The 71,487-nt window shown below is 30.5% G+C and overlaps 7 protein-coding genes and 3 non-coding genes across 13 annotated transcripts in view; 8 read left to right on the top strand and 2 right to left on the bottom strand.

Annotated features, from left to right (window-relative positions):
• Positions 1-1,221, top strand: part of LOC137822762 (U-box domain-containing protein 52-like) — a 5,320-nt gene extending 4,099 nt beyond the window's left edge. For both annotated transcript variants that reach the window (XM_068627754.1, XM_068627755.1), the window contains exons 9-10: positions 1-566; positions 732-1,221. The exon at positions 1-566 is cut by the window's left edge and continues 190 nt beyond it. In XM_068627754.1, the coding sequence (XP_068483855.1) occupies positions 1-566; positions 732-791 (626 nt within the window). In that variant the 3' untranslated portion in view covers positions 792-1,221. The remainder of the gene's footprint in view (positions 567-731) is intronic.
• Positions 1,222-3,872: 2,651 nt separating this feature from the next.
• On the bottom strand, positions 3,873-11,828 carry LOC137820061 (RNA-binding protein 208-like). The gene is made up of 13 exons (XM_068623840.1): positions 11,594-11,828; positions 11,280-11,422; positions 10,291-10,352; positions 9,916-10,018; positions 8,634-8,710; positions 8,271-8,332; positions 8,064-8,151; positions 7,771-7,846; positions 7,414-7,444; positions 7,193-7,315; positions 6,168-6,253; positions 4,996-5,169; positions 3,873-4,531 (listed from the first exon to the last, which is right to left on the bottom strand). Exons 2-13 carry the CDS (start codon positions 11,385-11,387, stop codon positions 4,217-4,219), a joined length of 1,305 nt encoding a protein of 434 aa, XP_068479941.1. The 5' UTR covers positions 11,388-11,422; positions 11,594-11,828; the 3' UTR covers positions 3,873-4,216.
• Positions 11,829-15,647: 3,819 nt separating this feature from the next.
• LOC137821394 (UDP-galactose/UDP-glucose transporter 7) lies at positions 15,648-18,925 on the top strand. 3 transcript variants are annotated; one of them, XM_068625965.1, is made up of 8 exons: positions 15,648-15,781; positions 15,943-16,041; positions 16,222-16,327; positions 16,416-16,661; positions 17,097-17,207; positions 17,312-17,470; positions 18,230-18,373; positions 18,553-18,925. In XM_068625965.1, the coding sequence occupies exons 2-8, from the start codon at positions 16,001-16,003 to the stop codon at positions 18,715-18,717; spliced, it is 972 nt and encodes a 323-aa protein (XP_068482066.1). In that variant the 5' UTR covers positions 15,648-15,781; positions 15,943-16,000; the 3' UTR covers positions 18,718-18,925. The 3 variants fall into 3 exon arrangements, with proteins under 3 accessions (XP_068482066.1, XP_068482064.1, XP_068482065.1); XM_068625963.1 differs by having other exon boundaries at positions 15,681-15,864; positions 16,017-16,041; XM_068625964.1 differs by lacking the exon at positions 15,648-15,781 and having other exon boundaries at positions 15,856-16,041.
• Positions 18,926-26,763: 7,838 nt separating this feature from the next.
• LOC137820448 (probable xyloglucan glycosyltransferase 5) lies at positions 26,764-31,004 on the top strand. Its single transcript, XM_068624550.1, has 5 exons — positions 26,764-28,405; positions 28,778-29,086; positions 29,178-29,468; positions 29,621-29,734; positions 29,861-31,004. The coding sequence occupies exons 1-5, from the start codon at positions 27,680-27,682 to the stop codon at positions 30,503-30,505; spliced, it is 2,085 nt and encodes a 694-aa protein (XP_068480651.1). The 5' UTR covers positions 26,764-27,679; the 3' UTR covers positions 30,506-31,004.
• Positions 31,005-31,358: 354 nt separating this feature from the next.
• Positions 31,359-35,752, bottom strand: LOC137820447 (probable cyclic nucleotide-gated ion channel 14). The gene is made up of 7 exons (XM_068624548.1): positions 35,330-35,752; positions 34,675-35,227; positions 34,109-34,321; positions 33,711-34,012; positions 33,395-33,506; positions 32,780-33,016; positions 31,359-32,615 (listed from the first exon to the last, which is right to left on the bottom strand). Exons 1-7 carry the CDS (start codon positions 35,356-35,358, stop codon positions 31,902-31,904), a joined length of 2,160 nt encoding a protein of 719 aa, XP_068480649.1. The 5' UTR covers positions 35,359-35,752; the 3' UTR covers positions 31,359-31,901.
• Positions 35,753-37,391: 1,639 nt separating this feature from the next.
• On the top strand, positions 37,392-37,508 carry LOC137823212 (U5 spliceosomal RNA). Its single transcript, XR_011083082.1, has one exon. It is a non-coding gene; the product is annotated as a U5 spliceosomal RNA (small nuclear RNA).
• Positions 37,509-39,405: 1,897 nt separating this feature from the next.
• LOC137823214 (U5 spliceosomal RNA) lies at positions 39,406-39,522 on the top strand. Its single transcript, XR_011083084.1, has one exon. It is a non-coding gene; the product is annotated as a U5 spliceosomal RNA (small nuclear RNA).
• A 1,307-nt stretch (positions 39,523-40,829) lies between these two features.
• On the top strand, positions 40,830-40,946 carry LOC137823213 (U5 spliceosomal RNA). Its single transcript, XR_011083083.1, has one exon. It is a non-coding gene; the product is annotated as a U5 spliceosomal RNA (small nuclear RNA).
• Positions 40,947-50,504: 9,558 nt separating this feature from the next.
• On the top strand, positions 50,505-52,099 carry LOC137821718 (probable sarcosine oxidase). Its single transcript, XM_068626447.1, has one exon. The coding sequence runs from the start codon at positions 50,720-50,722 to the stop codon at positions 51,899-51,901; it is 1,182 nt and encodes a 393-aa protein (XP_068482548.1). The 5' UTR covers positions 50,505-50,719; the 3' UTR covers positions 51,902-52,099.
• A 14,029-nt stretch (positions 52,100-66,128) lies between these two features.
• Positions 66,129-67,759, top strand: LOC137820551 (probable WRKY transcription factor 17). The gene is made up of 3 exons (XM_068624693.1): positions 66,129-66,936; positions 67,216-67,341; positions 67,420-67,759. Exons 1-3 carry the CDS (start codon positions 66,350-66,352, stop codon positions 67,595-67,597), a joined length of 891 nt encoding a protein of 296 aa, XP_068480794.1. The 5' UTR covers positions 66,129-66,349; the 3' UTR covers positions 67,598-67,759.
• The last annotated feature ends 3,728 nt before the right edge of the window (positions 67,760-71,487 follow it).

The raw sequence follows: 71,487 nt of genomic DNA, 5'->3' as shown, positions 1-71,487 counted from the left end.
TGCTGTTCCTGCACCAGACAAAACCAGAACCTCTGGTGCACAGGGACTTGAAACCAGCCAATATCTTGCTTGACAGAAACTTTGTGTCCAAAATCAGTGATGTAGGTTTGGCCAGGCTAGTTCCACCATCTGTGGCAGACACTGTCACGCAATATCACATGACATCCGCAGCCGGAACCTTCTGCTACATAGATCCTGAGTACCAGCAGACAGGAATGTTAGGGGTGAAATCAGACATATACTCCCTTGGGATAATTTTTTTGCAACTCTTGACAGCAAAAGCACCTATGGGTTTGACCCATCATGTTGAAAGGGCCATTGAGAAAGGAACTTTAGATGAGATTTTGGATCCATCACTCTCTGATTGGCCACAAGAGGAGGCCTTGAAATTTGCTAAGTTGGCAGTTCAGTGTGCTGAATTAAGGCGCAAAGACAGACCTGATCTTGGCAAGGTTATCCTACCAGAACTCCATAGACTAAGAAACCTTGCTGAAGATAGTGATCTTATTTCAGCTTTGGGTAAACCTACGAATGTGACCCGAGACAGACATGTTTCTGTAGTACTGGTAAGTTTCTATGTTGTTCCATGAAGGGCCTGCTTATGTTTCTATGTTTTCATTATAGAAGAAAGTTAATAGCAAAACAAAGCACACAGTTTATTCACCATAAAAACTAAATATTTGTAACTCATAATGCTATAATGCTAACATGCAAAATTTGTGCCTGCTCAGGAAGGAGAGTGTCCTCACCCGGTCTCAGGGGCAATTAGAGCTAACAATTCAGTGTCTTAACAAGTGAAAACAACACTTGAACCAAACAACAAAACATGTTCAATGGATCCATGTCAAGGATAAAGTGTAAAGTGCTTAGGTTGTTGTATGTTATAGCATGCTTGATTTTCCAAGTGGTGTTCCACCACATTTTTGCCCCTTGTCTATTTCACTCTAGATTGCACCAAAAGCGTAGCATATTTTTGAGATACAGTTTCACCCTGCACAAAAGTAATAGGTTATGCACAAGGTCTTCAACAAAGATAATTCATGTATAGAAATTGTAACCATATTTTTACGATTCCAAGCCATCTTGTAAACTAACTTTCTTTATATAACTTCTTTGACTCTTGAGAGAGTTTACAGAAGTAATTACTCAAAAACTTAAGAGGAACATGTTGTAGGAGTTAATGTATTATCAATGTATTCATGTTAATAATTTTAACACATACATACATTTTTCTTCCATTGCAATATTCCTTTCATTCTATATAAGTGGGTGCAAACCTCAACCCATTAGTCGGTTTTATGGGGTTCAGTTAGGCTTAAAGTCCACTTCTTAACATGGTATCAGAGCCATTTCGAGTCTATCCTAGCGAGTATTTGTTGGGCTTATCAGGCCACCCACTATCGGGCCGCTATCGGACCACCCATAATATATAGTCTCACGCACGAGTTGACAGTCTCGGCTTGAGGGGTGTGTTGGAGATCCCGCATCGGCTAGAGATTAAAGTCTTTCATTGTATATAAGTGGGTACAAACCTCAATCTCATGAGTTGGTTTTATGGGGTTGAGTTGGGCTTAAAGTCCACTTCTTAATAGATGTAACTGCAACTTTAGTTTCAATATAATTAACTTAAATATAACTTTTAGAAATGCAATGTTTAAAGTAATTGTTATAAAAGTAAATAATTTTCAACTGCTACGGATAATAATGTGAATTTAATTCTATTTTTTTATTTTTTTTAATAGTGAAATTTATCTTATTAAGCTATTAACTGCAATAGCAAGAATTTAGTTACATTATTACACAATCTAGTCGATATGGTTGAATAAAGAAATCACTCTCGAAAACACCTAGTGAATTCATTCACAAATTGGCTTCGAATAATTGATTCAACGAATGCCAAATCGAAAAAATATACATATCATCCTAAAGGAATACCGTAAAATGTTCTTATCTCATATCAATGTGGAGATAAATGAACTTTTAAGTTTAATTCAATTTTATAAAAGCTAGTTATAAAGTGCATCATATATATACTTTAAAATATTTTTAACTTTAGTCGATATAAAATCTCCAATATATTTAAATATTTTTGTTTCAAGATAATAATAATAATTTATTAGTTACATGTTCTTTAGTAAAAATTATGAAGAAGGTAAAAAAAAATATAAAGCGGTAGACAGAGAAATGATTCCGTCAAAAGCAGAAACTATGGCTAACTGTAACTCATTTCATATTAAAAAAATAAAAAATAAATGTTTTTTTACAACCAAATGTTACACTTTATATCTTAATAAATATTAATATTTTAATTATTTTTAATATTTTTAATTTTAAAAATTATTTTAACATTTTACAGCTTATATTTTCATTAAGAAATTTTTTTTTTAAATTCTTTTTTATTACAAATATTAATATTTTGTTGGGGTGTAAGATCGAACATGATGTGAAAATATCTTTCCATAGAAGTCTTTTGGGTATGTACAAGAACTTGACATTCTAGTTGTATTTAGAGTAGGATAAATATGGAGAAATAGAATGAAGATGAACAAAATAGGAATAAATTAGGGAAAAAGGGATTAAAAAATAGTAGTCACTTTTTCTTAATTCCATGCAAAAGAGAGAAAAATAGTAAAAAAATTGTTAGGATTTTGTTGATTGTGCTTGTTTTCAAAATTAACCTCCATGTTATCTCTTTTCTTGTGCTTGAAAAGACTGTTACTGTTCAAATTAGGTATTCGCTATTTTATTCTTCAATTTGGTAAACCAAAGGTAAACAGTTTTTTGGTTAATCGATCAGTGATTCTCATTAGTTATGCTTCTCCCATTTTTCCTTTGATAATTGATTGTGTTTTTCATAATCAACTACGTGTGGGTTTTCATAATTATGTTGTTTTCTATGATTGTTTAAATGCATTTAATGTTATACAATGAATTAAGGTTAAAATAATATTTTTCAATTATTATATAATTTATCTCCTTTCTTTCCATCTAAACCCAACAACTCATTTTCTTCAATTTCTTTCCTATTTTTTAAAACTAAACAATCCAGAATTACCCTACTTTTTATTTATTTTCCTTATTTTTATCTACACTTTTTTTCTGTAATATCAAACAAAACGCAAATCAATGGCCTAAGCTAAGGAAAAAATATTGTGGTTTTGAACCACTACTTTTTATGTCCTAATATGTGTTACTAATTAAATGTCATTTATTATTTTATCAAAACATTAAAAAACTTGATGTTTTACTAGAGATTGATCGGAAACACAGAAGATGCGGTGGATCAAGATCACTTAATAATTGTAAAATTATATCAAACTCGTGTAGTGTTGTAAATTCTAAAGTAGTCACGTTAGTTAAATATTAAAAATTAAGACCTTATCCCATTATATGCAATTATCCATATTGAAAACTTAATTTTTAGGAAAATTTATTTACGTTCAAACAATGAAGAGACATTTTGTTGACTATGCTTATTAAATACACTTGACTCGTCTCAATTTCAGTGAAACAATGGAAGTAAACCGATACTGAACGGGGACAATTTTAGCAAAGTAATTGTAATTTAATTTCACGGGACGCTTCGTATCGTATCCCATTACCACTAAAAAGCTAAGTGACAATTTTGACCAAAAAGGCTAATTCACAAAAACATTTTAAAAATATGAATTATCTTTGTTTGTTGTAGACTAATTAATTATTCAATTCTAAACAAAGTTTTTGACGCATTAAATATAAAGGCAAAGTGAAGTTTGAGCATTTTGAAGTGCGCCACATAAATGAAGAGCAGAGCGTTAAACACGAGCCAGAAAAATTAACACAGCGTTGATTTTCCACACAAAAAATATAATAGCTGTTATAACGCAGCGGTATGGAGCAAATAAAAACAAAAGGCATAGAATTATTAACATATGAACTTCAGTCGATACTTATAATACACAATAACATAAATGAAAACTACCCAAACATAAAATTCGCTTCTCTTTCTAGCAAAACATAGATCCCTTTTTTTGAGTCATCAAATCCTCGTTAGATCAAACAATACAAATTACAACACGACGTAAAAAACTAAGTAAATTATCAAGCCACAATACCTCCAATAAAAAAAGCCCAGTATGAAAAGGACATGCTGTGGGGAAGCAAAGAGAAATGTGATGCCACATCAAAGTCCCCCAGACGATAATAAAGCAACTGTGAATCTGCACAAGCTCATGTGTCAACGATAGTACATAAGCTGCTGTCTTGATGAATTACCGGTATATCCATCATACATGGCTTGAGATCCCCCAGAGTTTACGCCCATTGAAGCAGGAGCTAGGCCATGTTGTCCAGTCATTTGCAGAAGGGCTTGACCTGAAAGACCAGATACAGCAGCCTGACTCAAGGTCAGTTGGCGCTGATAAGCCAACAATTCAGCAGGAGAATAACCTTGGTTCATCCCTGCAGTCGGAAGTATTTGATACGGTTGAGCAGGAGGAGGTAACGGATTCGAAGCTGTTCCAGGAGGAGTTGGTTTACTACCCCATGAACACTGCAAAATTCAAGTAAAATATTTTTTATTCATCTGCATCTCATGAACCCCCATACCTTCCAGCCTTTAAAATTAGGCAACAGTACAAAGAGCATGCGTTTAAGTGTGTTATTATACTTGAGGTGCATTACATCCATGAAATTACATTTATACTTCAAAAGCATTTTAATTTAACTTCCCAACAATACAAATAAAATTGTATCCATCAGTCCATAACAGGCATAGAAGAATGCTGTAAAAACATGGCCTCCTTCCCATGATGTAAATCGGCGCCCCCACAGGGAAGGGACAAAGGTAAGGGTAAGGTTAGGTGCAAGCAGCTGACTCTAGATGCGAGTCCTGAGAAACATGATCAGCTATTGTGAAGGAAAAACATCCCTACGGACATTACTTTATGGGCAACCACCAGACCAAACAAGAAATGGCAATTAATTAGTTGACCAGATAAGTGAAAAAATTCTCACCTTCATACTCTTCCCACGGATTATTCTTCCATTAGCCACCTGAATGGCCAACGCAGCTTCCTCGTGAGTGTTGTATCTGACAAATCCAAAACCCTTGTCCCTTTGAACTCGAACCTCCTCAATTACCCCAGCCCCCAGTGCATGGAATTGGCAATGGAGTTCAGCTTGAGTTACCTGTTACCCTCAAACCACATGTAAGAATCTTTTAAATGGAACAGTTCATATTTTGTAATATATTGCAAGACTGACATTCAGATCAATCAGTTTAGAGACATATTGTCACAGATTTGACACATTCAACGACAAGTACATGCTAGGAAGGAGCATTAAAAGCTTGGAAAAAGGTTTTCATAAATTAATTCAAAATGTACTCTCAACCATGATTTTGAATTGTGGACTGCATCAGACGAAGAAGCAACAATAATATGGTTGCAAGGAGCTCTGCAACCATGTGACACTGCAAATGACGTCACCATATCTAAGTTCCCCACAAATACTGGGATGCCTTTTTTTTTCTCATTGAGGATAGATCCAAAGCAAGAGGCGGCATATAAGACTCAATAATAAAAGAGATTGATGAAGTTGTGAATAAACCACAACAGATAACTGCTCGTCAGATGCAAAGACACTAGTTTTTTTGTTACAGGATTGCAATAACAAACTACGGGGGAGGTAAATTGACACTCAGAGCTTCCTAAGAAAGCTGGGTCACTAGTGCCAACGCCAAATTCAAACACACTTTTGAAAAGTAACAAGAAATATCATACCACATGGGTTAACAACACCTAAAAACAACAAAATTATGCTCGAATTTGAATACAATAATTTAAGTTCAAGTCAATTAATGTTCGACAGGCCAAGGCATGTCTGTCCTTTAACCACATGTAAGCCGTGAAGTTGGAAAGATTGCAATGAGGACTATCTTACACATATTATGGCATTTTTCTACCACTTTTAACAAGGGAAATTCAGATATACATCATTGTAAAATATGCACCCCAGTTATCCATCCAAAATTATGTTCAAATACACTTCTAACAAGCCAGATTAATCCTAGAAAATACCTAAATATTTTTTCCATATTCGTGAATAGAGAAATTAAATAAAGTTTTAGTTTTTAAAATGTGAAAATAATAACCATAATATTTCATTCTTCAATTAACATAACTTACATCATGAGGAAGGTTGCCAACATAAACTGTGGTGTATAAAGAATTGTTTTCAGGAGCATCCTCATTATTATTATCTTGACCTCCATCTGTAAAACATTGGAAAAAATGAATTATAAGTATCTGTCACTGTCAACAATTCTAAAATTCCCTGGCGGTCTCCAGAAGCACACAGGAAATAGATGAGTGAACTTAGTTACACGAGTGCAAAGGAAAAAAAGCAGCAAACAAAGTGAATACTTAATTGAGATCCCAAATTAGAAATAATTGTAGTCACTATAACCATTTAGTTACTCTAATAAAATACTGAAAGTTTATACCAAAGTAGTGGATAACAAACTTCGCCAAATGCTCATCATGTAAAAGCACAACATTTATCCCATACAAACTAGTAGCTATGTTATTTGTGTCTACCTTAGCTATTTTCCAGGACCCGAGTATGCGTCAAAACTGGTGCCTAACAAATCAAACACTTGGAAGTGCACTTCCATATGTGTCTAACATATGTCAACTTTAAGTCTAACTCAATCTCGCAAAACTAGCCGCTATAAGATCTCCAACACACCCCCCTTACTCTAAGGATTAGCATGATAGTAGATATTTCTAAGTGGTCCAATAGTAGCCCGATAGGGGATGACCAGATAAGTCTAACAAACTTTGTTAGAATAAACTCTAATATCATCTTAGAAATTGAGTTTTTAAACCTAACTCAATATTATAAAACCAACTTGCAAGTTAAGGGATGAATTCACTTATATATTATAATTTGATTATATCTTTAGCCATTGTGGATCTCTATTATAAGCCACCAAAATATATATGCTACCCTAATAAGTGTGGTCCATCGGTCCTTCCGTCATCTTTAGAATCAGTATGGCATAATTCAGAACAGTGAATAACACATACCACTCAAAAAAATAGCCTGAACTGGAGAAGGAAAAAAATGTAAACTTGAGTCTTCATCTATGTTTTCATGGTTTCAGAAATTTAGGCTCAGGCTCTTGGCTATCTAGAAAGGTACTTGATACCTGAAGATCCATTTGTAAGCACAACAGCATTTTGGTTGTCATTGCTCTTTTCTTCACTGGAGCTGGTACCAGCACCCTTAGTTGCCCAGTTGCATCGTATTTGCCTGTTTCCCAACCACTTACCTATATGATGCAGGAAACACCACATGTTGGTATAAACAAAAAACATGACACAAAAGCAGGGAACAAAGAGCACAAAGGTATACAACTGAATGCCAAACCTGTCATATCATTTATGGCACTCTGGGCATCCTGCATATAATTCAGCACACAATTAACGTAGTTACACCAACCTGATTATTTGTAAGGTTTAACTTGGAAGATATTCTAAAAGGGTTCATACTGTTATTCACACATCCAACAAAAACACAGCAAATAAAATTTATATGGCAATTTAAATGAAATAAAGTTCTGGAGATATTGAGTGTTCTGTTCTCATTTAATTTGAAAGAAAAACAATTTAATGATCTTTTCACAACACATTTAGTTCAGCTTATTTTGGAAAATAATTGCACTTCCTAATAAAGCTTTAACTTTTTCCTCTTTCAGGATGGTTCATTGGTTGATCTCTACAGTACCTGATGATCGCGGAAAGAAACAAAACCATATCCTTTTGACCGACCGGTTTTGTGATCCCACATAACTCTTGCATCACTGCAAATAACGAGAGAAGATAGAAAAGTAAATTCCAGAAACCAAAACATCTTTCAAGGCTGAGTAACTTGTTGAAAAGTTCCCCCCAGTTAACTATCTTCAACTTGTCACCACTAATGAGGACCACAACAGTCACCATAAAAACAGAATGTACCTTGCTCCAATGACCAAAAAATTCACAATGAAGAAAAAAAACAAAAAGCAATGAGGAACTCACGAACAACTAGGATAGACTGAGAAGCAAGCAAATAAAGTTGCATCAGTAACCTCTGGACTCAAATCACCGACAAATATATTGAAGTGCCCTGATGATTTTAAACTAAAATTAAAGGAATATACAATTGAAAAGAAAAAAAGAAAAAGAATGCCCCCAAGAAGCAAAATAATTGAAATCACAAAATATATGAACTGTCTTAAAATTAACCTGATGTGTCCTCCCTACTGCTATTGGCATATGCCCAATTCACCTTAAGTGCTTGACCATAACTGCAAACAGAAATAAAAAATATATATTATTCAAAGTAGCTACATATAAAGATAAACTCTGACAAGTTGCCAAGACTCAAGATTGTCTGATTAGAACATCTTAGAGCCATTAAAATATTTTGTAATGCTAAGTAAACGTGAGTAATAGGTCTATCAGTAAAAAAGAATATGAAAGTAAAAACGATAATGGTTCCTCTATCTCCAGAAAATCCAGATGGAGAATTTCTTCACAGTTCACAAACAAACCTATGCAAATATGCCAAAGAAGCTGAATAAAACATGTATCAAACAAAATGCTTACAGTTGTCGTCCGTGCAATGTCATTATTGCAAGGGCCGCAGATGCTCGATCGTGATAGTCCACAAAACCATAAGAGGACTGTAACATTAATTTCACAGTAAGAAAAGGCCGGAAAAATAAGTAGAAAGATTCTAGGAGAGAGCGTAGATATTAGGCATATGACTGGGAAAAGAATAAGGGTAACCATGAAATAGCATGTAGAGCTAAACTAAGCTGTCGTATGTCCAAATTTATTTTGCACAAGAGTTAATTTAAAATTAAAGTTGAAATAAGAGTTTTAAATTTAATGTTAAAGTTGTTTAGTAATATTCTGTAATATATTAACCTTAAAAATACTTTTAAGTTCAAAGTTCCTGGGTATTATGTTATTAGATCTTGGCATTTGAAATAGAGAAGGAGAAGTAACCAAAAGCTCCTAAACTAGTGGTTTTAAAAAGCTCCTTTTTAAGTTTTCTCTATTAAAAAGGAGTTACCTTTTGAAAAGCTCCTTTTTAAGTTTTCTCTATTAAAAAGGAGTTACCTTTTGAAAAGCTCCTTTTTAAAGAAATTCTGTTAGGCTTAGCTACTGCTTTCAGCAAAAGAAAGGCCTAAAATAAGCTAGGACAGACACAACATAAGAGCCACAGTCACGGAAACTTCACAGTGTAACCCACAGCAGAAATTACTAGTGTCAAATGACATATAGCACACAAGCAGGATCTAAAGCAATCCATCTTAGCTGATATACACTCACTCTCTCAAGCTCTCAGCTTTCACCATACACAGTTCCAAGTTAGAGAAGCCATTTACATTGCAAGGTTGGTAAAAAAATTATGATAAGCAAGAGGCCAGATATTAAGACGACACCAGGATAATATTACCACCAAATGCATCACAGTAAAAGGATTCAAAAGAAGGGAGACACCGAAACCTATAATTCAGTTAGTAAAGGCCAGAATCACCAAACAAATTCTGGACTGATATGCACTTATCCTTTCATAACTCCTTGAAAACATATCACCTTTGTAGAATAAAGATTCTCATTAGAGAAGTTCAGATTAAAGTAATTCTATACTCTAAATTCTTATGCCAGCCAGATTTTTTTAAAACAATTAAAAGCTTACTCATCAGTACTAGTAATCAACATACTCATAATATTAAGGAAAATTAGGAAAAATAACAGGGTTTTTTAATTTTACAACAAGGCCTGTTAAAAGAGGTCATTTACAAGTAAACTAATAATAATAATAAGAGCATCAATGATCATCAACAAAGAAAATAGAGGTGAATATTGAATCAAAAACCTTTTCTTTTCTTATGAGCTTGCAGCCAGCAAGAGGACCAGCACTCTGAAAAACTTCTGCGAGAAGTTTATCAGTGACATTTACATGAATATTTCCTACATAACTGAAAGAACATAGTTTTAGATCAATAAGGCGTCAAAGAGAATAACTATACTAATTCTAGTACAGTGATTATTTAATACAACATTGAACTTCAGTAGCATCGAATCTATCTCTCAGAAATTCAGATCAGATAAAAACAACATTTATGCAACAACAAAAAAATGTATCTACATTTGTTAGAAATTTGGTTAAAATGGAAACACTCATACTTGTGCACAAACATGAAACTGCGGACAAAAATCATCTAAAATACGAAAGAAATAAAACGCTCACACACTACGGCATGCAGATGTATCAAAACCAGGAGGCAAATTTCCACTTGGAACAGGCTCCATCTGCAAAGTTTACAAAAACAACAAAAGAATAAACAAAACAGACAAAAGGAAAGAAGGTCCAATCAACTATACACAGACAGAAACCTTAAATAGAAGAAAAAATAGAGTACACTATTTAGAGACAATAAAGGACTGAGCTATTTCTCATATGCTTCTAACAACCCAAATAGTAAATCAACCAAATGCATAAACCAATTTTAGTTCATATCATAATCGTCAAAAACAATTCTGCAACAATACCTCCATTAAATGAGATAACTATAGTATGCTTTATAGGTCCACAGATTATAAATTCTTGACATATTCTAGTTGACTACGACCACGACCTAACATTTTGTGCAATCATTAGGTTCCTCCTATTGCCATATTGAAGAGCTAAAAGTTTGGGAGCAAAATAATTGCAAATCACAAATACATATAATACACTAGTCGGTGGTACTCAACAATTATATCAAATTGTCAATTCTGAATAATTTAAACGACAACAATAGACCACAGCAGCAGCAGCAGCCATTTTCTTGACAACGAAACCTAGATGAAAATGAACCAAATAAAATTGAAGCAAGCAATGCGATTTTCATTTATCAATAATCATTCCTGTGGAGAGAATAGAAAAACCGTAAGGCAACGGGTAACAATTGTATCTTACAAGACTGTGAAAGTGGCCTGAAATTAAGCTACCACGAAAACCAGAGCAACAACACCGCCAATACCCTAATTACATGAATTAAATGTTTTCTGCCCATCCACAAGCCCTATTTTCTTTTTTCCACGGAAATAGAAACAGCGCAGCAAATGCAATTGAAGTCGGATGCACAAATTCGGCAGAAAAAATGCGGCGTAATTGAAAACGGAGAAAAAAAAAAGGAAAAGAAAAGAAAAAAAAAAGGTGAAAAAAGGAAAAGAAGAATGCAGAGAAAGGCTAACCTGAGACATAGCTGCGGCGAGCATGCCAGGGTGGTACATCTGTTGCTGCTGAAGCAAAGCTTGCTGCATGAGGGCTTGTTGTTGCTGCAACTTCAGCCTCTGTTGCATATCTTAACCTCGCGCGATTCAGAGAGAGATTGTTCCTGAGAAGAGAAAGAGCGAGTAATTGTCACGGAGCCATATCGTAACATTTGGAAGAAATCAAGTAAACAATTGCAACAATATAATATAATAATAATGGTGGAAATCGGTGATTGAAATCTGGGAGATTGTGCGAAAGATGGAAAAGGGAACGGATTTGATATTTTTCTGACCGTGATTTGGAAGCAGAAGAAGAAGACAAGGCTGTGGATGGTGAATGGTCCCAACCCAAATGGTGTTTTTGGTTTTGGATTTTGGTTTCGCACTCTCAATCAATTCTCCAACCTCATTCCGCCAATCTCATAACCATGTCCATCCACTTCCACTGTATCCTAACCCGGATTGTGTTAACCCAACTTAACCGGATAAACCCGTTTACTTTTTTACCTATACTTTATATAAACACACAATTCTTGAAGGAGAATGCTCTAAATTTATACTGAAAAAAAAAGTGATTATTTTTTTTATATCCTAAATTAGTTTTATTAAAAAAAAATCTTATTACTAATTCATTTCTTTTAAAGAATTTTATTGATTTTTTTCAGCTGTTTATAATAATAAATCTTATTTAAAGTTCCATATCTAGTCAATTAACAACCATACAGTTTTGATTGATTTTATTTAAATTTGTGTCTTTTTAATCAATTTTTAAGTCATGTAAACTAATATTTATTAATTACTGGTGATTTTTTGTTTGAAATTATTATGAATGTACACTTAATATTAACCATTAAATTTATTTTTTTCATTATTATGATATTACTTTACTAGTCTGGTTAGATCATAAATACTCGTCGTTCTTGAAGAAACTAAATATATACATATATATTTTCAAAAATTTAAAACCTATTTTTAGTTCTATAGTAATTTTTTTGTTGTGTTTAAAATTATTATTTGGACATTTAAGTTTTAGAAATAAATGAAATTTGAGTTTTTTATTATTTAAAATACATTGATAATATTTTTATTATAGTCGTTATATGTTTTGTTTGTTCTTTAAAAAAAATCTAATTATTGTTGAAGTTTCAAACACACACACAAAAAAGTCCATATGATGTAAATTTGTGATAGTTTTTACTCTTTACTGTGCTATTAGTGTACAAAATTATCATTATATTTAAATTAAATATTTTAATAACTTAATATATTTCAATGACTAATAAGCATTGTCATGGTTTAGCATCCATTATATCGAAACCATTCATTTTAGAATGAAAATATTAACTATTTTAATTTGAGTTTGAAAATTAATATTTGGATAATAATAGTGTAAAGTTAAATTATCAAAAAATATTGTTTATTTCCGATGATATCAAAATAGGATTAATGGAACGAGTAAGAGAAAAAAAAATATGTTAGTCATTTTACATTGCAGTGCACTCACCATATAAGGGTTTTTTTATGTTAATATTAAATTATGATATATAATAAATTTATTCATTTTTGTAATAAATGATTTAGAAAATCATGTTAAAAATAAGTTTTAATTCACTCGTCGTGCAATTTTTTTATACTTAAAATATATATTGTGTCCTATTTTATTCTTCTGTGTATTGAAATTCAAAAATATTTTTTTATTATTCATGATAGTTTCTATGAGGAAATGAAATAATTTTTGTGTGATATGTCACATCTAACATATCTTATACATGACTGCCATGAGATTAAACTGAACTATAATTAAAATTATTTTGTAATACTCTATAAGTTTATTATTTTTCTTTTAGTGTCTCGCTTTTTTTCTTTTTCATCTTTGTCTTTTTCTTTATTTTTCCTATTTTTATGCGTTACTTTTTTTTTCTTCGTTTTTTAATTTATTTTTAAAATTTAATTAATATATACTTTAATAAGTTACTAGATTTATTGTACTAGTCTTATTCTTAATATTTATTACCATCAAACTTATAAGTTTGAAATTTGATACAATTGGTGAGAAAAATAACTATGGCTTTATAAAGATTAAATTAAATATTAATAAATACATATCAAAACTAAATTGAAATAAAAACAACATTTTGTTATTTGGTGAAATTTATTCATAGAACCTTAGCTACCAGCTGATATGAACAAAACATTAAAAATGAATTAGATGAAAAAATCTAAGATTGATAAGGACTAGAAAATGGTAGTAGAGTATGACTCTTATAAATAACACTTGAATATTTTATTAAAGTGAAAGAATATTTAAATAGAAAAATCAATTATTTATGTTTAATTTTAGTAAAATAACCATCTTTCCAAAATTTATCATGGTTTCCTCCTCTACCTTTTCTCCGAGTTTATTTCATTATATTGACGATCGAAGTCCGTCACTAGATTTTTAAGAGTGAATACTACAAAATTGAAATGTCAAAAATTTAGTTAGAATAAATTCATTTTTGTTCATTTTTTTAGTCAGCTTTTTTTATTTTTTAGGCTTGTTTGGTTAGTTATGGTTGCATGTGATGATTTTTGCTTCATGATTAGTTTATGTTAGTTCATAGTCTTAATAATATGTTTAGATCATTGATCATAATTATGTGGTGCAAGTAAAACTATCTTGTGATCTTTAGGAGTTAGATCTATTTGTGAGCATACCTACTTTTACACAGGTAAGATAAGTTGATTTTATATTTTTTTTCCCAATAGAATCCTAGATTATAAGATTTGAATGTGAATGTGGCCACCATCTTCAAATTTTCTTGTAGGATTGGTTATTGAGTAAAATAGATTGTTTTGAATAAGATTAGATGTGAAATTAGATTTTTGTTGATTTGGTGAATTACATGTTGATGGTGATGTGAATAAGTCATTAAAAGTGTTTGAATGGTAGTATGAATTATAAATATTGACGAGTATTGATCGTTGAATTTGAATTTAAATAAATACGATATAGAAATCATATGAATATATAGATATACATATTAAAATACTAGTTATATGAGATATAGATATTAATATAAATAACAAATATTATATCTTAAAAGCTAGATAGAAGATAATATATATTTCTAACTATGTAAATGACTATTCAACCTGATACAATAGGATTAAACTCATTATTAATCGTAAAAAAAAAATTATATTTTTTTTTTCATTACATATCATCTTAAAAGTTACCAAACTTTTAATATATAAGAAAATTTAACTAATTAGCATATTAAAAACTATATGTTTGACTTTGAAATAAGCATTACTTCATGAATGTCATTCTCATAGTTTAAAATCAGTTTTGTTTTAACTTTTTAAGAGATAGTGTATGAAAATATTGAGCTATAAACATTTGAAGTTATTTTAATTAGAAGTTATATTGTAAAATATAATACGTTTTCAGTAATATTTGAATTGGGCTTTTTTTTTACAATAAGTGTTCTTTCTTGTATCTTATGTATAAATTGAAAATTTTGTGTGTGAAATCCACCGTGCTTGTCTAGGTTTATAGTTATACATTTTGTATGTGAATTAGGTTATTTAAAAGTAGATTAAGACTTGTCTAACATGTTAGGCAACATTATACTACTTGACATCTCAGTTAGGCTGACACTTCAAATAACAACAATTATTTGCCATCATATGAAAAAAATATTATTAAAAAAAATACAAAAATATGGGGAAATTAGGCCAAAATTCATATGTCAACAAAACACAATATATAGAGGTAGATTATATCTATTAATAAAAAATTATAATAAAAGACTAGATGAAAACTTATTATACCAATAAAAGGATTCTCTATGAATAAATCATAAATTAATCAACTTATCAACACACGTATTTCCTTCACGAAAAATATGAATAACCCTAAATTTTGTCTAACTTTGCTTAATTGTTGGATTCATTTAATTTAATGTAAGGAGGGTTACTATATTAAATATATATATGATTCATTTATTGGAGCGTTTCCAACTTAGTACGAGAAGAGTTATTATATTAAACATATAATTCATTTATTGAAGCGTGAAATTATTATACTAAATATCTTAATTCAATAATGATGTAACATACCATAAAAAAATATTGTATCACTACTTTTATATAATTAATCATCCTATCATAAAACCTTATGGTTAATTTTTGTTATCGTGATGATGACGGTGAGTTAAGTGTAAACATATTCAATATAATTGAATATTAATTTACATAAGAATGTATGTAATAAGTGTTTGAATTTGTAAGTATGTGATTAAGTAGTTTGATATAAATATTTATTAGGTTAGGTTATTTTTGTATAATGTCAACGGTTATAGTTATTGATGAGAATAGTTAATTACAATTTACTTGGTAGGAATTGGGTGAGTGAGTGAGTGATGGCGAAAGACGGAGAAGTTTGGTGCATGGCAACTGGGAGCAATGAAACGCCACACTACGCCAGCTGTTTCACTGTTTTCTCCTTTCTCTCTTTCTTTTTCTTTTTACTATTTTCTCTCAAACTTTCTCTTCTTTCTCTTATCAATTCCGCAGACATGTAAACTCGCCTTTTCCAACTAAATCGCTCCCTAATTTTATATTTAATTGTTTTTTTTTCTTTTTTAATTTTCTCCAGGTTCTGTTTTATTCTTAATCTTTGATTTGTTGGATCTCTTTTTCGCCATTTCTTACTCATGGAGATCCGTGCAGATGCAGAAACCAGCTCCTTGTCAAGGTTTTCCACATGCTTCTCTTTTTCCTCATCGTTTAGCTCAATCTCGTTTTCAATAACCGTTTCTCACACTGCCTCAATCACTACTTCATTAACATTCCATCGCTGAATCTTGCTCTTACGAATTCTGGATATTCAAGGCTCGAGAATAGCTGCCATGACTGAGATTTTGTTTTCACGTAGTTTGCTCGCGGCTGTGGCTTATGGATTTGCCTCCATGCTCATGGTTTTTATCAACAAGGCTGTTCTTATGCAGTATGCATATTCGATGACTCTTCTCACTTTTCAGGTATTATTATTGCCTTTGCTGATAAAATAACAGATTCTCGCCCTTTATTGCTGTTGGATTTTTGTTTACCGATGTTTGTGTTTTTCAGCAATTGGCTACCTCTTTGCTTATTCACGTTGGTAGGAATATGGGATACACGAAGGCGAGAGAACTGGATATGGCGACGGCCAAGCGACTGCTTCCGCTTTCAATTTTCTATAATGCTAATGTGGCTTTTGCTTTGGCCAGTTTGAAAGGAGTCAATATCCCAATGTATATTGCGATCAAGAGGCTTACGCCGCTTGCTGTACTTATTGCTGGGTACTTCTCGGGAAAGGGGAGACCTACAGCTCAGGTATTGGTTGTTATTTGAGGTTTTGTTCATTCTGTCACCTTGTCAAAATAGTTTATCTATGTGAATTACATACCATGAAAGTTATTGGTTGAACTAAGTTGCAACAAGAGGTTTTCAAGAAGAGAAATTGTGTTATTTAAAAAGGGAGACGAACCATTGGTAACGGAATTTAGTTAGTGCAGCAAACAAGAATAAACTTTGATCTTCTTGTGGAAATACTGATCACTGGTGGACTCTAAAATTGGGTATGGTACCTTATAAACAATGAACAGTGTGTAAAGCTGTGTTCATTTTCTTGTACAGTGTAAAGTGTATGTGGGTCTAATGCCACAGTTGATTAGCCTTGGGTGTGAATTATAATGATTGGTAGCATTTCGTTCTTTCCACTCTTGAGCTGATAAATCTTAATGTATATAATTTTCTGTCAAATTTCAGGTGGCTCTTTCAGTTATATTGATTGCTGCTGGAGTTCTCATTGCTGCCCTTGGAGATTTTTCCTTTGACCTTTTTGGGTATAGCATGGCTTTTGTTTCCGTTTTTTTTCAGGTGATATGCTGATACATCGTAGTTCTTAAATCTTAATTTTATAATGGAATCGACACTGTAATTTTGCACTGTTTGTTCATAGTGCTGCTTACTCGTATATGCAGACCATGTACCTTGTGCTGGTGGAAAAATCTGGTGCCGAGGATGGACTCTCATCCTTGGAAATCATGTTCTATAACAGCTTTCTATCTCTTCCATTCTTGATGTTTCTCATCATAGTCACTGGGGAATTCCCAAATTCTTTATCTTTATTATTTGCAAAGGTCAGAATCTTAACCTGGTTCTTGTTATTTGGATTGATTCATGATTATGCCAGAATGAATTGAATATTTGGACATTTTTAAATCTTATCTGTTTATATATACAATCAAATAAATCCCAATTATTTCACAAGGAACTGGTAAATGCCTCAGTGATAGCTATATTTAGTCTCAAACAGCAAAGATGTTCATTTACATATGATAGTTTTTCTATGTTGTTGGATAATTCAAAAGAAATAATATATGCACTAATATTTCCTTCCTCTTACTGATATTGTCTGCTTAGTAGTTTTGTGCAAATTTTCTATGTATTGGTCCATTGGGCATGTGACTTTTGAGTTTCTTAGAATTGGGCATGTTTCTACAAACTAGGAAAAAAAATAGGGGCGGTGTGAGGTTAAGATCACTTGATGTATGGTGGAAAACAAGACAAAACAGCAACTTTTGATTTTGGCACGATCTGGGTCCGTTTTGCTTTCATAAAGCAATTGGCCTTTTATATATCAGATGTTTTACAATTGTAAATTAAATCAATAGATTACTTGATTCACTTTAAAGTGCTGACAAAGTGTATTCTTAGTAATCATTTTGTGGAAGGATCATAAAAATGCCGTTTTGATGGTTGAAAGCTGGAGCCATAGCTTGCGACATATTCTGGAAAAGCTAAAAAAATCTGCAGTATTTAATTATATGGCAAAGCTGTATCATGTTTTATTTAGTGATAAATTGACGCCAAAGCTAATATTTTGTTTTCCTTTGCAGAGTTATTCCTTTTCATTTTTGATGATTCTTATTCTTTCATTGGTGATGGGCATTGTTCTCAACTTCACCATGTTCTTGTGTACAATTGTTAATTCAGCCTTAACTACAACTATTGTTGGCGTTCTCAAAGGGGTTGTTTCCACGGTAAGCTAGGAGTGATTCTGTGTTTGCCATAGAAAATCTGTCACAGCAGGCCAAATTCATACATATACATAATCTATCCATATTTTTTTTTGTAGTTTAATTTGCTTGCGTACCCTTTATGCTCATTTATGTCTAGTTTTAACTGCAAGCACTAAACCCGTTGATGGTTGCTTCTTCAGACCCTTGGTTTCTTTTTACTGGGTGGTGTTCAAGTCCATGCTTTGAATGTGTCTGGATTGGTTATTAATTCAGCTGGCGGTGTATGGTATTCATTTGCCAAATATCAGCAGAAAAGAAGTAAGGCGATGAAGCTTGTACCTGACGCGGAGGCTCATCGTAAATAGAAGTGATGTTCATAAGTTGCAGTGCAAACTAACAGTTACATGAATTGTTTCTTTACTTTTATTTACTTGATTGTAAGGACTGATAATTTAGTTATTTTTTTCTTATAATTTACAGTAATTGCAGGCTCACAGAGTCTGAGCCTATTATGTAGTAATACTGACATGATATTTGGAATTCAGTAAAATAATTGTACTTTTATTATTCAAATGCTTACCAGAATTTTATAAGCGGTCTATTTTTTTTTCTCTGCAATGTTCTCAACACTGAAATGGAGTATAGAGCGCGTGACAAACAGTAATAGAGGAAGGCAAACTTCCTACACCCAACATTTTTGAACCTGCACTAACAAAATTTTCAAATTCAAAAAATCTCTTTGAAAATCAAAATCCGGAATTGAAAATAATATATTCTGAAAAAGTAGATATGGAAAAGATTATTGTGTTCTGGAAATAAACATAAGTAGATCTGGAAAAGATTATTGTGTTCTGGAAATAAAGATCCAGAAACAAAAATCAAAATTCTATTCCAGATAAGAAAATTGAAAATAATACATTCCAAAAAAGTAGATATGACATTTAGAAACAAAAATCCAAATTCTATTCCAGATAAAAAAATTTAAAATTGAAAATAATACATTCTGAAAAAGTAGATTTGAAAAATATTATTTTGTTCCGAAAAAGGGATCTGAAATGTATTTTTATATATACACATTTTTTAAGGGTATTTTCGTTTTTTTCCCTGAAATTGGGTGCAGTAATATAATAATATGGTGCAGGAAGCAATTGCTTAGAGGGAAACAATATAGGCCCAATAGCAATAGTTTACATGTAAAAGAGAAATCGGGTTAATAGGCCCAATAACAGCATAATTCATGGAGGCATAAAAGATGTGAAATGTAATGGTAAATAAATAGCATAATATAACAAATGTTAGGTATTAATACCAGCTTCAATATCTTGAAGTCGAATATCAAAATAGTAAAAATAAACATGGAAAATGACATAATCGTTAAAATAGGTAAAGTACGATAAAATATAACAATGAATATAAAGTATGAAAAATACTATTTATGATTGTCAATATATTGTGCAATAAAAAAGGTAAAAATAAGAAAATTCGGTCTTATGTAAATAAATAATACAAACGTTATGGCTGACATAAGAAAAAAAATATTATATAATTTGACCTTGTATAGAAAATATTAAAAGGAAACTTAATCAATGATTTAAAAATTTAAAAAATATATAGAAGGTTAAAAGTTAGTATTTAAAAAAAATTGTTCAAATATTATTTAAAAAAGAAGAAGAATCTAGCAAGGAAAATTTATTTAGTAAACATTTCCGAATAAGATTAAAGAAAGTTTCCCATAAATAAAATGAAATAAAAAGAGTGTGATTTTATAGGCAAATGGAATGACTATGAATTGAAATGCGTTAAATTTCATGGTTAAGTTGTTTTTGCGATGTGGAAAAATGAGTGTTGAAATAGCGAAACACACATACTCCAAGTCCACTACAGATTAAAAAAGACCAAAGTTGTCTCCTTGAAGTATTAAATAATCTTTTTCGGATTTCGACTATTATAAAAATATAGGAGATCTTATCATAAAAAATGTTGTCAGGAAATTAGAAAAATAAATAAAAAAACTTATTTTGAATACACTTTTAGATTTTAATTTTGTTAAATATAAATTTAAAAGTGTATTTAACTCTTCTTATTATATTTTGATTTTTGTTGTGAATTTATAATCCATATTTTATTTACATTTCGTTTTAATTTTATAAAGCCATCAACAATGTATATTTCTTTAATTTTTTTTAACATTCTGTACAAATTATTTTTCGTTTCTTCATTGTTAGAAAGCTTTAAACTAATTGTAGATTTTTTTAGCTTTCAAAATTGGAGGCATTACTAGATTAAAATTATAATTGAAACTTTTACATTTCAATGAAATCTATGTCTCAATAGATTTAATTAACGGCCTTTTAACCTCAATTATTGAGAACACTATCATTTTAATGAAAATATTATATATATATATTTATAATTAATTTAAATAGTACATCACAATTGTATTAAAATGTGAAATTAGTTAGTTGTTATTATATGTGTAGTAGTTGTGGATGTACAAAAGTAGTAATTTGAAAATGAAAGTGACTAAAATGAGAGTGAGAATCACCCACAAAAATTTCAGGTAATAAATAAGAGCAAGTGAGAAAGAAAGTATTGAAAGATATAAAACTACCATTTCTCATAATACACTAAATTTGTTTGTTTTCATCCCAAAAGGCAACCAAACTAATTCAAGAAATTTGGCCTCATTAGGATAGGATTATGAAAGGGTACCAAACGTACCCATTCAATTTTCTTAGTTACTCTTGCTGTGATTGATTATAAAATTACCTCAACATTATGAAGTTTAAATTAAGCTGTAAAAAGTGTTAATTAAGGTTAAAATTAGAAGAAAATTATGATTAGATTGTGAAAGATGTTATGCAGGGTTTGTTGTGGCATCTATGTCCTCCACCTCGTGCTTTGTCTGCGGTTATATTGAAAACAAAGGCTGCTGGCTACGTGATGTGTTTTTTTTTTAAAATTTTTTTATTAATATTATTTTAATTAATTATAAATATAATATTTTAGAATATTGAAAAAAAAACAGAATAGTGTGAAATTTAATTCAGTTGCCCCCACTAGACAAGAGACTTAGATTTTGAGTGTCTCATATATATATAAATACAGAGAGAGTTTAAAATTAAGTGAAATAATAATCTTAATATTTAATTTTATTTTAAGTTAGCAACTTATATTAATGGTATAAATTGATATTTCTCATGAAGAAAAAATATTTTATATTTTAGGTAAAACTTGTAATTTTAAAATATAATTAAGTGTATAAATAAATGAGATGTATACACAAATAAGAAAATGCTCGTTATAAGTTATTTGAACAGCTATAATGCATAATCCCACATCGGTGAAGCTATAGCCAGTGGATTGGTATGAGGAAACAGCTAGCCTTTGAGGCAACAGGTTCAGAGTCCAAACCCAGATTGGTCCACAAGTCACTTCCACAGTTTTCTTAATTTCACTCTTTATATTTGGTTGGTTATTTTTCTTTATATTATCACAAATTCTACATTAATTAAAAATAAAAGTATTTTATAATATATTGGTGGAAGCACACGTGTATCTACATTTTTTTCTTTTACTCAATTTTTAGGATGATAGAAATGTAACATACATAAGAAATAATTTTGGATGAGTTGAAATTGAAAAAAAAATAGAATGCAGAGAGTGATTGAAAGTGAATTTTTTTTTATTTTATATTTGAAATTTGGTGTGGAAGTGTGTGAGAATATGTTCTCTTTGTTGCCTTAAATTAAGGAACTAAAGAAATAATGAAAGAGTCATATATATAAAAGCTGCACATTAATATTAATTTAAAAAAAATAAAATATTTTTTTAAATAATTCATATAAAATGACAAAATACTTCATTTGTATTAGTAAAATGAACTATATTAAATAATGGTAGAATCGAAAAAAAATGGTTATAATAAAATAGATAAAGATAAATAGATATAAATCTATTTTATAAAATTAAATGTTAAAGTTTATTTTTTAATATTATTAATATTTTTTCATTTTTATTTGTGAATGAACTAATTCATACAAAATTATCTTAGAGATTTTCCTCTTACCTTAAGATAAGAATAATATCTTTTGGCATCAGAACATTTGGGATTCACATGTCAAAGTAAACTCTTGTTTCAGTTGAATCACTTAACTTTATTTTAAGTCTTTTTTTTTTCTGTTAAATATAAACTCGAATCTAAGTGAAGATTAATGAAAATTATATGCTTCTTCCAGAGTAGTAGTTAATGAGGTAGGGATAACAATTACTGTATTAAAAAGATATATGATTTAAATACTAATATTAAGAAAGATCTCTTAAACATTTCTAAAATTGTCACTAAAGGTTTGGTAATGGGTTACATCCAAGTCACAATCTGCGTATTTTTTCTTTTCTGAATGGTGCATAGATCCGTTGATTTGTATGAAGATGATCTCATAATGTATTTATTTAAGTTGTATGATTGTTTTGCTCAGATGTATAAATAGACATGAAACTAAGTTTAGTGAGAAAGATTATACTTGAATTCATGTATAAAGGTTGGATCATCTGAAGATATTTATTATTTTTTATTGGTGATAAAATAAAAAATAATTGATGGAAGAGAAAGGTTGGGAAAATGAATTAGGCAGTGGTGGCACACATGGTTATATAGTGCAATGGATGATTCAGGCATACACCAAATATGAGACAGAGATTAGATTGGGCAAACAAGAACAGCTTCTACACACTCATGCACACTTTCATTCATACTTCAAATCAATTGTTGAAACCCAGCTAAGATGATGTCTGTCAAGATTTTAGGTTGTCGGGCCAGTCTAGTCTCACATGCAAGAATGCGAGATCTACCAATATTCATCACACTACACTTACAAAACCCATCACATACCTTTTTTTTTGCCTTCTTTTTCTTTTAACCATCTTCAAGCAACCTAAAATACCTTTCATTGTTTTTAAAGAAACATCTTTATCAACTCTGAAAATAAACGTATCTGTAACTCTTTCAGTTTCAAAAATATCGCCATTACTTTGGATCATTCTTCATCAAATTTGACATTAGTTTAATATAAAAGTTGAAGTTCCATTAGTTCTTCTCACATCATAAAATATAGATTTAAATATTTTTGTTTTGTTTTTTACTATAATATAAAATTAGTTTTTATTTTTAGTTTAAACCTATTTTGTAATATGAAACGAGTTTGTAGCAAACCAAGTTATAAATCTTATAAGATACACTGTATTATAATATTATAACATCTCCATCATTAACGATAAGTTATCATAAAATATTAATATTTTGAGTTTTTAGTTCTCACTGTAAATCAGTTTAACTTACCAAACAAGAACTCATTTCAATAGGTTTAAAGTTTTAACTAAGAGTTTAAGATTTATGATTTAAGATTCTTGATATTGATAAATGGATGAAAAAGATATTTAAATTAAAAAACATATTTTAATAATATTACTTTTACTTTTAGAAAACTGAATTTAGATATATATGCATTTTGTTTGAGTTACTCATAGTTTTAGGAAAATAAAATTAATGTTTCGGTTTTGTCCAAATTTATTGAATTGATATAGTTTTATCTAATTTTTAAACTTCATAAATATAGAGTTATTCATCAAAGTATATCACAGTAATTTTCTATTTAATTTAGACCATCCAATTAAATTAATCCATTTAACTTTTTTTGAAGACATTATTAACTTTATTTTTGAAAAAGTTCTTTCACTGAACTAACAATATTACTAATACTATCTATATGTACATTGTCGTAATTAACCATATCAACTCTATATTTTTCATTTGTATAATTAGAAAAAATCAAGCCTGCAACTAGTGGACTTTAGAAAGAAAGTAGTGCTTACAATATTTAAGAAGCATAATAGGTAATTAACATACTTTCCCATGAATAAAATGCTTAAAAGATTAACTTACTTTCAACAAATAAAAATATAACAGGTAATATTTATGGTATTTGACATTTTATAAATAAATTAATTCTCTTAAACATTTATGGTACTAAATACTCCAATAGATTATAATTTGGTCACAGAAGACTAATTAATGAAAACAACAAATGATTGATAATTAGGAAACAAAGCAATGATAATGACTAACTAAACAAAACAAATGACCTGTTTTTAAGAAAAAGAATCCCTAAATTTGTCCAAAGTTAACTCAAAACTTATTTTTGAAAATTTAGTTATTATAATTTTAATCAAGTATCTTTTAAACCTAACATTACTTTTTCATACTACCAAATAAGCTTAGTTTGAATATTTTATATATTATGAAATATTTTTGTTTTTAGTTTAGTCAATGTGGATTTTCAAAACAATTAATAACTAACTTAAATATTTGAATATATATTTAAAAAGTAACATTTACTTACAAAATAATTATCCCTTAATTTATATTTTACTTAAATATATATATATATTTGGTATAATTCCATATCCAAAATATCACTATTTTATTTCCCTCCTTTTTGTAACTTATTTAACAGGAGAAACACATCTGTTATACTCATATTATATACCACAGTATAGTATTTAATTATTGTGAAAAGAAATTTGCCATTAGTCTCTTCTGGCTAAAATAATCATGAATCTTCCATTTATTCCTAAAATTAAATATCATCAAATGGCATTTACCTACCCCTACCTTCCAACTTCATAGCTTGTAACATCCATCTATATTCCATACTTTTGCAATAAACCACACAATGCATATGTACACTGATATATACAGTGCCATTCTGAGGTTATTTATGCAACAACTACTAGCAGTGATAAAAGGGTCGGTGTTCACTTCAGTCATATGATAATGAGATAAGATAAGATACCTCAAAAATAAACAAAAACGTGAACATGCAGCTTTAGCTATGGTAGTATAATCTCTGATTCATTATATATCTGGTTACTCCATTTTGCATCAGATTAGTTTTATCCACATATATTCTATCTAATTAGCAATTACTAACCTCATTATTTGGTGTAAATGAGCAGTGCAATAAATACTTTTCAGTGTTTGCATGCTATACTGGTGGCCCTTTATTACTCTGGTTGGATTTGCATTAATTAATTATGTTCTTCTGGTGAAGTGCATAGCAACATATCCACTTACACTTCAGATCCAACACAAAAAGCTGTTCTGTACTGTCCTGCTATTTCTTAATTTATCTCTCCATTTTTCATTTCAGTTTTTCACAAATAACACAATGCATGTCAGCAGTTTTGCATAAGGGAGCTTTGACAATGCTTATCCTACAATTTTGGGTAACATGGGGTTCCCCTCGTGGGACCAGAGTTTATCTGAGGTTTCTCTGTAATCATTTCTATTTTTCTACTTTTTACCCTTGTTTATGTTTTGTCTGAGATTTTTACTATTTAGGTACAATTTTACAAAAAAATTATTAAAATGAATAAGCATAGTCATGTTGAACTTGTTACTTGACACTATTTCAGTTTAAACAATTCTGTTTTGGTATCTGGTAATGTAAAAAGAAGAGACTAAAGGAATATTCTTGAAGAAGCTTCCTTTAAATAATGTTTAGGTTTTTACAGAATGCACATTAGCCCCTCTTGGCCTCTAATAATCCACCAAATCGAGGCATCTTTTGCGAGCAATAATTGATTACACTGATAAAAGTGTTTTAGTTTTGTTATATTTGTTAGTATGTTAATTTTGTTTTTAAAATCTGTTGTATAATAAGTTGTATAAACACACAGACACGGATACGAATACCAAGATATGTATAATATTTAAAATGTAGGAATGGATACGAATTTATATATTATATAGTTATGAATTATTTAAATTGACAATAAAGATTTATGTGCACAAATATGTTTCAGATTATTTTTTGAAGCAGAAAGATGTTTTTCATGACTGATTCAAAATGATTTGTTCTTATTTTTATAATCATAATAAAAATTTATACAATAAATTTGAATTTTTAAAAAATTAATATATTTTTTATTTTAAAAGTTGTGTTAGAAACGTAATAGAATTGTCAAAAATCTAACAAATACTTTTTGAATTTGACATTTCAAGGATACGTGTTCTACAAATATCATACAAATGTCAATGTTTAATACGAGTGTCGATTTTCAATACGAGTATCCGATACCAATAATAAGTATCTGTATGTAAAACTTATAGTGTATATAGTACCTTTTCTCTTCTCCTTTCTTTACAACAATAATTAAAAGTAAAAGGTGTAAACATGGATGATGGCTTGGCTTATGTCATTTGCAAAGTTTGCTTTGGTCTCGATGGTCTTTTTAATAGTCACCGTTCCCCTTTTAGCCTTTCACACGCGTCTCATCCCCACCTTTGGTTATTGGCATTATTGCTATTATTACCTTTATCATAGTTGTTCTTTTATCATTCAAAATATTTTAAATAAAGATTGTTATTCTGGTAGCTACCCTCATAAATCACATTAAACCTGGAATCTTCAATCTTATCGTCCAACTAGACGATCAGTTATGCAACTCTTTTTTTCTTTCTTTTTCTAAATTACTACTTCTACTTTGTCTTGTAGATAGTAAGACTTAAAAATATATAAATGAGTATAAATTTTGTTTTATAAATTGTTTTTATAAGATTAAGCTAAATAGTTGTTAATTTTTTTGTCAATCCATTAGTATGTTTTGTCAGTCCAAGTTTTAATTTTGCCTAGCTTAGAGGATTCCCTGAAGATACTGTAATGTAACCACTGACAACAGTGGATAAACTGATACAACTGTTTAAACAAAACTAAAAATAAAGTTTTAGATTTGTATAACTATTTTACTATTCTCAAACATGACTGTAAGGTGTTTGTAGGAAAAAGGGTTCTGCTATTCTTTTGAATTTTTTTCTTCTTTGGAGTCAAAGTGGATGGGAAGGGTAAGTGAATTTAGTGAGGGAAACCAACTTGGAAGTTAGCGTCTTAGTCTTACAGCTGCTGATACCTTCCCTCATAATGTGACTTTCCCATGTTAGGTGCCTTCTAGATTTCCTTGAAAGTACAAAAGAGCCTCACTCAGTTCACGTTCTAGGCTTTTTTATGTGTTGCATTTTGTTAAATGCTGAGCCTTCAAGAGGGTTCCATCGAATAAGAGCAACCCTCGAATCTAGGGCAGTGTTTTACATGAATTTCCAGATCTGAGTGTTTTCTCTTTAGTCTTTACCATGATGTGTGCTAGAAAATATTGATGAAGTTGGTGTGTTGAGTCCTTGCTCTGAGTATATCTATACACGCACAGAGTAACATACTTGTGTTGTTCAGTGTGTGAAGTGTGAATCTGTGTCCAGTTCACCATTGTGTGGAAATGGCTCCAAGGCTGGACTTTTCCAATTGGTGGACCAAGGATACACAGAAGGGAACACCGGTAGTGGTGAAAATGGAGAACCCCACTTTCTCTGTTGTGGAGATCAATGGTGCAGATGCTGCATTCAGGCCAGTGGAGAAAAGCCGTGGCAAGAATGCTAAGCAAGTCACATGGGTGTTGCTTCTCAGGGCTCACCGTGCTGTTGGCTGTGTCACTTGGTTTGCCACTGTGCTTTGGGCGTTGCTGGGGGCCATTAAGAAGAGGTTGATTCATGGACAAGGTGTGGCTATGGAGAGTGAGAGTGACAAGTTGGAAAAAGGTAAGATGCTGTTTAGAGTCATTAGAGTGTTCCTAGTGACATCCTTGGCAGTTCTGGCCTTTGAGGTTGTTGCTTACCTTCAAGGTTGGCATTTTGGGAACCCCACTTTGCACATTCCTCGTACTTCTGATTTGGAAGGATTGCTCCACTTGGCTTATGTTGCTTGGTTGACGTTTCGTGCTGAGTACATTGCTCCTCCTATACAGGCACTTTCCAAATTTTGTGTTGTTTTGTTTCTTATCCAGTCTGTGGATCGCATGCTCCTTTGCTTGGGGTGCTTTTGGATCAAATTCAGGAAGGTCAAGCCAAAGATTGATGGGGATCCGTTCAAGAGTGACGATGTTGAAGGATCTGCAACCAATTATCCCATGGTTCTGGTTCAAATTCCAATGTGCAATGAGAGGGAGGTATGATTTACATCAAACTTTTGCATTCCATTTGTGCTAACTCAAGTTGTTTTCTTAGTAGTAAGCTTGCAGCGAATTCAATATATTAGTTTTAGCTTGTATTTGTAAGCCAGGAATAAATTTTGCAAATGTCATAATAAAACAGAACTTAGCAATTAGAAAGTTCAGATTACCTTTTTTGCAATGCTTATGAACTGTATGAATGCACGTTAAAAAAAGATATGGAAAATAGGAGCGATACTTGACACTGTAATCATTATTTTCAGTTTCTGAAATAGACACCACCTTAGTAATTCTATAGTGAGTGACAACATATAAGTTCACTTGATAAACAGATAATTTGCTTACTTTGCATGCCCTGATTTTATGCAGGTGTATGACCAATCAATTTCTGCAGTCTGCGGCATTGATTGGCCAAGGGATCGTTTACTGATTCAAGTACTTGATGATTCCGATGATGAGAGCTTACAGTGGTTAATTAAGGCAGAGGTCTCTAAATGGAGCCAAAAGGGAATCAATATAATCTATAGGCATCGCTTAATAAGGACTGGATATAAAGCTGGAAATCTTAACTCTGCAATGAGCTGTGACTATGTGAAAGACTACGAGTTTGTTGCAATTTTTGATGCAGATTTTCAACCAAATCCTGATTTTCTTAAGCGAACTGTGCCACATTTCAAGGTTGAGTGAAGAAGGTCTAACATATTCAGAAAAATTATTGGAAAGCATGTTTAACATATTTTAATATCTTGCAAATGCTTTTTTATTACAGGACAATCCCGAACTAGGATTGGTCCAAGCTAGATGGTCTTTTGTGAACAAGGATGAGAATTTATTGACTCGTCTCCAAAACATAAACTTATGCTTTCATTTTGAGGTAGAACAGCAGGTGAATGGGGTATTTCTCAATTTTTTTGGTTTCAATGGAACCGCTGGTGTTTGGAGAATCAAGGCCCTAGAAGAGTCTGGGGGCTGGCTAGAGAGGACAACTGTAGAAGATATGGACATTGCTGTCCGAGCTCATCTCAATGGTTGGAAATTTATCTTCCTAAATGATGTAAAGGTGATCATAGATGACAACCTTTTCCATCCATATCTCATTTCATTGTATATGCATGATATGATTAGTTTATGTCACCTTTGTGAATTGTGACTTGTATGTTCACCTGAAATCCCATGAGTACTCGTGAATTTCTTAAATCTGTAAATTTCTAGGTACCGTGTGAAGTTCCTGAGTCATATGAAGCTTACAGGAAGCAGCAACACCGCTGGCATTCAGGTCCTATGCAACTTTTTAGGTTGTGTCTTCCGGCAATTGTGAAATCTAAGGTATATGTGATACTCATCTTGAAGTAGTAATTAGAGTAGTGATGAAGAAAAGCATATTCTGATAACTTAGAATTGCGGTTTATAATATGCACTACATAAAAACTTTAAAATTCTCTATTACTGCAGGTGTCTGCATGGAAGAAAGCAAACTTAATCCTGCTATTTTTTCTGTTGAGGAAACTGATCCTTCCCTTTTACTCTTTCACCTTATTTTGCATAATTCTTCCTCTAACCATGTTTGTACCTGAGGCAGAGCTTCCTTTGTGGGTGATCTGCTATGTGCCTGTATTTATGTCACTTCTTAACATTCTTCCTGCTCCAAAATCTTTTCCTTTCATTGTTCCCTATCTCCTTTTCGAAAACACCATGTCCGTCACCAAATTCAATGCAATGGTATCTGGGCTTTTTCAATTAGGCAGCTCTTATGAATGGGTTGTCACAAAGAAAGCTGGCAGGTCATCAGAGTCCGATTTACTGGCTGCTGCAGAAAGGGAAGCCAAGTCAATAGAAAGACAAAAGATTCATAAAGGAGCTTCCGACAGTGACCTTATGGAGTCAGAAAAGTTTGTGGAGCACAGAGAAGCAGCTCCAATAACTGTTAAGAAAACTAATAAGATATATAAGAAAGAGCTAACTTTGGCATTCCTCCTTCTGACAGCTTCTATCAGGAGTCTGTTATCAGCACAAGGAGTTCACTTCTACTTTCTACTTTTCCAAGGGGTGACCTTCCTCCTTGTGGGGCTGGATTTGATTGGAGAGCAGATGAGCTAGTTTTCATTCAAAACAGCATAAAAGAGACGATGAATGGAAAACACCTTCTACTGGTTTATCAGCCAAGTTGCAGTCCAGCAACAAAAATGAACAACGAAGTATAGTTAAATCCTTTCTTTCTTTCAAAAATTCGCAGTACAGGTCTATCGAACACATGATTGATTGCAAGTACCGAAGCAAGGTTCCTCAGTTATTCTACCATATATCCATTTTGCATTCACACGATTCTTCGCAAGTATTTCTTATAGGGCACTACTCACATTGTACTCCTACAGGTATTGAATTCTTGTTTACTGGTATAGGAAGTGTATAAAGTCTTCAGTTTTCTTCATTGTGTTATTGGGACTGGGAGTTCTGATTCCAAATGTCTGGGTGTGGTGCATGTAGCTTGATATATGTCGAATCATAGGTGCCTTCATGGTAAATAGAGTGTGTAAAACAGGACATCTTTCTGTACATTCATTGTTATCTAATTAAACAATAAATTTTATTCTTCCAACTCTTCCCCCTCCCTTGTTCTCTGCTACTTGCCAATTTTCATGTCTTTTAATTGCATGGCTATAATCGGGTAAATAAAATGGTGTCGGCAGGCAAATGGAGACAAGCTTAAGTGGCTTGATAGTTTTCTGATGTGGTCCCCCTCCAATAGATTCATGTTCCTAAAACTGATTTCTAATGTCTGAGATTAACATCACTGACCCAAACAAAATGTTGATGGTACTGAATCTGTTGAGGCCACAACTTATCCACCTGCCATTAGCAAGCAAGTACAAAATAGTCCCATTTCTTTAGATGGATGTGTCGGTCATAAAGCTGGCCAAATAATAATATAAATTTTTGCCTTCACAAGTGGTTTGCCAATCTCAACTGCGAAATCCTTTTCATCTGAATATAACATCAAAAATCTTATGACAATGCTTTAAGTCTTCACAGTAGTCAAAATAAATTGTATATTTAAATTACAATGAAAACGAAAAAGCAAGAATCAGAACTATGTGGTAAGACGGGAAAAAGTAGAAAAATATACAAGCAAGAACAATGGTGCAGTGTAATATACAGGTGGCATGTCATGTAACTGTAATATACAAGATAAAAATCGTTTTTTGTGAAGATGAACCGAGCGGCAAACACACAAAAGCAACTTCTTGCTAGAAGTTGATGCGTATGGAAACATCAACGATGTTCACTGCGATGGGATCACACATCCTAAAGCAAGTGGTCTAAGAGCTGAACCACCCCAAAAAGAAGGTCAGGCTTAGAGAAAACCTGAAAGCTTCTCCATCAACAAACAAATAATGCACACGTATTGTAGCTATGGACCTGAACTATTTGTGTGAGGAGTAATGATTTTAACTCTCGAAGATGGTCATGGAACTCTAGACATAGCACTGCTGATCTAATCATCATAAGGGTCTACTGAAAAGTCTGGCTCTTCAGGCTTTTGCAACTTGGGCAGGTCTACATCCTTGATCTTCTGAACTCCTCTCTTTGTGTTTGCAGCAAACCTTGAAGCCAGTATAGTGACACCTAAGTGTTGTTTTACTTGTGCAGTGCTTGAAGTCAGTGCACTGTGCTCTTCTTCATTATGTTCATCGTGATTGAAGGACTGGCATTCCCTCAAGCTAAGGCTCTTCGCAAACATTCTCTTCTTGAACCGGCGCCAAGCAGCCTGAATGAAGCATGTTGCCCATGTCCTCCAATGGTGAGAGTAGAAACGGAAAGTGTGCTGCAACTTCTTGCTGTGGAGACGTCTAAACTGATTGGCCACAAATTTAAGATCTTCTGCTCTTAGTGCAAAGGCTTCAACTTCTACAAGGGCTTTAACAGTTCTCGTAGAAGAAGGCAAGTTGAGAGTGGATTTTGGAAGCAATGCCCAAGCAAGTAGCTCTTCTCCACAGAAATCACCAGGCCTCAAGGTAATGGAGTTGAAGAAACCAGTTCTGCCTCCATTTGTTGTTGAACTTTCAAGTCTCCCTCTGATGATAAAGAGCATCTCTGTAACCGGGTCTCCTTCTCTGACTATGTACGTGCCTTGAGTACTCAAGGATGATACCAATCTCTCGCATATTGCATCAAGTAGCTGATCATCCATTTGCGAGAAAAAAGGAACCTGTAGTTGGTGGAAAAGAAGGCATTTATCAGAGAAGATAGTCATATATAGTATGATTTTACCTGTACTCCTTATGCATGGATGAGTTAAACTATTCAACATTTCTTGATGTTGATGAGAGCATAGTACTATGATAGATGAATATTTATTGTGAGAAAACTTACACGTCGAACAAGGTCCAAGCAAAGATGGCGTTGGATATCTCTACGTAGGTCAATAGGCAGGGCACGTAGGATTGTTTCTTCATCAACCCCGCGAGTTGCAAGCCACTTGTATTGAACAAATCTTCGGACACGCTCTCTCAGATTTTGTGGGAGCTGACGGTGACTCATCCACTCTTCAGTGTCACGTCTCTTGAGCCTCCATTCTTCAAGCCTCACAGTAATAGATTGCAAATAGGTCTGCACTGAATTGAGCATTCTTAGGTGTTCACATAAATTCAGGATGCTTAGTTATAGTCAACAATTTGGTATTGACTTTTTGTCTTATTTAGCTGTACATGTAAATTGAGGATTTTCTTTAATCTAACTTATTTGATGATGATATTAACTCTTTCTGAAATGAGAATGACAAAAAGATTACAAACCATTGCAACTGTTTCAGTGTTTTTGTTGAAGAAAAGAGAATTTATGTGTAAAGGTTTTAGTAAAACATAAAAAGTGTGCTGGATTGTGTTCAAGTAATAGAAATGTAAAGAAGCTTAGAAGCTACGGAACTTATTGTTGCAAATAAAATAATTTTTTAAAGTAAAGTTTCGTGGATTTGAAGATCCTAAGTACCTGCATGTTACCAATTAAGTGGGCAAACAAAACCAGACCCAGAATAGCAATGAGTATTGCAAATGCAGTTTCCCAAACGAATGTGCTTGTGGTCAAACCCTGGCCATAGGAACTGAAAATACAGAAAGGAAAAGATTAACTAAATGCGAACAGTGAAGATAGACATGTGATGTTCAGTTTAATTCACGTCAAATATTTATCTGTAGTGTAAGGAAAGATAACTGGGTATTCAGACTGAAGAAACAAATCTTTGGCTTCTAATGAGAGTGTAATATAGTCAAAGCAGATATGGTTAAATACAGTTGTAGAACCAAACCTTAAGTTCTGCAAGCCCCACCACAGACAATAGAGATACTTCTCTATAAACACAGAGGAGATAACATTATTTTCCACTGCAGTTACGAAAATTCCATAGTTGAAATTGGTGCTATTTTGAGGACTGCAGTTACCAAACACAGAAGTATTGTTTACCCACTTCATGCGATCATCGTGGTTTAAAGTACTGCAATCTAAGTACTTGAGAACACATTTTACAGGGAGGCTTTCATTTCTGCATTCAGATTTCCAGCAAGAAGCATGCCTTTCAATTGATAACAAATACCATGATGCCCCCAACACCTACAAAAAGGGAGTAATGAATAATTAAAAATCTGAAATGCCGCGAGATAACAACTAATTGAAAGGCAATTTATGATTGAAGAAAACATAACATACATGACTAGCTAGCATGTAAAGTAAAAGATTGTAAGCAGCCCCAGCCCAAGCTGTCTTTGTAACTACACCAGTGGCTTTAATAATCTGAGAGCTTAATGGGAAAATCAAATATAATCTGGGGACATATTGAAGCAGAACAATGAGCACAAGTGCATTGTTGGTATGATCAGCATGGGAGCTTCTGATTGCTGGCATCATAAACCAAATCACAATCTGCCAACAAAGAAAAGAAAAAACATGTCATTTAACATCACTTCCAAACCGTGACAATCTTTCAGGGACAAATATACAAAGTCAGAGAACAAACGATCTCTATGCCATATGTAACTCAATTTTAAAACATGAAATTTGCAAGTTTTCCTACTTTTCGAAATGGAGAAGGAATAAAGAAGTTGAATTCAAGTTTAAAAAGATATACTTAATCTCTATTCAATGTGGGACTTTTTATTAAAGCTTATACTCTTAACATGTTACTTTTATTCAGTCAGTAAACGTGATATTGGTGTTTTTATGTTTTATGCATTAAACACAAAATGAGACTACCAAAGCAGAAGCATTTGTGGTACCTGGGGAAGAGGCAGTGTAGCAACAAGATCTAGGAAGAACTCTGATCTCAAATATCGCCTTGCAATCAGCCTAGGATCCATAACAAGCTCACCCCTTCCAAACACCCTAGAACTCGGGGATACATAGGCAGTTCTGAACTTGATGACCATGTTGAGCAGATAGAACACATCAGCAAATGTCCGGAAACATGTCACAACAATTCCTATATTCAAATCAATAGCCATACACCATGATTTCCCATCATTTGCTACTGATGGAAGGTAGAAAAACAGTGGATCAACAAACAGTGCCAGAATGCAAGAAAACAGGAATGCCCGGTTCCACTCCAAAATTGCATCACTGCCAGGATCAAGAATTCTTTTCTTCCATGGCTCATGGTTTTCTGGGAAAACCTTAAACTTGGCAAGCGAGGGAATTTTGATACTCATTCTGTTCTTGTCACCAATACTCATTTTGCTTTCTGGATAGACTGTGAATGCCTTCTCATGGTGTTTGTGAGAGTCTAGCTTTTCCCAAGGAAGTTCAAGAGTCTGTTTTCCATCATTGGAGAACCTAAGAGTTTTCAAAACCACTAATCAAATCTGACAAAGTTGTAACAATGGGAATAAACTGAATGAAAAAGAATAATAAAGATGACCGTGGTATTGAATTCACCTCACTAGCTTCTCATGTCTCAGCTCCATGCTATGATTATGATGAAGTATTACTGTCAAATGCTCACACAGATACTATTTCTACTGAGGAGGAGTGCATTGCTTTGAATTGCAAGTTGCAACATGACAATGAAGAAAATCACACTGCATACTTGGTTTCTGATTAATGAAACGTGTTTGGTTCTTCTTCATATGCAAATGCAACCAAAATAAGCTTTTGAAGAAAGAGACAAGTTGGGCAAAGGAGGGGAGTGATAAGCTTTACTTCAATCCAAGGCTTAAAGATGCAGTTTTGGATTTGGACAAAAATGGGTTTGACTTGAATGCTTCCGAGGACAACGGAAGAGTAACCACCAAAACGGCCTGCAATTAACACAGCTCAGATATTGAACTATACTATAATACACAATGGACAAGCGTAAACGTGGGAAGTGGGAACCATGACAAAACTATATGTACATATACCAATATACACCAACTTGCATTTTCAAATTATCTATAATACATCTACTTTCTCTTCTGTCTTACTTGCACTCTATTTTTGCATCATATCTCTTTCTTTATTCTTTTTATGACATCTTTTTGTGATGTGATTTATGTGTTCAATGTAATTTCTAAGATATGAACATGTTTTTCATGAAGTTTAATGGTTGTTTTGTAAGTAAAGGGGTAAAATAATGCATGAACTTGTGACCTGCACTCATGAGGTGGACGTTGACGTTTAGAACGAAGCAACCATTAAATAATTGACAGAATTATCACATATAATTAACAAACATAACATTTTTTAAAGATCAATGTGATTCTAATATAACCAACATAAGTAGTAAAATAATCAAATATTGATGACAGGGTTCGGAATCTTAAAGATTTTCCACTCAGCTTTTGCTAAACCTCAATCAACGGCACCAATGTGCTCTTGCTAGCTAGACGTGCAAAAAACTAATGATCATAAATATAATATCATGCTCTATTGGTTAACGAAAAAGTTAAAAATCTTTTGAATGATTTCTGCAGAAACTTCTTTTAAATGTCCAACTTAAAGAAGCTGAGGAAAACGCAATGAGTTGACTCCATTGCTACAAGTATCAAGTCTTTCATTTCTATTTTCATTGCACCTCTCGCCATTTGCAGTGATTGTTGTGGTGATGTAGAAAGTAGTTGAATTTCCTTCTTTCAATCAAACCAGTGCTGTTGTCCCTCACTTTATGAATCTTTAGGGTGAAGCCATCATTGTTTAATGGAAAGAAAAAAATATCTTTTGTTGATGCGTCTTATCCTCAACATTTTTATCAGTAATTGTGGATATTATTGGTGAAATGTTTAATTATGACAAATGAATGTAGATATCATGTTACATATTGATAGTGGGAGCTGATGCATATCCAAATAACAATTTTGGTTTCCATTTAGATATTGTATTGTATTGAAGATGTATTATGTTAAGAGTAAAAAAGCACTAAACTGTTGCTTCACAAAACAAGATTTCCTGCATTATCTTTTCATGCTAAACACAAACTCACACTTATATTTTGTCCAGTTGAGATACAAAGAAACCAAAATTAAAACCAATTAATTGTGATATTATAAACTTTATAATTATTTTAATATTATAAACTTACTGTATTAATATTTAATTAATACCGAGTCAATCAGTACAGTTCTTTTTACGACAGTTTCATTGCCGTTAAACAATTAAATTTTACTTTAGTAGATTAAACGAGTGGCCTAAAGCATTGCTTGTTTATTGTTAACTATAGTTTATAAAATTTCTGTGAGTTATACCTTTTATTTATTTCAATACAATTTAACTATCAGAAAACAGTGCAAAAGGCGCATACTAGTTATTATTGTGAATTAGTGAGTGATTAGCGGGAACCTTTTTCAATTATTTCACGGATAAAGAGATTACATGATTCTGATTTTTGTATGTATACAAATAACGAAGTTGAAGCATTGTATATGGATGAGTTTTTCATAACAAAGCCCACATCCGAAACATTTCAAGTTGAACTAAATTCTATACTATAAAATGAAACTAGGTTCATGTTGTTAAACCACGGAGCCGTGTGCTAAGTACATAGCGAACTATTCTTTCGCCTTTTACTAAAGAATACCGTGTACTTTTCACATGAAGCGGCATACGCCAATTTTTGGAAAGGGTCTTCATCAGAGGACCTTGCCATCAATGAAAGTCAAAACTATGTTTCAGAAAGCAGATATAATTACAGAACAAATCCTATAACTGAACCAATCCATCCATTTTATGAATTTTTCCAGAGAAATTTTGTTATTAGTTTTGTCTGTATAATGATTTTCTATTTTTTAAATCTTAATAAAATGTCAAAATCAATTTTTTGTCTTGCTTAGTCTGATAATATTTGTTTGTCTGCTTTCCTTGACTCTGATAATAGAAAAAAAATTCTGAAGCAGAACTTTTTGTAAATTGAGGAGGAATAAGACAATTTCATGGTCTATCATCTAATTTCTCTGAGGTGCCTTTTCAGATGGAGTTAAACTGAAACAAATTTATAATCCTGACATGAGAGGTGCCTTTTCAGATGGAGTTAAACTGAAACAAATTTATAATCCTGACATGAGACAGATCAGTGTTGTAAGCAACTTATTTTAAGAAATTATTGTCAGCATACACAGATTACAACAGATTTATAATAAACACAGTGCCAAAAAAATTGGGATGAGTTTGGGAACTTCATAAAAGGGTACAAAAGGAGAAAATGAACCAGAATATCTATTTCTGCACTGAGAACTATGAAGTGAAAACAAGATATATTACCACAGACAAAGACAAGAGCACTCACATCAGTTACAAGTAATTGCAGTAGCACACATCTCATAAAAACAAAGGATTGGGTCACACCAACAAACACATCTCACAAAGATTTCCATAACAACAACACATTCACCTGTTGCCATTCTTGTTTCTCATTGCAAGCAGTTAAATGTACATTCAGAAGGAATTGAAGGGATCAATTTCTTTCTGATGGGCCTATGGATTGTCCAAATGAGAAAGAAGGATAAGATAATAAGGTGAAAAATCCCATCAACATGGAAAAGGAGGAAACAACTACATCAGCAAGAAATAAGAATTAATTACTAAAAGGAAGTGGTAAACAAATAAAAGCTTCTAAATAACAGCATGTAATACATTAACAACAAATTATCATTACATTTCAAGAACTAAACATACCATGTAATGCATGAATATCATCATCTTTGTGTGCATCTCTGTGATCATCAAATTCAATTTAGAGAAACACATTTGCATTATGTGTGTTATGGATAAATAGGTTGTGAGATGTTCAAAATTTCAGTTCTTTGTTTTGATTTGTAAATATTTTTTTTTAAAAAGGAAAACAAAATTATCAAGGAATGTTTAACATTCACTCACCTTCTTACACTACCAAAAACATGGAATTCATCTTCAACATCTCTCCCAATAACAGGTGAATACAGGTTACAAACATTGATAGACTAACTGTTTTAGCCTTTCACAATCACGAGAAAAAAGAAACCTCCCTGTCACGTAGAACACAGGTTACATAAATTGACTTCACTAAATCCTTACAAATGGCATGCAGATTTTTTGGCAAAAGAAATGTATTTGTCTATCCACAAAGATCATTGAGGATAAACAAGAAAAAAAATTCCAAGAGTTTCAGTAGGGAACCAAATCCAAAATAAATTCTGAAAATATAATGCATGCTGCTTCAAAATTAGATTGAAGACAAGATGGAAGTGTAAAGTACCAATTATTGGAATGAATGTAGAACAGCAAAAAGAGACTTGGAGAACAAAAGAAAAATCATATTTTAAATGACTTTGGGCTGAAGAGAAGAAAACTAAATAAAAGATAATGAGATGAAGAATTAAAGAACAACTCAGGAACAATTGTAGAAGGAGTTCTGGAGGAAGGAGTATGATTATTGAATTAGCTGCATCTCATGTGATGTTATGATATTAGATACCTGTTGAAAGCCCACAATGATCAATACATAAAATGAGAATCAATTAAATATCTTATAAATGGAAAAAGTTTCTTATGTTATAGTTACGGAGCCGTGTGATAAGTTCAAAGCGAACTATTCTTTCGCCTTTTACTAAAGAATACCGTGTACTTTTCACAAATGCGGCATATGCATATTTTTTTATATGGATCTTCAATAGATCCTGCAATATAAGTGTGAATTTTTGTATTATTTTTCTTTGGTGGATCCATAGTTGTTCTATAATTTTTAGTGATTTGGTCTGTTTATGTATGTAAGCAATTTCATTTGTCTAAGTAATTTGTTTATAAAATATTTGTGAAAACATCAGAATCTGGAGAGTAATATTGGTTTTGTATACTTGAGAGTAATAATGTGTTCTTTTTTACCGAGTAAGAATGTAATCAGGATTTATTTCAAAAGTTGAGAGTAATAATGTTTCTCTTCGCTGGTCATTTTCATTCCCAATTTGATGCAATGAAACATGCTTAAATTGAATTGATTCACAACCATTCTTCTCCATATCATTGCATCAGGTTTTCAATTTGATGCAATGAAATGAAACATAGATAGCTTAAATTGAACCGATTCATAACCATTCTTCTCCATATCATTTCCATATCGTTTAACATGTATTCTCCAGACACAGTCATGCACATGCACCCAACTACTGAACTAAATCCTTAAGGAATCCTTTCAACCCAAGTTCAAGCCCAATCCAATACAGCATTTGGACCATTGATGAAATGCCGAGTTCCATAATTTCTGTAAACTGATTGTTCAAATTTTGGTCCTAAGAGACATTGGTCCAATTGCTTTAGTGCCAAGGACACCAACCTAATTCAATATCTAATGTGATGAAATGGGTCTTTTGAGTGGAACTCATTCTGAGACTAGAGTTTCAGATCAACGTGTGGAGTGCATTTGTGCACCATGGTATACTCCCAGATAAGTTTTTCTGTGATATTTTATCTGAATCCAAACACAAATTACATAACTTGACTTCACTAAGTCCATACAAATGGCATGAAGACTTTTTGAAAAAAAAATGTCTATCCACAAATATCATAGAGGATAAAAAAACAAGAAAATATCAGTAGGAAACCAAATCCAAAATAAATTCTGGAAATATAATGCATGCAGCTTCCAGATTAGATTGAAGACAAGATCAAAGTGTAGAGCACCAATTATTGAAACGAATGTAGAACAGCCAAAAGAAACTTGGAGAACAAAAGTAAAATCATATTTTAAATGACTTTTGGTTGAAGAGAAGAAAACTAAACAAAAGATAATGATGACATGAAGAACTAAGGAACAACTCAGGAACAATTGTTGAAGGAACTCTGGAGGAAGGAGTGTGAGTATTGACTTAGCTGCATCACATGTACTGTTATGGTATTTGTTACTTGTTAAAAGCCCACAATGATCAATATAGAAAATGAAAGCCAATTAAATATGTTATAAATTGGAAAAGCTTCTCTAATAAAGTCACGGAGCCGTGTGATATGTACAAAGCGAACTATTCTTTCGCCTTTTACTAAAGAATACCGTGTACTTTTCACAATAAACGGCATACGCTAATTTTTATACATGGATCTTTCATAGATCCTTCAATGTAAGTGAAAGTTTTGTGTATTACTAAGAAAGCTTTAATGGATATTATATTTATTATACATGGACCTATTCTTAAATATAATGATTTAATAATATTTTATTGATCTGTTGTGTTTGTGAACTTCATTGGTGTTTAGTAATGTTTGTGTGGAAGGGAATGACGTATAGAATTTGTGAGGAAATGAATTTGAGTTTCAAAACTTAATAATATTTGTGTGTGGAAGGGAATATGGGGTATAGAATTTGTGAGGAAATGAATTTGTGAAAAAAGTTAGGTTATATTATAATAGTGATTTGAAGGGAATATCCGGGATATATTATAGGGAATTTGGGAGGAAATGAATATGTGACAAAAGTTAGCTTATGTTATAGTGATTTGTAAGAAAAGTTGATGGAAGAATATAGAGATTTGTGTAGGAAATGAATATGTGACAAAAGTTAGCTTATGTTATAGTGATTTGTAAGAAAAGTTGATGGAAGAATATAGAGATTTGTGTAGTTGATTAATGAATATGTGACAAAAGTTAGGTTATGTTATAGTGATTTGTAAGAAAAGTTGATGGAAGAATATAGAGATTTGTGTAGTTGATTAAGAAACTAAATCGAAAAAAGTTGATTGAAATTTTTAGAGTAATGATGATTGAGAGGGTATTTTAAAAATATAAAATATAAAACTGTAAATTTACTTTTAAAAGAATAGAATAATTAAATATTGAGTTTTTTTATAATTTTAATGAATTAAAATTATATAAGTTATTTATGTTATTATTGTAATTGATTTTGAAAAAAAATATGAATTTAACAAAAAATAATTTACATGTAAAATTATGAATATATATAAAAATTATAAACTATTATATAAAAATAAATAATTTAAATATTTAAAAATTATAATTAAAAATATTTTTAATATTAAAGGTAAATAATATTATTATATTTATAATAATAATTATTATTATTATATAATTTATTTATTATAAATAACTAAATATTTTTATATTAAAGTTTTATTTTTATTAATTATTATTATATTTTATTAAAATATTTGTATTAGTTAAATTTATGCAATAATATATATAAAATAAGTAAAATTGGAAAAATAAATTTTCTGATTCTCCTAAAATTTAAGAGATGATATTTATTATTTACGGTATATACTCTTATTTTTTTGTGCACAAGTCTTTGAATCCAAATATTTGTATAGTAAATCATTGGAAACAAACCCACTCTAAAAGAACATCTTTATAATTTTCTTCCTACACCGATACATTTATAGAAATACCAAATCAGCCTTGCCACTTTTATTTAAAAAAGCATTGTTAATGGTTATGCTTTGCTTATTTGATTAGTGGCGCTCGTAGAAGGTGCGTTTGATTATTGGTGCTGGTAGAATGTGTGCAAAGTAAAGATGAAAATGTGTCTAGTTTTGGTTTTGGAGTTACAGTTTTGTTCTTAATTAATTAAGAAAGAAATGCGTATTTAAACTATGGTTAAATTATGAACAAAACATAAAACAATAACACAAAAATCTCATAAAACCTCATTCTGGATTTGCAAATCTGATTCATTAGCGCCATTAGTTGTAAATAATAAAAAGAAAGCAGCAAGATGAAGCCAATGTATTTGCAGAGAAGGAAGAAAGAAAGTGTAGTATGCTTGTTTTAAGAAGTCCTAAAGACTTTTGTAATTGTACTGTAGCGGTGCAGACAAAAAATGTAGAGATGCAAAAAGAAACATCTCCTTTTTAATCCAAGTAGCCCAATCCAATACAGCACTTGGACCATTGATGAAAATGTTAAGTTCCATAATTTCTGTGTACTGACTGTTCAAGTTTTGGTCTTAATAGACATTGTTCCAAGGCAAATTCTCCCTACACGATATCATTTTGGACTTCACTCAATATATGCAAAGTAAAAGATCAAAATATCATTAATTAAATGAAAATTAGGGTTTAGATAAATGTATACACAACTCAATAGTGCACCCTTCATTTTTCAGTGGTCATTGTGAGCCAGTAGTCCTTCTCCGGTGGCTTCAATTCTTCTCCGATGACTTTGTTTGCTATCGTCGCAGTACCTCAACGCTGCTTTCGAGTTCTGATGCTGTCACAGTCATGAGAAGAATAAGAATGAAAGTGTTTGAGTTACTCTTTGTTTAAGTTTCCAAACTTTTGCGGTGACCAGAGAAAAAAAAAAGGATGCACATTTTACTTGAATTTTAATTTTTATTTCATTAAAGATATTTTGATCTTTTCTTTACTTATATTGAATGCAATCCAAAATGATTTTGTTGTTCCAATTGCTTTAGTGCACCATGGTATACTCCCAGTTAAGTTTTTCTATGACATTTTCTTTGAATCCAAATATTCTGTGTAAAATATGCACTATCAAGTGTAAAATATGCACTTATTTAAGATCAAATAATATTCTTTATTTTTTTTAAATAGACGGATTAGATAAATATATTCAAAATTATAAATAAGTTTATTTTTAAAAAAAATAAACACTTATTTTAAAAAAATAACAGATAAGCCAGCTAGTATAAACAGGTTCTACAATAACTGTCAAACTACCACAATAAAGAAATTTTATAAAAGGAAATTAAACTGAGGATATTCTCGTGTTTAATCGGAATGTTTTTCAATAACAACACTGTTAGTAACCAAAAAAAAAAACTACAATGTTGTCAATATTATAATATCTTTTCGATTTCGTTATTGAGATATGATGGTTATTAATATCTTGTAAGCAAATTCACTTCCTACTTTCTCCATTTATCTTAATATTTTTTTTTTAAATTTTAACAATATCTTATTAAGTATGATAAAGAGTGTGTGGTGTTTTTTTTTTCAAGTGGTTGTACTTATTTGTAGTGACTAATGGTAGCTTAGTGAATATTAGTGATTGAAGTACGTTTTTTGATATTTTTATTAGTGGTAAGGTAACTGTATTGTTCTTATTTTTGTTTATTTTTTTAAAAGTCACAAAGTTAAAAAAACTCAACTAAATACAAAAAATGGAAAATGAAGTACACAACAAAATTATTTTTGTACTGAAATGTCAAATACAATAAATATTTTTGTCAAACCCCTTATACATACTCCAATAATAGAACTCTTTAAAGAAAAAAAATATAAATATTACAATTAGAAGAGATATGCACTAAAAAAGAGGTATCAAATAATAAAAATGTAAGATTGCTCTTCATTTAAAGTTATTTAAATTTTTTAAAAGAATTAAAACTTTTTACCATAAATATGGAGTTGTGGGAGAAAAATACGAAGGTGAAGGCAGAATTTGACTTTCATGTTATTAATATACCATAATTATTAGAAAATATTTAGAATAATAAAACTAAGTAGAATCTTTTGAAATAAACCTCACTTCAAAACATTCTTCCATTTATACGGGCTAAAAACACACAAATGTCAAGATGCACAATAATTATAGATTTTTATATTATATATTATTTTATTTAAAATTAGTGGACAATAATATCAAATTATTTTCTGCAAACCACTTGCAACAATAATTGAAAAAAAAAAATCTTATATCTACATATTTTTTTTCTTATATATTTCACTGTTTATTAATGATGATGCCTTTCAATAATTAGAAGTCAAGTTGCAACAATAATCATATAATATGGTTATGAGTAGACACTAAAACGGTGCACCTTATGTTATTTTAATATATTACTGGATATTAATTTCCAACAATCAATCACTTCTCTCAAGTTATTATTATTTTTCATTACAAAATGACACTCAACTGACCATCACTTTGATTAGCAGATGTATGTATTCTGTTTTTAATAAAATATTAAAATTATATTATCAAAATTATCCTAAATTTTAGTAAAATATAATTAAATCTAATCTATTTTATCCAACAATTTATCTTTTATCAAAATAAAGTTTTTTTTAAATACTTAAAGGTTAAATATGATTTTTGTTTATTTATTTTAATGCGAAATTGATTTTTATTTCTAGTACAAATTTTATATCTCGTGGATATTTATAAAGAAAAACTATTGGAAAGACGGTTAGTTTTTTTATATGTGAAACGAATTTTCACCTGGATTAAAATCTTAAAATATTTCATGTTGATTTACTCGTTGATATGAATGTCACACTACAAGAAAATCATGAAATATAAACTAATTTTAGAGACAAAAAATAATTAGTTGTTACATTGACTAAATTAGAAACTATTTTAAAGACTAATTTTTTTTTTGTTTCTAAATTAGTTTCTATTATTCTTAAATGATTTTTAAATTGGTATCTAACTAGCAATCAAAGTTTTTGCTACCAATTTTAGAACCTAAATAATTGGTAGTTAAAACTTTGGTAGCTAATTAGATACCAATTTAGAAACTATTTAACAATAATAAAACCTAATTTAGAAACAAAAAAAAATTTTAGTATCTAAAATGGTCTCTAATTTAGTCACTATAGCAATTAATTATTTTTTATCTCTAAAATTGATTTTTATTTCATGATTTTCTTGTAGTGTTATAATATTATAATATTGTTCACGTTGAAAATTCGTTTGTTAGTCATTTGTTACGTATAAGAAAAACACTGATAATGATTCATTTCCATAGTTTTTTCACTACAAACTGAGAAGATCTAAAATTTAGATTAGAAAAAAAAAACTACTTTTCGTGTTAAAAATGAAAAAGATATTTAACTTCTCCCATTAAATGTTAAACTATGATGCATGTGTTTAAATTCTTGTATACAAAATCTGTGCATATGGTGCAAAATCTTGTTGGGAGATTATGTGAATGAGAGATGAAGTGGATGAAAGTGATGTTTCATGCTATACAACTAGTGGGCTGTTGATGATTGATTGTAAGTGTGTGGTTGAGTTGTTGTGGACCTTTCCCTTTTCTATTTTCTTCACTCTGAAGTCGGATTCAACGGTTCAGACATAAAACAAGTTGTATATCTCTGCACCATTCAAATTTACTCAGTTAAGGACACTTTATTTCGATACAAAGACTAAGGAATAAATTAGGTTCTCAATTTAAATAAACTAAAATATAATCTTCTATTCTATATATGTAGTTGCTAACCATCATACTAATAATCAATTATTTCACAATATAAATGGTTTAATCCTCAACTTTCTTCTGTTCATTTTAGTTTCTAAAATTATTTCTAAATTAGTTTCTATTATTACTAAATGATTTCTAAATTGGTATCTAGTTAGTTACCAATATTTTTGCTACCAAATTTAGAATTTAAATAATTGATAGTTAAAACCTTGGTAGTTAATTAGATATCAATTTAGAAACTATTTAATTATAATATAAACTAATTTAGAAATCAAATGTTTTTTAAGTTTGTAAAATGGTTTATAATTTAGTCACCATAACAACTAATTATTTTTAATCTTTAAAATTGGTTTCTATTCGATGATTTTCTTTTAATGATATAAAAACTTTCTTCTATTAATTTAAAGTTGATTTAAGAATATTATTTTTTTAAAATAGTATTGACTGAAACAATTAGAAATTGTAAACTATAAGTTTTTTTGTTTCTTATTTAATGATTTTAAACATGATTGAATAAAAGTAAATAATTAATAAGATGATAATAATAGTAGTAAAAAATAATATTCACATGTTAAATAGTTTAAAAAGTTTATATTGAAGTGTTGATTTAAGTGTAAATAGTAAGCATTGTACGTGGAGCCCTATCTCTATCACATTATCTCATCCAACCACGTCAATCTTTATGCTTATCATTGCTGCTTTTTTGTCCTTTCATGAATTGATGTGCAATTCCATTAATAAAATCAAACACACACTGTGTTCGGCTTTTTTCAGTGATCATTTGGATTATTAGAAATGTGAAGAAAAGAGATTAAAGAAAGAAAAAATGAAATATGATTCTTTCCCTTAGCTTTTTAGTGTTTTTTTTTTATGTCAATTTCACTTTTCAACTTCAAAGAAAATCTTGTGTTACCGTGGATTCATGTTTACTATTGTGAAGTTTTAGTTGACTAAAATCTAAGTTTAAGGACCTTTAAATAGTCCATTATCGATGGATTAATAGATTGTGTGTTAGTTTTTAGAATATCTCTTTGATCAGTTCTGCATTTTTTAATAAAATAATTTTTTTTTTATAATAAATTTTAAAAGATTCTTATATATTAAAATTGATTTAAATCTAATTCAACTATAAAGAAATACTTATGACGTAAAATTAGCATTTGAATTTATTTATATAGTATTTTTTAACATAATACCTCAATATTTCTGTAAATGTTAACTGCTAAATCTATTTCTTTTTACATTTTATTTCATTGTATCGCTTAAATATTTATTAAAATCTATTATTTTCCTTTTCTGCATATGCTAGAATTTTAGTTTTTCTCTCTCTAAATTTTCTTGCATAATTTATTTTAGCTGTCTAGTTGTTCAAAAGGAACGTTATTAATAACTTTAACATGAAAAATATTACAAAACTTAAAAAAAATGTTAAATATTTAGATGTCTTGGAATTAACAGCTTATAATTATTAACTAAATATTTAGGTTATAACTGAATTTTTTAACTTTTAGCTGTCTGGAACCTGAGACCAAATGAGTTATTGATATTAGCAAACAATTAGACAGCCAACAAACGACAACTTTCTGTGACTACTTTTATACAACAGACCAATTGGCTTCGATAAACTTGGACATGTCTGCGTGGATCCAAGTAGATCTCACGTCAGACATATTTGTTTCTGCTGTCAAATATATCTCTTTTTTATTAGAATAAATTACTAATATATAAAATAATAAATTGGATTACATTTATATTTTAAAACATCGTTATAATAAAAGTAACTAACTACTTATGACATAACGGTAAAGTGTTTAATTCAACAAATAATTTATAAAAAATTTAATACGATTTTAACATAATTTTATAAAAATTAAATACAATAATTTTTTAAAAATTAAAATTTATTATATAATTTTTTATTATGATTAAAAAATAAAGAACAAATTCTTTTTAACTAGTCATGAAAAATATTTTTCTGTTTTTACAAAAATTTGAAATATACATAAATATTTATTATTAATTTATATTAGTAATAATTATATAATATATAGGTGTCGTATGGGATATATAGATAACAAATATTTAAAGTAAAAATTTCAATAATAATAAAAATTTACAAACAAAAATTTAATAACAAAATTTTATTATCAAGTTCAAACAAATCATTACGTAAAAGTTTTATTCTAGTTTTGTTTTCTATTCACAGGATTATATCAATCAAATCAAATATATCTTTGATTTTAACAATAATTTGACCAATCTATGTATCGAGTCATGATCAAATCAACTTGGACGGTGCAAATTTTATATCTAAAACTCTGTTTTTAATTAATACATGTACATTCTTTTAAAACTCATGTACATTCTTTTAAAACTCTGGTTGCAACATTTAGTCTACGATAATATATAATAAATATTTTTTTATTTAATGCACAGATTTTTTAATCCTGTCTTAATTTTATTTTAAAATTTTAAAAAATACAAATAAACACATTATAATTTACTACTTTTTTTTATGTAAATATCAATACTTTTGATTCTTTAAAAACTATAATGGCATGGATTTTTTGTTTTCGTTGTGGTAAACAAATGAAGTTTTCTTTTACCATAAATTAATAATCGCTATTATGTTAAAAAATATGTATAAGTTAAAAGTTGTCAGACAGTTTTAACAATTTTTAAATTTAACGGTCAAAAATAATTTGCCACATTTTAAAAAATTGAGAACAATGCAAAAGGTGGAGGAATTTTTTTACTAAAAAGTTATAAATGGAGTGAAAAAAGTAAAACTAAGGTTAAGTGTTTATTGTATTTTTTTAAAATATAATGAGAATTATTTAATATTTATTCAAAATCTATATTAATAAAGTGTAAGTAATATTAACTATATATCATAAATTACATAAATACATACACTAAATATTTTTCATGTTATAAATTAATTTTATTATTCTTAAAATAACATAATTTTATATTATTAATCATTGAATAATATTATTTATTATTTTCATTAAACAAGATATATAATTAATTAATTCTAATAAATATTTAAGATACACTCAACTTTTTCATTTTACGTTTTTTGATCACATTATTAATTACATTCATTATTTTTTTTACTCTCTTTTGTACTTATCCAAATAAAAAGATAAGTCATTGCATGGCAGAAAAGTGTTATAAGCACACGTCCTTTTTTATGCATAGATGAAATTAAAAATAGACAATGAGAAAAAGGGAAAAAAATTAAAAAATGTAATAAATAAAATGATAAAAATAATTTATATAAAAAAATAAATATTAAAAAAAATCATTAAATATCAACTAATTTAGAGAGAAAAATAATTAGTTATTATATTAATTAAGTTAGGGACTTTCGTAAGGTTTTCTTAACTTATTTTCTTCTGTGTAATTTGTTTTTTGTTTTGCCTCTGCATGGAAAACTAAACCTTTTTTTGTTGTTTTCTTTGTAATTTCTCATTGAGTTATGAGGTTTTGGTCAATATTGACTAAGTTAGATAATATTCTATAAACAAAAAATTATTTGTATTTAAAGTAGTTTTAATTATTAATAAAAATTTATAAAGTATTTTATAAATTAATATATAATATTAGCTATCAAAATTTTAGCTACAAACTACTTTTGATTCTAAATTAGTGACTAAATCTATAACTAACATAAATTACACCCTTAAAACCACTACTTTATACAAGATATTAATTATACTATGTGACGTTAGATCTCTGATGATACGCGGAATCGTCATACATGTAAATAGTAACATTTATAAATGACACAATATACAACAATAACTGACACCAAATACACATTTTTTTTTAGTGAATTTAGAATATAAAGTAATTAGTAGCAAAAATCCTAGTAACTAATGTTAGATACCAATTTAAAAAATATTTTATAAATATTTATTATTAATAAAAACTATTTAAGATATGAATAATTTTTTAATTTATAAAATAATATTTAACTTTCAGCAATATAATAATTAATTACTTTTAATATCTAAATTAATTAATATTTAATAAATTTGTTATAGTGGAATTGAGAGCAAATTCTAACAAAATGAAGACAGAAACAAGTTTGATGACTATGTGGAGCCACCGAAAGATTTGTTTGATAAAGTGGAAATAGAAGAAGAGAACAAAAGTGTAAAATAAAGATTAAAAAAAATGAAAAGAAATATGGTTTTTCCCTGATTTAATAAACCATGCCATTTTCACTAATCAGTTTTATCCTGATCTTCTTTGTTCTCTGTGCACTTTGTTTAAATAAATATAGAATGAATGATATATAAACAATAATTTTTTTAACAGTACATATTGAATAGTCTTTATTTGTGTTTATACAAATCCATTATTTAAAATTGATTTTATCTTGAATGACGTGGATTTGGTGTAATGAGATATCATTATCCAAAATATAATAGCACATAACAGATGGAAAAGGTTTATAAGAGAATTTCAATTTTTTATACTACGTTAAAACTTCTAATACTATTATTTTAATATTTTTTAATTATATTTTTAAACCTATCAGAATTCCAAAATTATCAAACTATCATTTTCCGATGGAAAAGTAGGTTGCGGGGAACAGAAGAATCTACCCTCTATATTAGGCTGCCAGCGCCAACACACTCAGTAGCATAGCATCTCATTTTGCAGTGACAGAGAGAGAGAGAGAGAGAGAATCAGAAATGGAAGATTCCCAGTTTGACGTTATAATCGTGGGAGCTGGCGTCATGGGCAGCGCCACCGCCTACAACGCGGCCAAACGTGGTCTTAGGACCCTTCTCCTCGAACAATACGACTTCCTCCACCACTGTGGTTCCTCCCACGGCGAATCCCGCACAATCCGAGTCTCCTATATCCAAAAACACTACTACCGTTTGGTCATGGAGTCTTACAACCTCTGGCGAGAGTTAGAGGCCCAAGTAGGGTACCAGGTCTACTTCAAGGCCCAACACTTCGACATGGGCTCCTCTCACGACCCCACAATCCGCTCCCTCGTCGACTACTGCCAGACCCACGCCATCCCCTTCCAGCTCCTCCGCCGCGGCCAGGTCGCTGAGAAATTCGGCGGCCGCATCGACATCCCGGAGGATTGGGTGGGTATCTCCAACGAGTATGGCGGCATCATCAAGCCCACCAAAGCCGTGGCCATGTTCCAGACACTCGCCTACAAAAACGGCGCCTTCTTGGTGGACAACGCCAAGGTGGTGGACATCAAGAAAAACAAAGAATGTGGGGGCGTGGAAGTTGTCACCGCAAGCGGTAAGAGATTCCGCGGTAAAAAGTGCGTTGTAACTGTGGGGGCGTGGGCGCAGAGGTTAGTTAAAACGGTTAGTGGGGTTGAACTCCCGATAGTGCCCCTGGAGGCGCACGTTTGTTACTGGAGAATTAAGGAGGGGCAGGAAGGGAAATTCGCCATAGGGACAGGGTTCCCTACGTTTGCGTCCTTCGGGGACACGTACATTTACGGAACGCCAACGTTGGAGTTTCCGGGGTTGATTAAGGTCGGGGTGCACGGAGGGAAGCAGTGCAACCCCGACAAGAGGTCCTGGGGCCCGGCGGTGATGATGGAGGAGTTGAAAAAGTGGGTGGAGGAGAGGTTGTCTGGCATGGTCGTTTCCAGTGAGCCTGTCATAAAACAGTCTTGCATGTACTCCATGACACCGGACGAGGATTTCGTTATTGATTTCTTGGGTGGTGAGTTCGGAAAGGACGTGGTAATCGGAGGCGGGTTTTCGGGTCACGGCTTCAAGATGGCTCCGGTAATCGGGAGGATATTGGCGGAGCTTGCGGCGGACGGGGAAGCCAAAGGGGTTGATCTCAAATACTTTAGGATCGGAAGGTTCAGGGTAACCTCCAAGATTTAGCTAGGTATCTTGATTAATCATCTGTCACATCACATGTCGCTTTATCAACTTGCGTTTGTTTGTTTCCGTCTATGTTTTTCCCAGTGTTTCTGTCGTGTGAGTTTAGGGTTTGCTGATGTTTTTCTACATCAAATTACATTAAACCTATTCCGTTGTATTTAAATAAAAAAGTAAGTGGAAGTGCATGCTACAATGAAACTCTCTGGTATGCTATTTTTGAGTCGCTCCAGCAACGCTTTCTTCGTTGCATCACGTAACAGAATTTCTTCATGTGTTCTATTCTACGTCTCGAAATGTGATAACGTGAAAAATATTCACAAAAGGTTGACATGAACCATGCAAAAAAGCCGAAGATTTGCTTAATAAAGTGAAAAGATTAATCATATTAACGATGCTATTAAAGTAGCAACAACTAAAGAAAAAGAAAAAATAAAGTACAAGGCATATGCAGATAACATAATTTTGCAGGAGAAAGTTGTTTTTTATTTTTGTAATTTTGTACATGGCTATTTAGGCTGAAGAGTGGTTAGGTATGGGAGAATATACTAAAATCCAAGAACAACACAGGCTGTCTATCACATGAAAGCACTCCAATCACAGTAAGCCGTACTTTTTTAATCACAGATCAGTCACATCGGTTTCAAGCAATAATTTATAATGATATAAAAATACGTATTGCAGAAGGTGAAGTGGGTGAGTTGAATATTGGGAAAATAATAGTCTACTTTTGGGAACATTTTAAAAGGTTGAACCAAGTGGACCTCATGCAGTCTCAATTTGATGGATTTCTCTTCCTGCACAATCAATGCTGAGTTTTCAAGAATTTCTTATTCTATGTTCTCATCATAAATTATTTTTTCAGAAAACAATTGCTTTTTATTAATTCAGGCTATTCGAAAAACAGCTTTTCATTTGGTCAGCTTCAACGTCCTCTGGATGTCTGTTAAGGGTAAACTTAATGGATATTTGACAACTACATTTTTTTCATTAAGTTACACGACCTACAACATAAAACAACCAGAAAAAAAATAAAAATTCTTTATTAAAAGAATAATTTTAAAATTATATTGATGAAATTGTATTTATAATTTTTTTTAATTTATGATTTTCGAAATAATATTTGTTTTACTTTCATGCTAACGAACAATATTATTATTTTATATTTTTTATATTATTTTATTATAAATTTATCTTTTATATGTTATAACGAGATTTTTTTTGGAACTTGAAAGGAAGGAAAATAGTGTGGGTTTTGTGGAAGAATGTTTAGTAGGAGGGCTCTCTATGATAAAGATCAAAAAGTTCAACTTGGTTCTTTTAGGAAAGTGGATTTGGCATCTGGGCACAGGGAAAAAGGTTTGTGAACAGAGGTGGTGGTCTCAAAGTATGGAGGCTAAAGAAACCTAAGACTTCAAAGGTTTAATAGATCGGATTCTTTGTGGTGAAAGGATTTGAAGGAGGTTTGAAGATTTGAGGGTTGGAAAGGGAGTTTCGAAGATAGATTTTCTTGGGAGATTGGGAACGAAAGAGAGATAAGCTTTGTGGGAGGATAAATGGACGAGAAATGAAGCCCTTAAAGATAAATTCTTGAGACTTTTCACTATTTGTTTTTGCAGGAAAGCCTTGTTGAGGCAATGAGGGGAATGAAACAACAATCTTAAGTGGACTTGGAAGATAGGATGCAGAAGGAGTTTATTTGAATAGGAAGAGCAACAGGAGCAAGAGCTGGTTTTGATAATGAGGGGAAGAGTCTTAATAAGCAAACGGAGGATTTGTGGACTTAAAAAGCTAGTGATTCTACGAGTTTAATTTAATGTCCAATCCGCATACAAAATTCTAAAAGGTGAAGGTCAAGAGGAAGGCGTTGCTATGTATGAGGGCTTCTGGATGATTAAGGCACAACCATCCGTACATTTCACTGCACGGAAGGTGTTGGAGGATAAAATAGCGTCCAAAATAAACTTGGTGAAAAGGGGGATAGGAGTGGAAAGCAACATTTGTGTTATGTCACTACAAAAAAATCATCAAATAGAAACCAATTTTTAAAAACCAAAATAATTAGTTGCAATAGTAACTAAATTAGAGACCATTCTAGAAATTAAAAAAAATTAGTTTCTATTATTGTTAAATAGTTTCTAAATTGGTATCTAATTAGCAACCAATGTTTTAACTACCAATTATTTATATTCCAAATTTGATAGCAAAAACCTTGATTGCTAATTAGATACCAATTTAGAATAACCATTTAACAATAATAGAAACTAATTTAGAAACCAAAAATTTATTTAGTTCCTAAAATGGTCTCTAATTTAGTCATTATAGCAACTAATTATTTTTTGTTTCTAAAATTGGTTTCTATTTCATGATTTTCTTGTAGTGTGTGTGGGGAGGGTGAGGAAACAACGTCTCATCTTTTGTGTACATGTAAGGTTGCATGGCTTGTGTGTTCGAAGTGCTACGAGTGGATGGGCTTAGCGTCAACGGTTCATCAGGAGCCAAAAAGACATTTCTCTCAGTTTAGGATGCCCGAGGAAAGTGAAGCTGTTGTTAATCAGGTATGGTTGTGTGGATAGAAGTCGTAGGAGAATTGTGGAAACAAAGAAATAAGAAGATCTTTAAAAATGGACACATAGATCACATTGAAATTTTCACGATGGTGCAGTTGAAGGTTTGATCTTGGGTAATATCGAAGGTATGATTAACTAGTTTTTCTTACTCTGATTGGTGTCTGAAGTCTTTAGTTTGTATGAGATCTATTAAAAATAATAAAGGTTAAAGGTGGGAGTGATAATTTAGTTGGTTTGTAGAAGAGAAGAGATGCAAGGTTGGGTAGAATAGGCTTGCTCACGGTTAGAGGTTCGTTTGAGGTTCTTGACCATTTCGATCTCTTTATAAGGGTTGAGGTATTCCTAAAATACTTCTATTATTTATTCCTTTTTACCGATAAAAACCTAAATTTATATTTTTTTCTTCTCTAAAACTATCTCATTAATAATTATATACAACTTTGGAGGTTGTCAAAAAGCATAGTTTTCTAGACCTACACGAGATATTTTACTAGGAAATGTGAACTAGTTGAATTATAAATAAGTATTCTAAAGTTTTTTTTTATTTGGATTTTTTTATTTGGATTGGTGTTTATGTCCCATGTGCATAAAATATTCTAAAACTTTTTTTTATTGAATCTAGAATGTGTTAATTTGAATTAGGCTGTAAAGTCTAGATATTGAATCTATTGCAGATTCCTTCCTCCTCAAATATTGATATTCTGGGTTATGATGGAATGATGACAATTTCTGTTGGAAGATTGCGATATATTCACTAGAGAAAGCAAACTGGTTATTCTCAAGATTTTCATGAATATTTTATCATGTTTTTTGGTTTCTTATGTGTTGGGGATATTTGGTGAAATTTGAAGTAATACTGTAATGTGGTGTTAGTTCTATGCTTCCAGTCTCTAGAAGTTCGATTTCTTTTTCGGATTTTCTTTGTTTGAATCCAATAGACTTGGGAGATCTGTTTTTATTTTGTCATTGGTAGGTTTATGTTGCTGGGAGGGTGTGAGGTTTTGGTAGTAATATTGTAATTAGTGTTAACTTTATGATTATGCTCCTTGGAGTAACAGGTTATAAGAGATGTTATAGTTTTTTTTGGTTATAAAGACGAGTTTTCCATATAAAGATTTGGATACCTCTAATACTTTCTTTTATATTTATTTTTTATTTTTGAAAAATAACTTCAAATTATAAGTATTATTGATAATGTTTATTATAAGAAAAATGGAGTAGATGTAATAAATTAATATGCAAAATTTATTAACGCTGTGTGTGTTTCATTTGATTTTACTATCTAAGTAGAACGTATTCTTCAATTTAAAACCTAAATTTATAATGATTAAATTAAAAATTATTTTAGAGACTAAACAAAATTTAGTTTCTAAATTAGTTTCTATTGTTAGATGGTTTCTAAGTTGTTATTTAATTAGTCACCAAGATTTTTGCTACCAAATTTAGAATCTAAATAATTGATAGTTAAAACTTCGGTAGCTAATTAGATAAATTATTTAACAATAATAGAAATTAATTTAGAAACCAATTTTTTTTAGTCTTTAAAATAGTTTATAATTTAGTCACGTAACTAATTTTTTTTTTTCTAAAAATTGATTTTTATTTCATGATTTTCTGGTATGGAATACATTTTTAGTTGCATTGAAAACCGGTGAGTAGTTGGTATAGTTATATATTTTAGTAATTAATTAAATGATTAAATTATTATATATTTGTATTCTATTAAATTAATTAAATTACTTGCCAATTTTTTAATTTCTCTTTTTTTTCTATTTTTTTTCTCATAATCTAATTGGATTTTTCTGAGTGAATTAAAATTTTCTCAACAAATATTGATTAAGGAATGAAACCAAGCCAGCCATGAGTAACGTAGTTTAATTATGTCTGAGATGAAAGGAACGTGTAATTGTTTCTGATATAACTAAGATTTTCATAGCAGCAACTTATATTTGTCATTGACAAATAAAAAATTGGCAATTAGTAAGATTTTTTAACTATGTTACGTATTCAAAATATAGTTTCCGTAGTAGAAAATCACAATCTATTAAATTCAAAATCTGAACCAAAACATGAGATATTTAATTGTTCTAGATATCCTTCAAGATCTCTATGGTTAATATACACCTTAACTTGCTTTTATTTCTGCTATACAAGATTTTATAGTGTTTTAGTACTGTTTTTAGGATTCAATGGTATTTTGGAATGCATCATCGAGGATGAAAGTGTGGTCCATGTATCTTTACTTAGAATGTATTTTTTATTTTGTATTATAGAATGTACATTTTACAATATAAAATTTGTATTTAGGAATGTATAATCTAAAATTTAAATTATATATTTTAAAATATAAATTTATATTTTGAATTATACACTTTAAAATAAAAAATAATAATTTTTAAATTATATAATCTAGAACGGATTATTCAAAAATCCTAACCTGGAGAATAAATTTGGAATTTTCAGTGTATGAGGTGCAGGTTAAAATTATGGGGTGCAAGAAAAGAACTCCATTAAGGTTGTGTGCTTCTTCATTTTAAGAGGCCCAAATTTTCTCTCTTTTTTCCTTTTTTTTTTATCACTGTGGCCTGTTATGTCATTTAGGCTCTGATACATTGTTGGAAGACTGCTTCTTTCAGCACTTCCATAAATTTTCATATTTCCAAAAATGTTTGTATATAATATTTCGAATTACGTAATTCAAAAAGTCATTTTTGAAATTTTTAATTAGCTTTTGGATTACATAATCTTCCCAGAATATGCATAGGTCTTTTTTCATATGCATGATTAGTTTCTAAAATATATAATTTAGAAGTCTTTTCTAAACTTTTGAATTATGTAATCTGAAAGTCTTTTTCCAAATGCATGTGTAAATTACATAATCCGAAAGCTATTATCAAATTCAAATTTCTGAATTATATAATCTAGAATATCATTTTGGATTATGTATCTAAAATAGGGAAGTGATACAAGAAAGATACAAAAGTATTTTTCATACTTTGAATAGGAGTGCCAGAAGAAGATATAAAGGTGCAGAAAAAAACAGTCCTCGGAATGGTGCAAAAAGAACTCACTTTCCTTCTTTCCTTGCCACAAATAATGAGGAATATCCTGAATGGGTCTTTCATGTTTTTCAAACTTAGCAAATAGGAGTTTGATAATTTCCAAAGCTATTAGCATATTTAAACTCATAATTTTACTGGCTCCATAATAATAAAATTGAAGTTAAAGGTTATATATATATATATATATATATATATATATATATATATATATATATTTCCAGTTTAATAATTCTGCTGGAAAACTCTGGTAAGTTTTTTAAAATAAGTTAGACGGCAAGAACAACTTACTCCCTTCCTTTTTTTCAATTATATTATTAATTTAATTAATATAGAAAGAGAAAAAGTAATTATGATAACCCATTTAATATAATAACATAAACCTATATTAAAATAAGAAATCTGAAATGAAAATAGTAATAATTTGTTTAAAAATATATTATAAATTGAAAAATTATGGTAAAAAAAATTAAAAACTATTTTATAGAGAAGGGAAGTATATTTTTGAATCCAAAGTTGTTTTCACTTAAATTTTTGCATAAACAACAAAGAAAAAATGTATGATGATTCCCACCAACCAAACAAACATGGGTAATCCCTTTAAAACAAAGGAACACTAGAGTTATTTATCGAGAAATTAATGATCTACCACAATTAGGTCCTAATATATTACTAAAATTGTTGAAAATCCTAAAGTTGTATTAAAAAAGAATTGATTAATTTTGTAGGGCAATTTGACAGCTGACTCATAGGAAGGCCCTTTGAGAGTCTATTCAAGACATGAGTAATGATAAACATATAATTTAACTACTGTTACCAACTTCCATTTGTTTAACCTAAAAGTTGTATTCACGCAAGTGTTCACAAAATTGATTTTAAAAGAATGGACGTGGGAATCTTTGTTATGGAGTTACAACTTGCAAATTGCAGAAAGTCGAATAATTATTTCTTTGGTGCTCAACAGAAACAGATTGTGTTCCTTTGTTATTTATTGCATGGTGAAAAAAAAAAGCAGAACCAAACATGTTGCAATATCTTTAATTGAGAAACACACTTCTCATAACTGTGGAGTCCACTATGAACGCACATAATATTTTATATATGAAAACATGAACTGATTTTTCATACGTACAAAAAGAGAAAAACAAATTTTATATAAATAGAGATGCATAAAAATAGGAAAAAAGAAAAAAAGCTAGAGACACACTAAAGGCAGCAGTTGGCTACTGTTAACCTGTTGTCAGAAACAGAAAATGCAGAAAGAAAACTCGAGAGACTCTCAAGTTGGATCATGGATATTCATGATAACAAGATTGTTTACAATATCTATAAAAAACTTTAGTTCAAGAGATTTTGTGATGTGCAATTTGAGATCCTTTAATAGATATGTGAGTCATTAAATCTCAGAAGTTGCAGCAACTAAGGCATGGTACTTTGCTTCATAGAATAATATGAAAACTGTAGGTATTTTTTATTTTCAACTTATGAGAGACGAACCTAAGAACATGCAAACCAGTTGTAGAATGATGTGTGGTTTGACATGCAGCTCAATCTAAATTAGTGAAACCTTTGAGTTGTAAAATAGAATCCTTTGAGAAGAATAAACCTTGTATTATTGATTTATCTGAGAATCCGCTTTATAATTGTGAACAGTAGGCACCTTCGAGAATTGGCTGAGGAATTCAACAGCATATAATTGATATAATATAGATATAAAACTTTTCCAATAATTTGATAAGAGATAACATCATAGGATCAACTTCACTATCAAAGAAATTGTGTCTATGATCATGAAAGTAACATGGGTTTGGCAGCCAACAAACCAGTATTAGTAAAAATGCCAAAAACACACTTTGTTTGACATATATGAATTCCTTCTTGAGATCTAGCCATTTCAAGACCTAGAAAATAGTTCAATTATCTCATATCCTTAACTTTAAACATTAGATCAAGATATACAATGACCTTTTGATTGTCATGAGAAGAGTTTCTTACAACAATAATGTGATCAAGATATACAAAAGAGAATGTTCAACACTAGACTAAATGAACTGATACTCTACAAGGAAGAAGATAACTTAGTGAACCATTGTCTACTGGATTACTCTAATTCATAAAAAGACTTTTTTCAATTTGCAAACTTGGTTTTCTTTGTAAGTTTTTATTCTATGAGGTATTATCATGTATAAGTCTTTGTGGAGGAAAGCATTATCAAAATTCAATTGTTTCAAAAACCAATTATGTGTTGCAGCAGTAATGAAAAGAGTTTTTGAGAATGGTAACCTTCGGTAACATCTCAAGTTGGTAGTAATCCTTTGGAACAAGGTGAACTTTGTAATGTTCCAAAGTTCCATCAACTTTATATTTTATTTTTTAAACTCATTTACATTAAATGAGTTTCTCGTTATGATGTACGTCATTGATGATCCAATTGTTATTTCATTCAACCATCCCAACTTCTTTTTCCATAGCTTCGCGCAATTCAGGATTCTTCATAACATTATCATAAGTCCTAGCTCAGGATTAACAGACAAGGAAAAACTATATTAGAGATATTTTAGAAAGTACATTATAACTAAGTACGTAAAATATACGATACTTAGTTTTCTTTGTATCAATGATGATGAACACATATTTATTCACACTCAATCGCTTTAATTATAGATTATTGAACTATAATAATAAATAAATTTATTGTTTTAATTAATATTCATATAATTGGGTTTGTTTGGGCCTTAACTATTATTTTTGTTAACTTTGTGTTTTTAGAGTAAATAGTAGAAGAAAATATTTACCTTTGTGAATGAGCCAAATATGCAAAAGTCCAAGTTGTTTCTTTGAATCAAAACAGAAAACAAGAAGATTTGAGGAAAAGAAAGAGAAATAAAAACAACAATATCTCAGAAATAGAATTGGAAACAAATCTTTTTGCAAAATACAAGAATTATGGAAAGTTAGAAACTGATAACAAAATCTAAACTACAATATTTCCCAAAATCCTTGGAGCAAAAAAAAAACTATAAAGGACACGAGCATCAAGGAGAAAGGGGGAGCTTCATAGGGTTTTCTTTGTTTTCTTTCTTCTTTGTAACTTTTTTGTTTTGCTTCCGAATGGAAGACTAAACCTTTTTGGTTGTTTCTTTTGTATTTCCCCATTTTCGAGGTTTTGATCGATAAATCATTTGTTTTTTTAATTCTCTATAGTAGTTATTTTAATATTCTAATCTCCTAAAAAATTGGTTTTTGTGAGAGATTGTACTTGAACGCATGATTGAGAGTCTTCCTTATCGGTTTCTTAGTTTAGTTCGCATTGATCTAATTAATTTTTTGGGCGCATGATTCAAGAGAGGGGAAATAAGAATTCCCATAGAATATATGCATAGAACAAAGGGGAACTGATTAAACCAGTAGACGCATGCTTTATTGGTGAGTTTCTGTTGAATCAGACTAACGCATGTTCAATCTGGTTTAGCTCTGTTGGAGGATTGAGAAGGGATTAATCTTTAGAGAACCCGTGAAGAATTTAATGGTGGAAGAACTTGGGATCAACAGATTTTTATTTGCTATTTTAATATCTTTAATTTTTTTTTAACAACTATCTCAATCTCTTTTTATCTTTATTAGTATTGCTAACTTTTCTTGCTTACAGATAGATTCTAAACATTGATTTGCTAATTTTACTATTGGATTCGTTGGGAGACGACTTAGAGTCATCTAACCACAATTATACTATCATCTCTCTAGCGCAAGACAGGTCTACCCTGAAATCATTTTAATTTAACAGCAAAACGAGAACTATCACAATACATGTTTTTTTTATTCCAGCGTAGACTTGTGGTGCGTTAGAAAGATGATAGTATAATCTATCTACAAGCAAGAAAAGTTAGCAATAACAATAAAAATAAAAGGGGTTGAGATAGTTGTGCAAAAAATATAAAAGTGATTAAAATAGAAAATAAAAAGTGGTTAATCCCAAGTTCTTCGACCATTGAAATCTTCACAGGTTCTTTAAAAATTAATCCCTTTTCAATCCTCCAACAGAGCTAAACCTTGAACATGCATAAATCTGATTCAATTGAAACTCACCAGTAAAACACGTGTTTATTGGTTTAATTAGTACCCACTTTGTTTCATGCATATACTGCATGAGAATGTTTATTTCCTCTCTCTTGGATCATGTGCCAAAGAAATTAATTAGAACAATGCAAAATAACTAACAAACTAACAAATCAAAGTTTAAGATAAGAAAGACTCGTAATCATGCGTTCAAGTATGACCTCTCACAAAAACCTGTTTTCCGAATGATTAGAATATTAAAACAACTGTTATATAGACTTAAAAAAGGAAACTTTTATTGATCAAAATCTTAGAACTTAATGGGAAATTTACAAAGGAATCAACCATAAAGGTTTAGTCTTCCATGCAGAGATAAAACAAAAGAATTACAAAGAAGAAAAGAAATTGTGAAACTCTCCCTTTCTCCTTGAAGCTTATGTCTTTTTTATATAGATTTTCCTGCTCCGAGGATCTTGAAAAAATATTAAAATATTCTATTTTAGATTTTGTTAATAGTTTTCAGTTTCCAACTTTCCATAATTATTATATTTTGCAGAATATTTGCTTTCAATTCTGCTTTTTGAAATATTGTAGATATTATTTTCTCTTCAGAATTTGGTTTTGTTTTGATCGAGAGAAACAACTTGAACTTTTGCATATTTGACTCATTTGTGAAGGTAGACATTTCCTTCAAACTAATCTAGAAAACACAAAATTAACACAAAAAATAGTTAAGATCCAATTATATGAATCTGAATTAAAGCAATAAATTTATTTGTTATTATAGTCAAATAATCTAATATTAAAACTCATCATATTGATTTTTTATTGGTAAGAAAAAAGAAAAATAAACTCCATATAAATAGAATTGCAAAAAAAAAAAAAACTTAAAACAAACCGTTACTATTAACCTATTATCAGAACTTAAAATAAAACTTGAAAGATTAGAACACTATTTAAGAGTGATTTAGATCAAAATATTATTTTTATGTTGACGGTGGAAAAAGACTTGCACAATGGGATGCTCTATTGATTAGTAAAATATATAAATAAAAAATATTGAGTTAGACTTTGTGCTTGAGATTCTGATAAGGATTTTAACAAGGTTGAAAACATCGGATATATAAAAAAATGGCATTAAAAATAAGGGTCCTATCCAACACTACATAGAATATCACAATTGTTTTATTAGCAAGATTATATGGAACAAGGAATCAAATCCTCCAACATATCCTTCTACCATGTATTTTAGCGTCGTGAATTGATTGAATAACGTATCAAACTATATATAAATAAATAATTAAATATTTTTTTTTATTTTCTGTTCCTAATTTAAATTTTAAATTTGTTTAGATGAATACTTGTAATAAAAAATTATTAAAATATTTTTTATATAACAAATGATTTTTTCAGAGTCAATGATATTATAAACGATTACTCATATCATAATGTAATATTTTATTATTCCGTAATTTTAGTTATTATAAGTGTTTAGAAGAATTTGGAGTTGGAAAAAAAAAATTGTGTGAGAAAAGCATAGTTTTTTTTTTTAAAAATAAAAGCTTTCATGTTAGGTATCACTATGCAACTTGAGATTTCAGTTAGGCTGACACTTCAAGTAACAACAATCATTTACCATCATATGAAAAAAGTATTATTAAATAAATACAAAAATACGGGAGGACTAGACCAAAACCCATATGTTAACAAAAACGATACATAGGTAGACTATACATATTCATAAAGAATTCTAAGAAGAGGTAGAAGCCTATTATACCAAAGAAAAGATTCTCTATGAAAAAATCATAAATTAGCCAACTTATCAGCACACGTATTTCCTTTACGAAAAATATGAGTAACTGTAAACTTAATTTTCTCACAGTAATTAAGATAAGCATTTCATCTATTACGAAACATCCAAGGAATATTTGTTCTAGCAGTAAACGCAGCACAAATCAAAGCAGAATCACATTACAGTTAGATATTAGTAAGCCCCATCTTTTAAGCTTTCTTCGTTCGTATTATGTATAACCAACGAATAAATTATCATATTTTTAACAATTTCAATATATAAAAGATCTGTTTACTTTGTTAATGAAAATTATAAAAAAGAAAACACTTTTTTAATTGAGGAATCTCTAATGCGTGGCGTATTTGATAGCAATTAATGACAGTGGACTATTTAGATTTAAAATAAGTGGCACTATTAAAATACTAAAATGTACTTTGTGAGATACAGATCATAAGGGCTTATTAGAGAGATTTGCAAGATTTCTTTTCTATCTAAAAGATGCTAATCTCACAGTCCACTATTAAAAAATTATGTTTAAAGTTTCTACTAATATATATTTTTTTAAGACTTCACTATTTAAAAAAAAAAATACATGTTTTTTAGTTTATTTTAAAAAAATAATACTGATAAAATTTAATATTGAAATGAAACGCGGATTAAATTATTTATATATTTTATATTTACTAACTAAATTTTTATATTTAAGTAAATTTTATAAAAAAATAAAATAATTTACTTTTCGGATTGACATATCAATCAAATTCAACGTAATTTTTTATCAGTTAGTTGCTTACTTCAGTGAGTCATCTTCTATCCTTAAAAAGTAGAGTGTATATGCAATAATAATAATAAATCAATTTATTTAAAAGTTAAAGCAAGTATCTTTGAAATAAATATATTTTTTTAAATCAATTTATTATTACTATATACCTACAATATGATTGTCTATTCTAATATCACATATCCTTATTTTTAATAGTTTATTATTACTACATATCTACAATACGATTATGGATTTTAATATTATGATCATAAAAGTCAACAAACACAACTATAAATTTTAATTAATTTAATTTCAAATATAATTCACGTGAAATATATCATAACTTAATAATATATTTATCAAAATATTATTCTTATATGAGTCAAGAAGATATGGTCAAAAATGTGAAATGTGCTCTTATGTTTAATTTAGTCTCTTAGTTGGTTGAAAATATAAATAAGTATAACATATATATCAAGTAAATATATTTGTAGATTTATATTAGATTCAACACATGCACATGGATCCATATAAATATTGTAATTAACCTCATATTAATATAATAATATGATATACTCATTAAATTAATTTAGAATTAACATTTTTTCTAATTATTCTGTTTTTATAAATTTTTCTAAATGTTTAGGGCTTGCACCCAAAACTGATATGTTTATTCAGTGCCAGATATGTCTGTGATTTTGAGTATAGGGTTTGGGTCATGTATGTACACGTTCTTTTTTGGCTGGCTGTTCTTTATTGGTTTTTATCCAAAGCATCTATTAAGAAATTATTTGGCCACGGAAAATTTCTTTTTTATATGATTACATATTATTTAATAAACCACTGTATATAAACTATTCATTATTTTTTTTACTATTTGTACAACTTGTTAAAGCAGTTCTGTATTTGATCAACCTAGATATTCGGGTTCTATAATTTCAAATTATTCTTATTCTGATTTTCCATATGAGAACAAAAGATCAGTCTTACAGCAAATTTTTTAATTCAAAACATTCTTATCCTGTCTTCTAACAACTTTGTTCATGATACATTTTTTTTTCCTTTCAACCACGTAGATGAAGGAATAAAGGGTGCCATGTTTTCACCTTTCTTATTATTTTTCCTCATGTGTTAAATTAATACATTACAGTGGTTGTGTACAAGTTCTCTTGGACCTCTATCACCTATTTATATTATTATATGTATACATTTACGCTTACTTAGTCAGAAGAATCTATATAATTTATTTTAAAATACTCATCTAATTAGTCATATATATAGAGAGAAGTTGTATCTACTGCTTGATTCTATGGAAAAGTCAAGTTTAAGTGATAGAAAAGAAGGAAAAAGAAATAAATTGTACTGTTATAGAATATATGTTTTAATTAGACAGAAGCCTTTTTTTTAAGAAAATTAAATATTAATAAACATTCATAATCGTATAATTAAGATATAGGAAACATAATTGATCCATTTGATATTTAATAACTTTATAACTAGAGATAGTTCATATTATAGAAATATATAAAAAAAGTTCTCGAACGAGTTAGAGAACGATTGCTCCTGCTTCCACCTTCGGTCGGTTTACGATGTTCCAAGCTCTCTGTTGCACCTTTCTCCTTTCGGTCGTCTGACTCCAAAAGCGAGGATAGTATCTGCAGAAGACACTGTAACACTCAAGTCAGTCGGGGTGTTAGCACTCGAGTGTCAGAGTACTATAGATAATGACGTGCATTTCTCCTTAAAATGCATGTTATTTATATTACTTTAATGAGCTTTCATTGATGGGTCGAATTAGAGAATTGGTTTGTGTTTAGGGTTACGCTAAGCAACCCTTAACCATAAACTAATTTTGTTGGCTTGGTCAATCATTGATACAACGTTAAGGATCGATCGACCACGTGTCGTCATATGACCTCCTCGTCATTGTTTAGGCTGTGATAGAGTCCAGCAGTAAAAAAAATAAATTGCTTTTTAAACCTCCTTTGTGAAAGAATGTGTGAGTTGACATTTACCTCCTTGGTGGATTGAATATTCAAAGATTCCTCACTTCCACAAATGACAGTAAAGAAAATATATATTGTAGATTTATAATTTGTGACTTAAGGTTGTCTCCATTATATCTTGGTTTTCCTCTTTAAAGTCTCCGAAAGCTTGTTCTCTTGGTCTTCCGTTTGCATGGCATTGTGAGTGAGAGAAGAGAAAGCGAAAATGGCAGTGGAGTTGATGAGCTTGCCGAAAATGGAGGAACAGAAGGCAATTGAAGAAGCAGCGACGTTGGGCCTGAAGGGAATGGAAAACTTCATCCATCTCCTCTCCCACCAACCCTCCAATCTCAACACTCACCTCACCCACGCAACCGTTTCAAACTTCAAAAAACTCATCTCCTTGCTCAACAGAACCGGCCACGCCCGTTTCCGCCGCGCACCTCTCCCTTCAAACACCCACCCCATTCCGCCGGCTAACCCGGTTCCCCTCCACCAACCTCCCTCGCACACTCTCACTCTCGATTTCACCAAACCTAACATCTTCGCCTCCACCGACGCCAAGTCCACGGATCTCGAATTCTCCAAGGAAACCTTCAGCGTCTCCTCCAACTCCTCCTTCATCTCCTCCGCCCTCACCGCCGACGGCAGCGTCTCCAACGGCAACCAAGCCTCCTCTCTCTTCCTCGCCCCGCCTCCGCCGCCCTCTTCCTCCGGAAAACCACCTCTCCTCAAGAAGAGGTGCCGCGACCACTCCGACAACGTCTCCGGTAAACTCTCCGGCTCCACCAAGTGCCACTGCATTAAGAAAAGGTACACCCGCATCGCACCTTGTAATAATTAGCAATTGACTTGCCCGAGTCTGCGTTCCAGAGTCAACGATTTGGGTAGTAGTGCAGTTAAAGGCATTCAATGGACACAGTCACAAGGCACGCGTGACGCTGACACCAAACACTTTTTTTTCTCTGACTTTATGTCTCACAATAAAGACAACAAAATAGAACTTACCAGTCCCCACTTTCTCACGTTAACCACCTTTATCATTATTGTTACCTTTGAATGTCGACCTGAATATTTTTTGTTTGCGTTCAGGAAAAACCGGGTGAAGAAGACGGTGAGAGTGCCGGCGATTAGTGCGAAGATCGCCGATATTCCGTCGGACGAGCACTCGTGGAGGAAGTACGGGCAGAAGCCGATCAAGGGATCACCGTACCCGAGGTGAGTGACGATGCGTGATTTGGTGTTGACTTTAGTCAAATGTTTGTTAACTGACGTTGATTTGGTTTGGTTTTTCAGGGGGTATTACAAGTGCAGTACGGTGAGAGGGTGTCCGGCGAGGAAACACGTGGAGCGTGCTTCGGACGATCCCACGATGTTGATTGTGACGTACGAGGGGGAGCACCGTCATTCCTTTCAGACCGCGATGCAGGACAACATTTCCGGCGCCATGGGTTTGGTTTTTCAGTCAAAATAGGGTGGTGGAATCAAAATCAAAATGTTTTTTTAGTATGAGAGAAAAAAGAGTGAATAGGAATTGAATTATGATGGGTGGAATGTAAATGTAAATCTATCCTCCTTCAAAACATTCAGATGTTCCTCTTCTAAATTAATTAATTTTGCATCTCTATCTTAAAAAGTATTAATTTTTTTAATTTCTTTAGGGTTTAGGGTGGAAATGGTTTCAAGATGTATAAATAAGAACTTACATGTTTATATACATACATTAACATTTTAAAAAATAATTAAATGATTCCGAAAATTTGATAATAATAATTCATGTTAATTTTAATTTAATAATAATAAAATTTATGTAATTATAAAAATAGACATAATAAGTAAATACATGTTATTATTATTTATTTATTATACCGAATATCAAATACTTACTTTAAGTTTAGAACACGGTTAGAACTCTTTTAAGGTATTGTCCTCGTAAAGAATGAAAAAGAAAAAAAAGTAAAATTTAACTACTACATGATAATCATCAAATAGAAATCAATTTTTAGAGACCAAAATAATTAGTTACAATAGTAACTAAGTTAGAGATATTTTAAAAACTAAAAAAAAAATTCTAAATTAGTTTCTATTGTTGTGAAATAGTTTCTAAATTAGTATCTAATTAGCTATCGAAGTTTTAACTACCAATTATTTAGATTTTAAATTTGATAGCAAAAACTTTAGTCGCTAATTAGATAACAATTTAGAAATCATTTAACAATAATAAAAACTAATTTAGAAACCAAAAATTTATTTAATCCCTAAAATGATCTCTAATAATTTATAGTCACTATAGTAACTAATTATTATTTTTCTCTAAAATTAGTTTCTATTTCATTGTTTTTTATAGTAAAAAAAACAAAATAATTATTTGTTTAATTAACAAGAGATTCTTCCAATCTCTCTATAGAATAACATTATATTTTTTCTTCTTTTGTTTCACGCAATTGAATCTGTGGTAAACTCATGAATTTGCTAGATTGAAGATGACAATAGAAGTGTAAGTGTGAATGTTGAAACCCTAGAAGCACTCAATAAAGAGGTTAAGCAAATCACTCAATAAAGAGATTAAGCAAATGAAAAAAAGGCAGCTATTACTCCATTTTCAAAAGTGGTTGACAAAGCTTGCTCGCACGAAATTCCACGAGCACTACCATAAAAAAAGATGACTTAAACGTGGCCTCAACATTATAAAATTCCACCCCATGTTATTGACCCTACACACAAAGAAGCGTGTCAAAATTTGAAAATGGAATTTAGTTTTTAGTCAATCTATGGCTATTAATTATGTTTCCACCATACATTCAAACCTATTTATCCCTTTTCTAGATTTTTCATATTTTCACTATTTATTCAATTATTGTCTTCCCACCATATACTTAAGCATATCTTATTTATCAATCCTCCACTTCCAAGACTTGCTTAGTCCATGCTTATATATATATATGATATTAAAAAAAAGTGTTGGGTAATGAGCCTGATCCGATGTTTGGTCATTTATGAGTCGTTTCCTGACCTGTGTATCTAACATTATGAGGGAACACAAGTCAAAAGATCTCAATCAATTAGACTTAATCATATTTAATGACTCGATTAATACAGAACATGACTAATGTGGAGAGGTTACAATTCAGTCTATATATACTTGATTATGCTTTACAGAAACACATCATCTAAACATCTAATAAACAACACAGGGAATACTCTCAACTCCCATATTTCATATTATACTCGTTATATTTATGCTCTTAGTGACTTAAGCGTCGAGTTGGCCAGAACAGAAAGGAATAGACAAAAATAATAAAATAATAATAATTTATAAAAACTATTAAGATTTTCTATTATCCATCTATATGTATTTTAAAAAAATAATATATTACAAGCATAGTTCTTCTAAAACATGTCGGTGTAGTTAGTAAATCTATGTAACGTTTATTGTTATCTTATATTTTTAAGAAAAAATACATAAGTAAATTATAGTTATGACTTTTAAAATATACTTAGTATATAACTTTTTAATGTAACTCTTCTGAAAATTATGCGTGTACCTGAAAATTCCTTAAGTATTTTAATATACTTTTTCAGATTTTTCTATTAATATTCTTTATAAAGGGAAATATAATAATTTTCATACTTTAAAATTAATAATTTTTATAAGTTTGAATATAACTATATACTTTTTTTCATAAATTAAAATTGATTTTTGTTAATAATTGATTATCATTTAAAAATAATCCATTGAATTGTTTCGGTAGAGTTTTCATATTCAAACTAAAACAATATAATTTATTATCCTTAAATAGTCAATTAGACCCGTTTATATAATAGGTTTTCTGATTCTAAATCTTTTACAGACATTCTTAGTTTTAAAGTATTTTCAAAAACTTAAAAAGTAATTGTATTCATAAATCTTTGAAGGGAATTTATACATAAAGGTAAAGTTGTTTTTAATTTTAATGGAATATTAATCACATCACATGGTATTTTTTGCATATACTTTTGTTTTTGAATTTTATTTTCTGTAAAGTTAGATTTGATGTACTCTTGTAAATAGGTTTTTACATGGTTGAGTTGTGTTTATTGATTGATTTTCAAAAAAAATTGTACATCTTGTATAATTGCATTATACTGTAAGTAAATTTTGATTGTAAAATATTTTTTTAAGTGAAACAATCTCATTAAGATTGTAGTGATTGAAATAGGATGTATATTAGGATAAAATCAAACCAATATAAAAAATCTTTATATCTTTCTTTGTTAACCTTTTTTTTTATTTTGAGTTCTTTATACTTTTTATTTATTTACTTGTGATATATCTAGTGTATTCTTATATCCTTAATTAAGTGTTAAAAAAATGTGTTTGGGATTTTATTACTCGATAACAAGTTTTTTAAAACACCACTTTACTCCCTTCTGGTTAGCCTACAACTTGTTTTTCTTTACAAATTTAAGTACAAATATAAATTAATTTTGAGAAGTTTAATTTTTAAAATCAATTTATTAACTGATTGATAAAAATTATCTCCTATAACTTATTTAAAATCGATTTTAATGAGTAGAAGTTTATTGTGAACTCGCTCTCAAATGTTTGGGCTTTACATACAATTCAATCATGAGTCAGCCTATTTAGTCTAGCAAAACCAATAATGGAAATTCTTTCTGCACCTCCATGCGTTTCATCCTGCACTTCCATATTTAAAAAATACCCAAATTAGTGTTTGATATTTTTTATTAAAAAAAAAAAAATTCAGAATGTGAATTCCAAAGACAGAAAGAATCTTAAAGTTATTTTTTTTTTTATAATCTGAAATTTTTTATTTTGGATGAGATTTCTTTGCAATGTATTTTTTTACATTTTAAAAAGTATTTTAAAGGACTTTTGTAATGTATTCGTTACATTTCGAAATGGAGTATGTCCAAGAATTTATGAAGGTGAAAAAAATTCTGATTTTTTGTTTACATAGGCATAATAAACAAACAACTAACTGATTTTTTTTATATCACTGTCTACTTTGTATGTATTTAAATTAGCATGCAAATTTCATTTTAGACATATTGAATATAATAAACTTAGCTTTACTAACATTAAATCTTAAGTCAAATGGTAAATGTCTAAAAATATTTCTGAAAATGATCTTGTAAAATCTACCGTTTCCAGTTTCTTATAAAATCTACCGTTTTATTTGTTTCTTATATTTTGAGGATTTGTCTTGAACTTAACAATATACATTTTAATGCAACTTTTCGTGACATTTTCAATTATTTTAGGAATTTATCTTTTATTCCATATTTGCAAAACTATGATCTACTTCATTAGGAGTGGTTGTAAAAAAACCTGTTAAATAATATGCATTGTTTTCAAATTTT

Source organism: Phaseolus vulgaris, chromosome 9 (genome assembly GCF_000499845.2).
Source record: "Phaseolus vulgaris cultivar G19833 chromosome 9, P. vulgaris v2.0, whole genome shotgun sequence".
Classification (NCBI taxonomy): Eukaryota; Viridiplantae; Streptophyta; class Magnoliopsida; order Fabales; family Fabaceae; genus Phaseolus; species Phaseolus vulgaris.
The sequence above is the reverse complement of the archived record's forward strand: the minus strand, read 5'-3'. Positions and strand labels throughout refer to the sequence as shown.

Excerpts from the sequence above, each read along its gene's own strand:
- LOC137820061 (XM_068623840.1), bottom strand. The coding sequence starts at position 11,387 with ATGCAACAGAGGCTGAAGTTGCAGCAACAACAAGCCCTCATGCAGCAA. Across the intron at positions 7,445-7,770 it reads TTTCTTTCCGCGATCATCAG|GATGCCCAGAGTGCCATAAA; the intron begins GTACTGTAGAGA and ends AATTATATGCAG. Across the intron at positions 7,316-7,413 it reads TGCCATAAATGATATGACAG|GTAAGTGGTTGGGAAACAGG; the intron begins GTTTGGCATTCA and ends TGCATCATATAG.
- LOC137821394 (XM_068625963.1), top strand. The coding sequence starts at position 15,750 with ATGAAACGCCACACTACGCCAGCTGTTTCACTGTTTTCTCCTTTCTCT. Across the intron at positions 15,865-16,016 it reads CTTATCAATTCCGCAGACAT|ATGCAGAAACCAGCTCCTTG; the intron begins GTAAACTCGCCT and ends AGATCCGTGCAG. Across the intron at positions 16,328-16,415 it reads TGACTCTTCTCACTTTTCAG|CAATTGGCTACCTCTTTGCT; the intron begins GTATTATTATTG and ends TGTGTTTTTCAG.
- LOC137820448 (XM_068624550.1), top strand. The coding sequence starts at position 27,680 with ATGGCTCCAAGGCTGGACTTTTCCAATTGGTGGACCAAGGATACACAG. Across the intron at positions 29,087-29,177 it reads GAACTGTGCCACATTTCAAG|GACAATCCCGAACTAGGATT; the intron begins GTTGAGTGAAGA and ends TTTTTATTACAG. Across the intron at positions 29,735-29,860 it reads CGGCAATTGTGAAATCTAAG|GTGTCTGCATGGAAGAAAGC; the intron begins GTATATGTGATA and ends CTATTACTGCAG.
- LOC137820447 (XM_068624548.1), bottom strand. The coding sequence starts at position 35,358 with ATGGAGCTGAGACATGAGAAGCTAGTGAG. Across the intron at positions 34,322-34,674 it reads CTACACTGCCTCTTCCCCAG|ATTGTGATTTGGTTTATGAT; the intron begins GTACCACAAATG and ends CTTTGTTGGCAG. Across the intron at positions 33,017-33,394 it reads ACTTAATTGGTAACATGCAG|ACCTATTTGCAATCTATTAC; the intron begins GTACTTAGGATC and ends AATTCAGTGCAG.
- LOC137821718 (XM_068626447.1), top strand. The coding sequence starts at position 50,720 with ATGGAAGATTCCCAGTTTGACGTTATAATCGTGGGAGCTGGCGTCATG.
- LOC137820551 (XM_068624693.1), top strand. The coding sequence starts at position 66,350 with ATGGCAGTGGAGTTGATGAGCTTGCCGAAAATGGAGGAACAGAAGGCA. Across the intron at positions 66,937-67,215 it reads TGCCACTGCATTAAGAAAAG|GAAAAACCGGGTGAAGAAGA; the intron begins GTACACCCGCAT and ends GTTTGCGTTCAG. Across the intron at positions 67,342-67,419 it reads AAGGGATCACCGTACCCGAG|GGGGTATTACAAGTGCAGTA; the intron begins GTGAGTGACGAT and ends TTGGTTTTTCAG.